Source organism: Loxodonta africana, chromosome 13, assembly GCF_030014295.1.
Source record: "Loxodonta africana isolate mLoxAfr1 chromosome 13, mLoxAfr1.hap2, whole genome shotgun sequence".
NCBI classification, from domain to species: domain Eukaryota; kingdom Metazoa; phylum Chordata; class Mammalia; order Proboscidea; family Elephantidae; genus Loxodonta; species Loxodonta africana.
In genome coordinates, this window is record NC_087354.1 from 45,751,019 (window position 1) to 45,821,338 (window position 70,320).

The 70,320-nt window shown below is 50.6% G+C and overlaps 1 protein-coding gene across 12 annotated transcripts; it reads left to right on the forward strand.

Annotated features, from left to right (window-relative positions):
- The first annotated feature begins 514 nt into the window (after window positions 1–514).
- Window positions 515–59,383, forward strand: TLE3 (TLE family member 3, transcriptional corepressor). Of its 12 annotated transcripts, none has more exons than XM_023552862.2 (20): window positions 515–1,713; window positions 2,215–2,315; window positions 2,839–2,902; window positions 3,947–3,991; window positions 29,161–29,223; window positions 30,714–30,818; window positions 40,835–41,036; window positions 42,584–42,600; window positions 46,880–46,999; window positions 48,115–48,165; window positions 48,844–48,996; window positions 49,664–49,796; window positions 50,343–50,542; window positions 51,288–51,388; window positions 53,220–53,469; window positions 53,805–54,052; window positions 54,957–55,104; window positions 55,864–56,014; window positions 57,116–57,192; window positions 58,705–59,383. In XM_023552862.2, the coding sequence occupies exons 1-20, from the start codon at window positions 1,690–1,692 to the stop codon at window positions 58,810–58,812; spliced, it is 2,361 nt and encodes a 786-aa protein (XP_023408630.2). In that variant the 5' UTR covers window positions 515–1,689; the 3' UTR covers window positions 58,813–59,383. The 12 variants fall into 12 exon arrangements, with proteins under 12 accessions (XP_023408630.2, XP_023408629.2, XP_064123396.1 ...); XM_023552861.2 differs by having other exon boundaries at window positions 516–1,713; window positions 40,832–41,036; XM_064267326.1 differs by having other exon boundaries at window positions 516–1,713; window positions 40,832–41,036; window positions 50,343–50,527.
- Window positions 59,384–70,320: the final 10,937 nt, after the last annotated feature.

Here is a 70,320-nt window from a genome sequence, read left to right on the forward strand (position 1 = left end):
TTCATCGGTCCTAAATCTTGTGAAGTGAAAACATTAAAGTGACAAAGTGATTCTGCTTGTTTTATGGTATCTAATTGGGCTGCTCTGCAGACCTAATGAGATGAGAAGGAGGACTCGCTCGCCGCCCCTGCAGAATAAACTGGTATATTACTAACAGCCACAGGTTTTTAGGGCTGTACAGCTTGTCTTTTTTTTCTTTTGTTGTTATTTCTCTGTATTTTCTCTCTCTCTCTCCCGCCAAATAATTATTTGCCAGTAGATCGTGGGAAAAAAAAGAGAGAAGAAAAAAAAAAAACTCTAGCCGCCTAGGACTATAATATATATCTATTTATTATATGTCTTTCGGTTAATTCCTGGTCTGAGGAGCGCTGTTTTTCACTCCCATGCGAAAGTCACCAGCGGGTAGGGCCTGATTGCTACTTTTCATGCATAGTTTTAGACACAAGAGGGCATTGTGACGTCGCGCCCAGCGGCGCCCAGTCGCGGGCCGAGTCCGGCAGCCCCACGTGGGGGCCCCGCGCTCCCATTGGCCAGCGCTGGGCGAAGCTGCCACATTATTTTGTTACTTTTCAGTCCCTATTTGGAACTGCTCTCGCGGCAGTTCAGACCTCGTGCTCGTCCCCCTCGCTTGTCTGTGTGTGGTATCCGCAAGGTCCGGGCACTTTTTTTTTTTTGGTGTGTGTATGTGTGTCGGGTGTGTGTGTCGGGGTGTGTGTTTTGGGGGTTTGTCGGGGCGCGGAGAGGAGAGCCGGGCCGAGGGGAAGGAAGGAAGCCGCAGAGCTCCTCGGTCTCGGGCTGCGTCTCCCCTCCAGCGCTCTCCTGTCTGCGCGCACTCCGGCGGCGGCAGAGCAGAGCGCTCCTCGTTGGGGACCTGGCGCTCGGGCTGGGAGCAGCGAGACCCCTTTGCGGAGGCTTCCCTTGTCCGCTGGAGTTAGGATGCCAGAACGGTTGATTTGCACCTCCTGAGCCCGGAGTTTTCTCTCTGGCCCTGGGAAGAGCTAGCAGCGGCGGCGGCGGCGGCGGTGGCAGTAGCAGACGGAACAGCAGGCTCTCCTCTCCGAGGGGGGGCGTCGAAGCACCCGCTCAGGGCTCCCGCCCTCACCCTCCGGCGCTCTCGCGGCCCCAAGCCGCCACCTCGGTGCCTGTCTCGTTCCTTTTCGTCCACACCGCGAGCCCGGGGCCCGGCCGCCTCTGGGATCCGACCTGCGCACCCCGGATGCTGGGGCTGTCCCTACGCGCCCCCCTCCCTGCGCAACGGGCTGAGTGATCTGGAGGGGGGCCTTCGCTCGCCCCAGGAGGGGCCCCCGGCCTCGGGACCCCCCATCGGAACCGTCGGGGAGACGACGATGTCCGCGCAGCCCCCGGCTCTGACGTGCTCGACGCAGCCCGGGGAAGGCGACCGGCCGCAGCCCGCGGAGCCCTAGTTGCACAAAGCCGGTGCCCGCCTGCCCGCCCGCCCGGCCTCGGCGCCCGCCGACGACTTTGCTGCCTGCTCCGCGGCTCTTTGTCTCCAGTTGGGGCGGGCGCCCGACTCTGGGATTTCGCTGCGAGAGCGGGCTGGGGGGGCCGGGGACGAGCTCCCGCTTTCCCGGCCGCCCCCCGCTCGGGCTCGGCTCCCCCCTCCCCCGCACCTCCCCAGCCCGGGCTCTCGGCGCTTCCACGCTCTCGGAATCACGACCCCTCCCTGCCATGTATCCGCAAGGCAGACATCCGGTGAGTAATTGCAACTCGGTTTATTTAAGCATCTATCATGGCAGGGTAAACGAGGCAGTTTATCCGGCACCTCCATTTTGCTTGTTGCTACCTTTATGGTGTGCGTGTGTGCGCTCACACAAAGGGGACGGGGATGGGGGCGCCGTTGAGAAGAGAGGTTAATTCCGTCCGAGTGGCCTGGGGGTGCTGCCGGTGAAAGAGGGGGAACTGTTTCCATGCGGCCCCCCTAATCTCCCAACTCACCCGGCTTGTATCCCCCGCCCCCACCTGACTTGGGCATGGGAGCCCCTTGGTGAAAGGGACGGGAGCCCCGCGGCTGAGAGGGAGGGACTGGCACCCCCCCACCCCTGTCCGGGAGCTGAGAAACTTGCTAGGAAGGTTCTGGGCTGGTGGCCGGGGCGCCGGCAGAGTAGCCCGAGGGAAGCAGCGGAGGGGCCGAGCAGCTTGGAGCCCCGTCTGATGCCCCGGTCCCCTTCCCTGTCTTGTCCTCCCGGGCTCCAGGCTCCCCATCAACCTGGGCAGCCAGGATTTAAATTCACGGTGGCTGAGTCTTGTGACAGGATCAAAGACGAATTCCAGTTTCTGCAAGCTCAATATCACAGGTAAGGCCAGTGGGGGCCGCCCCGGGACTGGCGGGGAGGGGGCGTCCTCGCCGAGGCTCCTGCCAATCCCCCTCCCGACTGAGGGGGCTCCCGAAGGCTGGGCGGCAGGGCAGCCCGAGCCTTCGCCTTTTGTTTCCCCTTTCCGAGAGCGGCGCCTTAACCCTTTGCCTCCCGTAGCCTCTCCGCTTCCAGGGCCGCTTGCAGGGACCCCTGGGGCTGAGGGTTGGAGTCCCAGACTGACTTGCTCCGGGGTCTGGGGTGGCCGGCCAGCGTCAGGGTCCCGCCCCCGCGCGCCCCTGATGAGTCCACTCACTCGGCCGCGCGAAGTTTCAAGTTGTTTCACTCCCTCCTCCCCACGGCGGGGACCCAAATCACCCTCCGCCCGCCCGGAGGCAGTGGAATAATGGGCTACCCCCGGGGGTGTCAGAGAGCTGGAAAAGTGGCTCTCAGAGGCCCTTGGGTTGGGACCTCGGAGGAGGCCGTGCGGGCGGCAGGCCTGAGCCCACTCCCTCTGCCCTCACAGCCTTAAAGTGGAGTACGACAAGCTGGCGAACGAGAAGACCGAGATGCAGCGCCATTATGTGATGGTGAGAGGCGGCCGAGGGCCTGGGAGGGCGCCCACCAGGACGGCGGCCACGGGCAGGAGTCTTGGGATACTGGAGCAGGGCCCCCACCACGGCCAGTGCCAGGGAGCGCAGCGTAACCTGTGCGCCCTCTGCCCTTGAGCCAGCTTCCTTTAGCCCCGGCCACTTGGGGGTGGGGGGTGGGAGCAGGAGCCGGCAGGGGGCCAAGAGAGAAATCCCAATTCCAGGCCTCCGACTTGTGCGCTACCTTTGTGCTGCTGTAACTTGTGTTTTGAAGGCTTCCCAGAGGGCTGCTTGCTGTATCTTGGCTAGTAAGATAGGATCGGGTCAGCCCAAGTCAGTGCTGGATACAAAATCTCACTGAGAGACTTCATGGTGGTGTTTGGAAACTTTCTGCTTTGCAGCCCTGGGATCCAGCCAGAGTCCAACAGAAGCCCTCTCTGCCTACCCTTTTCCTTCCCCAGAGGTTTCTGAGGCTACAGACGCCTTTTAAAGTCCTTTCCCTCTATTTCTCTTTTTAGGGGATCCCCCAACTGAAAGCCGTTTCAGTCCTGGGGCAGTAGGTAGATTGCCTTCCCTATCCGCAGCTTCTGTTCCAGCAAATTTCATTCTTCTGTTTGTGAGAGGGCATGGAAGGCACTCAAGTCCCCTCGCTCTACTGCTTTCCACACAAGAGGCCTTCAGCACAGCACTAAATAACTCTCCGTGGGCAAGAGGGTCCCAGTGTACACACTACTGCCTGTTGAACTCAAACCTGTATAAACAGGATGTATGGCACATGTGTCGCTTGTTGGAAGCAGGGCCTGAGCTTTCTTACTACTGTGTATATGATAGTCTGTCGAATGGGGGAGAGACTCTCGTCCATTGTCAGCTCTTAAACTCCTCTAGTCAGCTCTTAAACTCCTGCTTTGGGGTTTGATTTAAAACGTCTTTAGAAAATGTGTCATAAAAGCACTATTTGGCCAAAGCCTTCCCCCCAAAAAACTGAATTGGATAAGTGAACAGATTTCTGGGTTGTCTGTTAATGATAATTCTTTTTATTTTTAGTACTACGAGATGTCCTATGGCTTGAACATTGAAATGCACAAGCAGGTAAGCTCTTTTCTCTATAAGAAATATATTTAATTAAAAATGTATGTATGTGTGTGGAATTCTTATGTCCTCTCCTGTTTGAAAGTCCAGCTCCCCCCGCTCGTCCATTCTTCTCAAAGATTGAATGGACCTGTCCTTGAAATGCAGGGTCTGAAGCTTTGCTGATTTCGGGGACCTATTGAGCTTTTTAGCATCGGAGCTTGTGAAATTAGTCCTGGTCTTGGATCTTGGTTGGAAGATAAAGGACCAAAGAGAAAGTTGTATTTTCAGAGTCTGTTTTACCAGAGAGGTGGCTGGCTTCTTTTATCTGTTTTAATGTAAAATTCTCAAGAAGAGTGTTTTTTGCAAAAATGTGATGTTGCGCCTTGATAAGATTAAACTTCAAGAGCCTTAAAAGCCAGGCCAAGCTGTTGACATTTAAAGGAGTAAAGCTACTAACCTCTTAAAAACCAGGGCTGGTGAACCGGTTTGTTCCGCTTGGTTCCTGCTGAGATTTTGTATTTCCACCCCAGATATACTGAATGAGAATCTACAGTTTGACAAGATCCCCAGGTGATTCTTATAAAATAAATTTGGAGACCCAGTGCTCTGCTAGTGGTTCTCAGAATTGGTCCTGAACCAGCATTGTTAGCATTGCCTGGGAACTTGTTAGAAATGCAAATTCTCAGCAGGGTTTCGAACCCAAATGAACTGGTTCCAAGCCCTGTTAAAAAACACAAAGCTGAAATGAAACACAACTCTAATGCCTTACACTCATGAGGTAGTTCTCTCATCTCTATCTTAATTGGAAGGCAGCTGTGTTCCCATTTTACAGAGCAAGAAGCCAAAGTTGAGAGGTGAAGTAACTTGCCCAGGGGCAGCCTAGCTGGGCCTTTGGAGATGGCTGGGAGTTGAGCTGAGCTTTGAAATCCTGAAGTCAAACCAGTTTTGCTAGTCGTGGTGTCCTTTGATGGATATGTAAACTACTTTGTATTGTCACTATTCTAATAACAGTATACCTTAAACCTTGCAAATACAAACACCTTTTATCTCGGTGTATATCAGTAACTAGTCTGGGTGCAGGGCTGGGCTGTGGGAGAGGCCTGTTTGTGTATTTGTGTTTCAAGGAGAGGCTGCCTATAATTGGGCTTGGCTGGCCAATGGAGTTGACTTGGCACGTATAAATGGCGCAGGCTGGTTGTTCTTTTTAACAATTGGTGTTCTTGAAATCTCAGAAGGCTGTTGACTCATTCTAGCCTTTGGTGACCGTGACTTGAATGGATTTTCTGCTCTAAATTAACAGTCGTTTACAAGGTTTAAATTTTGCTTTTTAAGGGGGGCAGGTGACCCCTGGAGCACTTGCCGGTTCCTGTCTGCCTGAGTGGCTTCCTATAGACCCTTTCGAATCTGCAGTTTCCTTTTCCTTCTGGGGGAGCCCCAGTGTTGGGTGAAGGGCAGCCGGAAAGGGGCCTGTGTTTGTTGACAACCTGCAAAGCCAGTTTGTGGCTTGCTGGGGGATTGTGCTTCGGGATGAAGCACATGGAGGCGAACACATTTTTACTTCTTACCCACAGAAATAATAAACAGATATCGCTTGGTATGTAAAGATGTGCTTTTTGAGGGGAGTGGACTAGAGAGGCAGGTTCTGCCCAGCTTGAGGTGGGGCTGACTGGGTCTGACTAGTCCAGTAGAATGCATGAAGTAAACCTGGGGTCCCTGGTGTTCAAGGAGCCGTGGGGTGTTATGCAAGGTGTCACTGCCTCCACCCCCTCTTTTTTTGTTGTTGTTTCTGAGAGTGCTTAGTGTCTTGGGTGTGTTTAAAGAGGGTAATTGCACCCAGGTTTAAAATTTATAGCAGCAGTTATCCTTAGAGCTTGGTAATTAAGGTATAATACGTTGTTGCATGTTGAGGTCCGCATGGGTGGCGTTCCCTGGGTCTGTGAGTGGATGGTTACTTGGCACAAGGAATCCACCTTGGCTGGTGGAGCAAAGCTATGTTCTCTAAGTCGTGGGGACACTGAGCCTAGGAAGAGTTAAACATCTTAATGGATTTGGTGGTGCTGTTTGTATAAGAGCAGCTGTGAGCATCTGGGACTTCTGGCCATTCCCCAGACTGGGCTCTTAGGGGGAGAATGCCTGAGGTTTGGCTGCGTTGTCTCATTTAATCCTCTCAGCTGCCAGTGGTGGACAGAGGGATGCTCTGCTCCCCTCGTATGGGTGCGAAACTGAGGCTTGGGGGAGGGGGCAGGAGCGCAGAGCTGGGACTCAAATCTGGACCTCTGGATTTTACTCGTTTTTTGCCTTCCAGCCTCTGAGTTGTACCTATATGCTTCCCAGCATGGGTGTTTGTGTGTGTGTGTGTGTGCTGGCAGCCCTGGCTTTTCAGGGTTAATGGCAGTCTCTGAGTTGGGTGAATTCACCCTGTGGCTGTGTAGGAACAAAGAGGCAGGAGGTGAGGAAACCAGGCACTGAGAAATGTAGCCCTGACCTAAGGGGGCTGGCCACTCCCCAGGCTTGGAGGGTGCTGCAGAAGAAACCCTGCCACTAATTGTAGTGTGAGTCTTGGGTGCATTTGGCGGATGGTGGTTAGGCCTGAGCAAACAAGTTTATCAGCTGACCTGTTTAGCGGTTGACTGGTGTTTTATCTGCACACACAATCAAGTGACTGGAGTGCTTGAATTATTCATGCAGTGTCCTGCCCTCTAGACTTGACTGTTCGTGTGATTACATCTGCCTGGGACAAACAGGCTGGATTCTTCATCTTTAAGCTCAGGGGTGGGGGTGGGGGACTGTCTGTACTTTATGTAATAGATGATTTGCAGAGCTAGCACCTTGGGTAGCACGGTGGTCCTCAGCACGCTCTTACACACACACACGCTCACGCACACACGCACACAAACACACACCCTCCACCACCACGGCCACGTATTTTTAAAAGCTCTTTGCTGGCTGTATGGGAAATGCCAATTAGCTGAGAACCTTGGGTTCTGCCATATGGGCCCTAGTATCGACAGAGAACAACTGATGAGGTGTGGTGAACCTGTTTTTATTTTACCAAGAGGCTAAACTCACTGTGGCTGGCTCCTTCCCTGACTGTTTCTCCATCTCCCTCTCTGTCTTTTTCCAAGTTGTCAAATCCCAGAGAAGTAATAAATGGTTTCTCCTCCTACTCTCCTGCCTCCCTCCCTAATTATGGTAAAGCGAAGATTACAGAATCATGGGGCTGGCCTGGGACTTCAAGAGGTCACCTCCTTCAGGCCTCGGCTCCCAGGCAGGATGTCAAGGTGATTAGGCAAGGATGACTGACCAGCTCACCAGTTCCCATCTTGCTCCTGCAGAGGCTTCCCAGTGTCAGCCAGGAGTAGCAAAGCCAGCTTAGAAATAAGGCCTGCGGAGCAACTGTCGTGCCTTGAATTTGAGGCACAGATGCTGTGAGAAGCTGGGTCAGGTTGCCTTTTCACCCTCTGTGGTGACATTGATGTTTTGAAGGTAGACTTGAGCCATTTTGATTTGGGGGCAGCATCATATGCCAACATGATTAAAAAAAAAACAACGGTTGCCATAGAATTGATTCCAACTCAGGGTGACCCCACGTCTGTCAGAGTAGAACTGTGCTCCATAAGGTTTTCAATGACTGGTTTTTCAGAGGTAGACCACCAGGCCTTTCTTCCAAGGCACCTCTGGGCGGACTTGAACTGTCAACCTTTTGGTTAGCAGCCAAGAGCATTATTCCTGTGTACCACCCAGGGACTCTGTGACCTTTTCCTGTGAATTAAGTAGCCCTTCCTCTAAGTTACTTTTGGAATCCTTTGACTAGGAGGGCCCTGGAGCTTCTGATCCAAACCTTTCAGGTTGCAGATGAGAAAACTGAGGCCCAGAGAGGGGAGCTGATGATCTAGAGTTCTACAGTCTCGTGTTAGTGATACAGCTGCTACTGCAGCCTTCTCTCCAACTCCAGGTCTCTCTTTTTTTTTTTTTCCAAGACTCAAAAAACTGAAGAGTGCTCATTTGCTAACAATAGGACTCTGTGTCTTTAATTATTATTGCTTCTTTCTGTGTTACTATCTAAAGAGGCCGAGGCTCCAAACCTGGCTGCACCAAAGTCCAAAGTGCCCCGTTTCGGGTTGTATAACCGTATCGGCTGAACCTTCCTTGCCCACAGTCCTGTTTCCAATTGCCAGCTATTTACACAACTAATGATTCGATGTGTGTAGTAATAACAAAATGTGTAACTAGCAACCCCAGAGTTAAAGTTCACAGGCGAGGTAAAGGTGGTAAAACCTGTGAACTCTTTACCTGAGGATGCAGAAAGCCATGGGGGTGGCCATGAACCCAGGGCTGAAGTGGGAGTTGGGACGTTTCCATTTGTCACTCGCCGCCCCTCTCTGGGTCTTCTGAGTGATGAGGGGCTTGGGCTGGAAGTCTTTGAAGTTGTGTGACCACTGGGAAGATGCTGGTGGCCTGAAGGAGCCACCAGGTGGTGAGGTTACAAGGACCCTGCCCAAACATGTTGAGTCTGTGTCTCAGTAGGGGCCACCCTGAAAGCTGAACGGGACACAGATCCTTATGCTAGCGATTTGTGTGCCATCTGGGTTGAACTAGGAAGTTCCTTCAGTATCATTTCTTGGCCAGAGTGCTGGCATCCAAGAACCCCTGTACGACCTGGCTTCCATCTCACCTTTCCTGCCTTACCTGTCACTCCCCCTGCGCAGACCACAGACTCTGCCTCCCCCCACCCCTCCCCCCGACACAGGTGTTCTCTCTGTTCTGGTGCATGCCTCACGCAGCTTTGGGGCCTGCAGTGCTCATAGTTCCCTTCACCTCCTGCTGACTGTCCCCCCCCCCCCCGCCCCACGAATGCCTTCAACCCCCACTTCTTTGGAACCCTTTTCTCTAGTTGCCTGCCTATGGAGTGGTACAGAGTAGGTATTTGTGCACTGCTTTGGGTCTTTTCCTTCACATGCATTTGATCACCACATGACCCTGGGACATGGGCAAATGGCCTCCTTGTCCTTATTTTACAGACCAAGGAAGTTGAGCCTGGAGGGTAACCTGGCTGCTAAGCCAAGGCTCTTTTCTGTGAACTCCCCTGGAGGGTGCTGAGCTTCTCCTGTCTTTGGGTTTCTCCCCTCCCTTCCCACCTAGACATAATCTAGTTTATGTCAGAACCCCTTTCTTTCCATTTTCCCCAAAGAGTCAGTCAAGGAATGAATTTTCTTCAATGCTGGTCTTTGTGTTTTCCTCATTCTATCCCATCGTGTGAAATACAGAGATGCCAGGGACAAAAGGTGATAAGGGCCAAATCCTGCAGGTTTTTCCCTGTGTCCGTCTGTATGATGCCATTTCTCACTCCCCATTATCTCATTTTTGTAGCTATGCAGGAAGCCTGACTGCTGATGTAGCACTTGGTACATAATAGGTGCTCAGTAAACATGTCGGTTTTTCTGACTCAGAATTACTCTGAGGGTGGATTTCTGATTCCCTGAGCCCTGGGAGAAGGAAGTAGGGGTTTAATCGTGGCCTGGCTGCCAGCTCTGCAGGCTTTCCCCTATTGCTAAGCATCTAGTTTCTTCATCAGGAAAATGACGGGGTTGGATCCATTCCCAAAACGGTTATTAGGGGCCGGGGACGTGCCCGGTGTGGGCTGGAGTTGGTTACACAGCCGAATAAGACACCATTCCCTCTAGCTGGGAGTCAAGCGTCTAAATAAGTAATTGCAATGCAGTGAGGTAAGTGCTAGTGTGGACTGTGTGGACCGAATGTGACAGAGGGAGCACCCAGGACAGAGCAGCTTATTCTTCCCGGAGAAGGGGAGTCAGATCAGAGAAGACTTCACAGAGGAGCCAAATCTTATAGGGAAAGGGGGAATATTAAGGAGCCCTGGTGGTGCAATGGTTAAGCACTCGGCTGCTAACCAAAAGGTTGGCGGTTCTAACCCATCCATTGGCTCCTCAAGAGAAAAGACTTGGCAGTCTGCTCCAGTAAAGATTACAGCCATGGAAACCCTATGCTGCAAGCTCTGCTCTGTCCTATCGGGTCGCTGTGAGTCAGAATTGACTAGAGGACACACAGCAACAACAGCAGGGTTTATTAGACAGCAGCGGGCAGTGGAGGCCCCTCCAGGGGTGGTGACAGCTTGTGTAAAGGTAGTGAAGTGTTTTCTGGAAACCACAAGTCTTCGGAATGGTGGGCGGAGGAGGAGAGCTGGTTGCGGGAGGTGAGGGGGGAGCTGCATTAGGGAAGTGAGGCGAGGTGGAGACATTTTTTAGCCGCCTCTGCCCTCCTCACCTTCTCTACTCTGTGGCTCCCCCACACCAGGCCTCTATCCCCATATGGCTCTCCCAGGCTGACCCGAGTCCATCTGCCGTGAGGTGGGGGTGGGGGTGCCCGCGATGTCTGCAGCCTCCCCTGCCTGTCCCACCTCTGGGAATACTCTGGTTTGAACTTTATTCCCCAAAGTGGCATTGTCTCCTTTTTCATACTGGTAATTCTGTAATGACTGGTTATGACCCGCCCCCTCCCCCATATTTAATTCTCATCAGCCCAGCTCTCCACTTTGCTATTAATGATAGCAGCCAGCCAAATAGCTTTCAACATGCCATTGACAGTCTGGTTTAAGAGAGCACTTGAAGTAGTGCTAGACAGCTGAAAGCACCCATAATTGTGTACCAGAGTGAGAACTGCGTGCTCAAGGGCCTTGTTTTTATATGCTTAAAGGGACAATATCTTGTTTTCAACAAATGCTCGTGGAGACTTATATCCAAGGCGCTTCCTTTCCTTCCCTTCCCTCACGTGCCTTTCCTCCCTGGCCTTTTCTTTTGCTTGCCTTTCAAAATAAATAACACTGCCTCCAGTTGGAGCTAAGGAGAAACTTAGGGAAGGGGGGAATTCCACCTCTCCATAAGTCTATTGCATTTGGTGGCTTACTTCCTGGAGGTATCCTCCATTCCAGACAGCAAATTGTGGGCCCGCGACTCCCCCATGGGGGCTATTAGGACCTCGCATTTCTCAAGGAGGTGTGGGGGAGTCTCAGTTCCCCTCTACAAGGATTTGAGCTCTTTTGTTTGCTAAGGATGTCACAGGGTCAGCGGTAGGGGTGGGGGATGTGAGCTTCCGGAGCCTGTCACTGAATGTTTAGGCCGAGGCCCCCTTGATGGGAGATGTGGAAGGGGGGCCAGCCTGTTGGAGGGTCAGGCCAGGCACCTCTCAGCCCCTTACAGATCAGATTCCAGGAGTCTATTCATTCTGCAGGAAGCCCTAGTGGCTCAACAGTTAAGCAAGCCCTCGGCTGCTAACAGCTGCGGACAGGAAGGTCGGCGGTTCAAACCCATCCAGCGGCTCCGGGAGAGAGACCTGGCAATCTGCTTCTGTAAAGTTTATAGCCTAGAAAACTATATGGGGCAGTTCTGCACATGGGTTCGGTCACATGGGGTCACTGTGAGTTGAAAGCTACTTGACGGCACCTAACAACAACATTCATTCTGCAAAGTTCGGGGGCCCAGAGTCCCTTCTACTTAAACCAGGGGGATAAAAAAAAAAAAAAAAATTCTACTTAAACCAGGGGGATAGGTAGGGCCAAAACCAAACCTGTTGCCGAAGAGTCGATTTCAACTCACAGCAACCCTATATGACGAAGTAGGACTGCCCCATGGGGTTTCCAGGGAGCAGCTGGTGGATTTGAACTGCCGACCTTTTGGTTAGCAGCCAAACTCTTAACTACTGTACCCAGACTTGCATTCTTAAATGGAGACTCATACTGGGCTTAAGAGATTAACTGGGGGTCCCATCCACCTAACCCTGCAGATTTGATCTGAGAGCAAACAACTCACACCCTTTCAGCCCAGTGGAATTCATTATTGCTTTGAAGTTGCAACGCAGCCCTTTGGAAACAGGTTCCCTTCACCCAACAGTCACCGTATCTTCCCTTTACTAAATGTATCCTGCGAAGGGTGCAAAAAGAGCCATATTCCCAGCAGTGGGGGAGACCAGGGTGGGGCCAGAGAGGCCAGGGAAACCCTATAGAGGCCTGGAGTCCATGGCTGTGGCCATCACCCTCTTCTCAGGCTGGCTGCTCCTGGCAGGGGAGGAACGTGGTTGATGCTTGGCTCTGTGTCCTTAGCAGCCCCTTCCCTTCCATTCATCCACTTCTTCAGTCACATAGCCAGGGCCCTGGGGTCCTGAGGCCACTGCCATCTCTACTACCAAATAATCCCAAGCCTGAAAAATGTCATCTTCGAAATACTATCAATTGTAATAATATAGCCCCTTCATATTTTCATTAGCATTTAATTGTTTACATAGCAGGTTAGACCTTTTTCTCTTAGGTTCCTGAAAAATTAGAGGCATTTGAGTCCAGGACAGATAGCATCAGGATGAAAGCATCAGAGTATGGCATGAAGGGCCCGGGGTGTGAAGATGACCTGTCTACATCCAGGGCACTGGAGCACTGTGTTCTCAACTTTGCTTTTGGGCGGGAGGGCGGGGGTGCAATGTTGAGGCTGGGAGTTCCCAAGGGCCAAAGCCATTTTGTATTCACAGGGCCTGGAGCCCCACATGGTGCTTGGTCTATCCTGGTGCCCAGTGTGCATTTTGTGGGGGACCCAAGGGGGGTTATGTCCTGATTTAGAGTTCTCCTTGACCCAGTATAGCATTCCAGGCCTTCTGGGAAGGATACAGGCTTTTCTTGAGCTTCTGAGAGAGGCCTATAGCTGGAAAAGTTGTGATTGTAGAAAGAGATGTGTCATAGCTTTTAAAATGTCTTTTTTGTTGTTACTATTGTGTGCCATGAAGTCGATTCTGACTCATAGCGACCCCATGTGACAGAATAGAATTGCCCCATAGGGTTTCCTAGCATGTAATCTTTACCTATGGGAGCAGATTGCCAGGTCCTTCCTTCCATGGAGCAGCTGGTGGGTTTGAACCACCAACCTCTCTGTTAGCAGCGGAGTGCTTAACCATTGTGCCACCAGGTCTCAGAAGTGTTTCAATGTACCTTACACATTTTTTCATCTCACTAGGGCCAGTCTAGGTGTGAGAGGGAAAGGAGATAACTGGGAAGGAAGGATGAGAAAGCAGAGATAGGGAGAAGGAATGGGGAAGAGATAGGTAAGACACTCAGAATGTAAATTGACAGAAGGAACTAAGTAGCTGGGAGAGAGGGTCAATAGCTTGGAGGTAAATTAGTAAACTGCTTGTTGTCCCTGGCTGTCTGTTTGGGCATGAAGCTCTCAGTATGTTACAGTCTTGTCTCTTTACCCCTTAAGTTCTCAACTAGCTCCTTAAACTGTTTTTTTTTTTTTTTTTTTTAATTTTGAATAAAACTATTCTGGCCCAACGGGAGAACTTACATTGTTAGCTGCCAGCTGCTGTGACATTGGCTCCTGATTCATGGTGACCCCGTGCACAACAGATCTAAACGCTGCCAGGTCCTACACCATCCCCATGATCGGTTTCGGATGAGACCTTGTTTCTATATGCTCGTGATCCATAGATCTCCAGGCCTTTCTTCCTAGTTTGTCTTAATCTGGACGCTCCACTGAAACCTGTTCTGCATCATTGCAGCACGCAAGCCTCCACTGACAGACAGGTGGTGGCAGCCCATGAGGTGCATTGGCCAGGAATCAAACAGGGTCTCCAGCATGGAAGGTGGGAATTCTACCACTGAACCCCCAGGGGAAACTTAAGTACAGTGGAAGCTGTTCCCAGGAGCCTGCAGCACTCACTCATAATACCAAGAGCAGGGGAGGGCGTTCTCCTCTCGGTTGGCTGTGAGGCTTAGACTTCTACGCCACCCAGCCAGCTCTGTGACCAGAAGGTTGGAAGAGGAGCCTGTCCTCCCACTCCCCAAATACTTCCCTGGGGAGAGTCCTCAACAAGTCTTTCCTGACTCTGGGCCGGAAACTGAGAATACTGATAATTCCAGCTGTGGCATGCCTTGTCCTGCTGAGAGCTGACTCCTGGTGATTTGTACAGGGGGGAGTGGGAAGCAGAAGGCTATTCAGTGTGGACTAGTTGACAAAGGGCAAGAGTACTCTCTAGCTCTCAGGGGTGGGGGACAGACAAAGTCAGCCTTCCTGGTCTCTGCTCAGGAAGAAGTAGGGCAGACTCAGCGGGCCCAGGAGAAGCAGCAGGTGATAGCAAACGGTCTGAGTGGGGTGAAGGCCTAAATACCTGGGTAAGACTAGAGTGAGGATGAGAACAACGTGGTAGAGGAAAGAGCCAGTCAGGACTGATTGGCCAACAGGAGATTTAGCTTATCCATAAACCCTTACCTGCTGTTTGTCCTGGAAGCCGTCTTTTCCTCTCCTCTCTCTCCAGGGGAGAGGCCTACAGTCTGGTTCTTATCTTGCTGTGCCTAAGAGCACAAGTCCTAGGGACAGGTGCTGGAGGAGTTGGGGTCAACAAATGGTACTACCCTGTCTCCCACCCCTTGGTCTTTAGGACCTCACACTTCATCCCAGAGAAACGGGGGCTCTCCATGAAGTCAGACTTGAGATGGGGGGCAGCAGCAAGGGTTGGAGACCCCAAAGAGCTGTCCTGCCCCTGCCAGGACCCTCCCACAGCTGGCCTGACACGGGCCTCCAGGTCACCCAGTGCTCGGCTGTGCTGTCAGGAGCCCAGATTACAAGGACTTCTTAAGGGGGGCTGTCTAGATCCTTCTTTCTCGTAGCCTTTTTGGGTTTTCTCTCTACTCTCTGCCCTGATTCTTACCCCACTTCACAAGGGACCCTCTACCCAGCTCTCCCTCACTATCGGTTTGACCAGGCTCGTTTTTTAAACTCTAATACTGGAAGAACACTGAGCATTTCCCTGGCCTCATGGCAGTGGTGTGGTGGGTCCCCAGTAAGCCAGTTCTACACCACACTGGCAGTTTTGTGCCACTGGATTCCGAGTTTCACCATCAGAAGTCAACTGGTTCTCGAAGGGCGTCCTGGGAATTAGGCGCAGAAACCCTCAGCATCAGGAGCCAGGGGGCTGTATGTCCTGATGGTTAGAGATAGGCTTTTGAGTTAGACATACTTGGGTTTGAGTCCTAGATCCATACTTAATTGGCGATGTGACTTGGGGCAGGTTATTTGACCACTCTAAACTTCAGTTTCTTCATCTGTGTAGTGGGGATAATAATAACACCTACCTGCTAGAGCAACACTGTCCCATAGAACTTTCTGCAATGTTGGAAATATTGTCTGGCTACACCGCCCAATCCAGTAGTCATCAGCCACATGTGGCTACTGAGCACTTGAAATGTGATGACTGTGACCGCGGAACTCGTTTTTAATTTTGATTAGTCACGTCACATGGAACCGACGGCTTTGTATATTAGACAGTGCACTTATCGGGGTGTTATAAAGATTATATCAGATGTTGCACGTTAACAGCTTTACTGTAGTACCTGGCAGAAGAAAGAACTCAGCGAGGTATGTTCACAGTGAGACAAAGTCCTGAAGGTTTCCCGGGCCTTAGAGAGGACAAGATCCTTGGTGTGACACGTTACAAGACTTGCCAGAGCCCTTTCTCAGACATTATTTGTTTGTTCCATGTGCCGGTCCTGCAGTGTAGGGATCGTGGGCCCCACTTAGCAGATAGGAATGCTGAGTTTGATGGGGTTAAGTGACTTGGTTATGATCTTATGGTGGACCAGGGGCAGGTTCAGAACTGGAAACCAGGTATGTTTCAGTCTTGGACCAATGATCTTTTCCCCAAAGGCCTTATCTGGGTCTGGTCTTTTGTGACCTTCCTACATGCCCATCCCCAGGCCTGCCTGTACTTCCTAGTTTGGATCCCAGTGATGGGAAGTCCCTGGACAAAGCTGTTCAGAATTCAGTCAGAATTCAGTAAGACGTGAGCATCATCAGTGCGTAGACCAAAGTCTTCAGCCTCAGCACTATTGACATTTAAACCAAAACCAAACCAAACCCAGTGCCGTCGAGTCGATTCCAACTCATAGCGACCCCATGAGTGTGATTGACATTTAGGACCAGATAATCGTTTGTGTGGAAGTCTGTCCTATGCATTGCGGAACGTTTAGCACCAAACCAAAAACCAAACCAGTTGCTGTCAGGTCAACTCCGATTCATGGCAACCCCACGTGTGTCAGGGTAGAACTGTGCTCCGTAGGGTTTTCTGTCTGTCTTTTGTTCATTTTGTTGTTGTTGAGAATATACAGTACAACATACACCAATTCCAGTTTTTACACGTACGTACTATTTAGTGACACCGATGACATTGTTTGAGTTGTGCAACCGTTTTCACCCTCCTTTTCTGAGTTGTTCCGTCCTCATTAACATAGACTGCACCCAAGGTTCCTATCTCATCTTTTGAGTTGCTGTTGTCATTTGATCCCGTGTAGATAGTTCTTCAAAGAGCATAATGCTCAAGGCAGACCTTGTTTATTAGTTAAGCTAAACTGTTGTTTGGTTTTAAGAAGACTTCAGGGGATGTTTTTTACTTAGGATTTAAAGCGTATCTCAGGGCAATAGTTTCAAGAGTTCACCCAACCTTCACGGCTCCAGGAAGTCTGGAGTCCATGAGAATTTGAAATTCCGTTCTGCATTTCCCCCCTTTTGATCAGGATTCTTCTACAGAATCTTTGATCAAAGTGTTCAGTAAAGGTAGCTGGGCACCATTCAGTTCTTCTGGCCTCACGGCAAAGGCGGCAGCTGTTCATGGAGGCAGTGAGCCACACATTTCATATCCTTTTATGCCTGACACTCCTTCTTTCTTTGTTGCTCCAGGCAAATAGAGACCAATTGTTGAGCCTTGGATGGCCCTTTATAAGCTTTTAAGGCCCGAGGCACTACACAACAACTAGGAGGTAGAACAGAAGCACTAAATATGTTATTAAGCCAATTAACTGGGATGCCCCATATAACCATGCCCCTAAACCTCCAAACCAAGCAACCAAATCTCATTGTTGTAAATGTATCTATCACACAACTTTTGTTAATTCAACTTTTTACAGATGTGCAATTTACTATCAGCAGTTACAATAATTGGCTGTGCAACAGTACCCTTAATGTGATATTTCCATCACCATTAACCCCTCCCCACTTTCTTCCTCCCTCCTGCCCCTGGTAACCACTAATAAACTTCGTCCTCTATATATTGTCTTTTCATGTCCTTTTGTATAAGTGAGGCCATATAATATCTGTCCTCTCGTGATTGTCTTACTTCACTCAGAATAATATCTTCCAGCTCCATCCGTACTGTAGCAGGTATCAAGATTCCATTTCTCTTACCGGCTGAGGAGTATTCCATTGTATGTACGTACCACATTTTGTTTATACCCATGCGGACATTTAGGGTGTTTTTACCTTTTGGATATTGTGAATAGTGCTGCTGTGAACATTGGTACAAGTCTCTGAGTCTCCGTTTCCAAGTCTTCTGGATATATACCTAGGAGTGGAATTGCTAGGTCATATGTTACGGTAGTTCTACTTTTAGTTATTCGAGGAGCCACCACACTGTTTTCCACAATGGCTGTACCATTTTGCATTCTCACCAACAATGGGTAAGGGTTCCAGTTTCCTCGCATCCTTGCCAACATTGGTTATTATTATTAATTTTTTCTTTCCTTTTTACCTTAGCTGTCCTAGTGGGAATGAAACGGCATCTCACTGTGGTTTTGATTTGCATCTCTCTGATGGCTGATGACGCCGCGTATCTTTTCATGTGTTTGGTGGTCATTTGAACGTCCTCTTTGATGAAATATCTGTTCAGGTCCTTTGCCTATTTTATAATTGGATTATTGTCTTTTTGTTGTTAAATTGTATATATATTTTGGTTATTAGATTCTTGTCAGATGTATGATTTCTGAAGATATTCTTGCAGTCAGAAGCTTGCCTTTTCACTTTTTTGGTAAGCCTTTTGATGAACAAAAGTTTTTCATTTTATGAGCTTCCATTTATTTATTTTGTCTTTTGCTGTTAGTGCTTGTGTTATTAGATTAGCTAATTCATGGTTAAAAGCTAGGTCCGACAGCTTTGCCCCATTTTTTCTAAGAATTTTATGGCTTAAATTTCCACACTTAGGTCCTTAATCCATTTTGAATTTGTTTTTGTGTGTGTGGTGTGAGGCATGGATCCTGGTTCATTTTTCTGCATGGGGAAATCCAGTTTACCCAGCACAATTTATTGAAGAGACTCTTCTTTCCCCATTGAAAGGACTTAGCACGCTTGTCAAAAATCAGTTGACCATAAATGTGTGGGTTTATTTCTGGACTTTCAATTCTGTTGGTCTGTGTGTCTGTCGTTATACCAGTACCAGGTGTTTTGACTACTATAGCTGTATAAACCAAAACCCACTGCCATCAAGTCAATTCTGACTCAGCAACCCTACAGAACAGAGTAGAACTGCCCCCATAGGGTTTCCAAGGTTGTAAATCTTTACAGAAGCTGACTGCCGCATCTTCCTACTACAGAGCGGCTGGTGGGTTCAAACCGCCAACCTTTTAGTTAGCAACCGATCGTTTTAACCATTTTACCACCAGGGTTCCTTTGTAGCTGTATAGTATGTTTTAAAATCAGGAAGCGAAGTCCTACTTTATTCTTCTCTTCCAACATTGCTTTAGGTATTCGGGACCCCTTGCCATTCCACAGGAAGTTGAAGATTGGTTTTTCTGTTTCTTTAAAGAAGGCTGTTGGAATTTTGATTGGGATTGCATCCGTAAGGTTTTCAATAGCTGTTTTTTGGGAAGTAGATCACCAGTCCTTTCTTCCAAGGACTGCCTCTGGATGGATTCGAACTGCCAACTTTCAATTGGCAGCGCAGTGTTAACTGCACCACTAACCAATAATGCTGTCCCAGTTGTGATACCCAAAAATGTCTGCAGACATTACCACATGTCCCCGGGTCGGCAAAATGGCCCCAGTCGAGAACCCCTGGTGTAGGGCAGGAGTCCTGATTGTAGAGCTGGGGAACTTGGTTGTACACTGTTCTGCTTTGTGACGCAGGACAGCTCCTTGCCCTCTCTGGGCCTTGTTTTCCTCATCATCAAAAGGAGGCGTTGAATTAGCTTACTCAGGGTTTTTTAGGCCTCACATTCTATGAATTCGTATTTATGTGTGGTGGTCGTTTGGGCTGGGGTCCTTCTGAGAGGATGCAGACCAGAAGACTGGAGTTGCTAAATAGGTCTTGATTTTTATGTCCTATGCAAATGACAGCCTTCCTACTGCCCTTGTGTGTCGGGAGAGAGGAACTTTGGACCCTTTTAATTTAACCTGGAGGTCCCAGGCCACAGGAGGGCTGTGCTGTTTGCTGGGGTGGATAGAACAGGGCTGTGTTTCTCTCCACAGCCTGCTCCCCCTAACCCCTGCCCCACCTTTCCTTCCTGTCACCTGGGTTTCCCAAGGAGCCCCTGTCCTTAAAAAATCATAGCCAGCATTTCATTTGGAGCGCTAATCTTGTGGGGAGACTCCCAAAATTTAAAGAGTTGTTTCTGTGAGTGTAATATGATTTTTACAGCCTGTCGAGGGGCAAGGGGAGATTTGCATAATGTTCCAAGTGGGATTAGGTGGCTGGGGGTTGCCATGGCAACCCCACAGGGACTGAATTGAGAATTTCTCTTCCTGGCAGGAGTTGGCCAATTGAGTCAGGGGAGGTGGGAGAGGGGGTAGGAGGTTATCTGAGGGGAGGGGGGGTGCCGGTGGCGCCTGGGATGAATGAGCAGTGTTGGGGGAAGGTGTAATCTGAAAAAGCTTTCACTGTTCTGTCTATACAAGCAAGCTCTTTGAGGGCCATCCCCCAGAGTGGGTGCCAGGCAGGCAGCATTTAATGTGTAGGGGAACCAAGAAATTAAAGTGAACAAATATTTAAAGATTATTGGATCTTGTTAACAGGAATCTCGAAGGATGGAAACTGAGAGTCTTAGAAATGAAAGTCTTATAATCTTAGGGTCTTAGAGCCCAGAAGGGACTGGGGCTGCCATCTAGACCCACTTGCCTCCTATGGAGTGAGTCCGCCCCTTCTTCCTGTTGGTGGTCATTGAATACTCCCTAGGACAGGGAGCTCCCTCCCACTCAGCACTGACTTCATTTTTGAGAGCTCTGATTGTTACAAACTCGTTGCTGTCAAGTCAATTCTGTCTCATAGCGATCCAATAGGACAGAGGAGAACTGCCCTGTAGGGTTTCCAAGGAGTGGCTGGTGGATTCGAACTGCCGACCTTTTGGTTAGCAGCTGAGCTCTTAACTACTGTGCCTCTGACTATTATACTGGACCACCACTTTCACATGATGGAAACTGAGGCCCAAGTGCAGGGCAGACCCGGAACATTGCTGACTCTTTCTGGGGTCTACCTACTGTGTGCCTCTGATATCCCCCTGCTTTGTCACTCAGCCCCCCTATCCCCAAGTTCCCTCACACCCTGAGCTCTTGGAAGAAAATGCCTGAGATTTCTGGGGGAAATGGAAGGAGGAGATGGAATTCCTTTCAGGGAAGTCCATGGGGTCATGACACAAGCCCAGCACCCCCAGGCTCCCCTTTGTCCTGGCTGGGTTGGGATGAGTGTATGTCCTTTCCTTCCTGCCGTGCATCCTCACCATCATCTTTACCCTCATGTGAAGGACGCAGGGGCTTGCACACAAGCACACAGGGTGTCCATCGCAGGCCAGGCCAGGCCAGGCATTCTGCTCCCTCCACCGGGATTCAGATCCTCAGGGTCATGTGGAGGGCCGGGCCTTTCTTGTACCAAGTCCTCCCAGTATAAAGAATTCAGAAGGCTTCCTCAGAAGGCATAAATATTTAATGGTGTCGCAGTTATATATAATTTGATCAATATGTCAGTGCTAAAAGGTCCTTTAAGGAGGCTCACCTATCACTGAGTAATCTGTGATGTAAACCTTCACCAGTCCCAGGAGTACCAAGGGTCATCATCTCCGGAGGCTGCTAAGTGGGTCATTTATTTTACCCCCTTCCTACACTATGGTGCTGCCTTCCACCATGGCCCCTGGAGGGGGTGGAATGGGGCCAGGGAACCCCACCCCACCTTTGGAAGTCTCACCCCTCTTCATCCCCAGATTTCTCTTCCTCTGTCCGTAAAGTGCCCACTTGTTTTATTTGCATCCCTCTGAGCTTGCCTGGGGAGAAACTACCTGGTAAGGAATGTCATCTTTTAGTCAGATAATTGAGGGCCTATCGATTTAGAATTGCCTAGGATATGCAACAGGATATTTTAAATTCAAATTGCTTGGGTCACATTGTGTTCCAGAATCTTCAAATATTTGATTGCTAGTTGTTTGTGGCGCCTGGCTACAGGGAGTCAGCTGGGAACCTTGGGGACGGAGCCTCCTTTTCTGCACAGCCCCCACCGCATCTGCCACCTGTGCCCCTTTGATTTTAATTTAGTAAGTCAACCCACACTTTGAATGCCCAGGACTCAAGTCAGAGAACCAGGTAAAACCTGATTAAGACTCGAGGCCTCCAGAGCTGACTGAGACCCTGGCCTTGAAAAAAATAAAAAAGCCTGTTGCCTTTGAATCAATTCCAACTCCTAGTGACCCTATAGGACAGAGTAGAACTGCCCCTTAGGGTTTGCAAGGCTGTAATCTTTACTGAAGCAGACTGCCACATCTTTTCTCCCACAGAGCAGCTGGTGGGTTCAAACCACAGGCCTTTCAGTTAGCAGATCTTTCAATTGGTGTCACCAGGGCTCCTTGACCCTGCCCCAAACACATACATTTCTGGAGGAGTAACCTGAGGCCCAGAGACCAGGATGTACGAGTCTTTCCAAAGGTCACATAGCATGCTAGACCCAGAGCTGGAATGAAAACTCATCATTTCCACATGGCTTTGGAGTGTAATTCGTGTTTCAAATAGGCAGGTATCTTTTCTCCATCTCATTTTTCTCACATGCATCCACAGTTGAGTCTCCGTACTCACCATACAGTGTTCTTTCCACACCACCAGGATCCTAGGAACATCAGACAACCGCATGCCCACCTGGCAGACATGGGATTACAGATGCTTCCCACTTAGAAGGAATGTCTTGAAGAATCCTTGCCTGGCTGTCTTGGGCTGACCAGCCAGTCTTTGCTTGTGAATCACAGGTTCTGGGCAGTAGATGCTTGACACCGACAGGGCATCACTGCTGTCGTCTGGAGGCTCTGATAGATAGTTCTGTGCAGCGTGGCTGATGCACCAACTTGAATGGTTCATGTTACGAAGACTGGTCCTCGGGAACAAGCCCCAGCCTAGCCCCCACCCCCCAGCATGCACCCATATCTCCAAGGGCCTTGACTTTTTTCTGTTTGCCCTTTAAACTCATAATGCTACGTTTTATGGAGCTTTCTTGAGGAATTGGAGCCCTGGTGGTGTAGTGGTTAAGAGCTCAGCTGCTAACCAAAAAGGTCAGCAGTTCAAATCTACCAATTGCTCCTTAGAAACCCTCTGGGGCAGTTCTGCTCTGTCCTGTATGGTCGCTATGAGTTGGAACTGGCTCGACAGCACCTAACAACAAAAACACATAGAGGAAATAAGGAGCCCTGGTAGTGCAATGGTTAAGTGTTCAGCTGCTAACCAAAAGGTCAGCAGTTTGAACCCACCAGGCACCCTGAGGGAGAAAAGACCTGGTGATCTGCTCCAGGGAAGATTACAGCCTAGGAAACTCTATGGGGGAGTTCTACTCTGTCCTACAGGGTTGCTATGAGTCAGAATCCGCTCTGCGGCACCCATAACAACGTAGAGAAAATAGGGGCAGCGGTGGTTCAGGAGCAGAATTCTCGCCTTCCCCATGGGGCTTTGACTTCTGGCCAGTGCGCCTCGTGAGCAACCACCACGCACCCATCGGTGGAGGCTTGCCTGTTGCTAATGATGTTGACAGGCTTTAGCAGAGCTCCAAGACTCAGAAGAGAGGCCTGGCTATCTACTTCCAAAAATCAGCCAGTGAAAACCCTGTGGATCATAATGGTCAGATGTGTAACCCATCATGGGGATGGCACAGGACTGGGCGATGTTTTGTTTCATTGTGCGTGGGGTTGCCATGAGTTAGGGGTCGACTTGGCAGTAGCTAACAACAACAATATGGAGGAAATAATACGTTACCACGGAGCAATTCAGGAATGTTTAGCGCTTTAAAACTCTAAATTATGGCTCTTGGATGTTACAAGTTTTCTAGTTGGCCCCTCCATTTTGCAGACAACAAAATTGAAGCCCAGATGAGGGAAGTAATTTGCCCAAAGCCATACAGCTAGACAGAGGCAGAGCTGGGAGTAAAAGGCTAAGTCATTTCTGTGTGGTTTTGGATTATAATGTGTTCTGTAAAGTGGCAGTTCTCTCCTTCTCTTTGTTTTTATTTGGCTGACATTAAAATGAAATGTGGATTCTAGAACTCGCAGGTACAGATAACTGGGCGGTTTAAATAGCGGAGGGGACAGTGTCATGAAAGTGGCTGCCGATTGTGCGTCAAATAGTCAGCGAAATAAAGGGCCAGGGACTAGCTGGGTGCTGAAGGAGCGAGAGATTGTTGCCGGTGAGGACCAAGAACAGGTTTTGTATTCATTTCCTAGGGCTTTGTAACAAAGATCAGAAAGGAGGTGGTGTAAAACAATAGAAATGTATTATCTCGAAGTTCTGGAAGCCAGAGGTCCGAAATCTAGGTGTTGGCAGGGCCACGCTCTGTCTGTAGGTTCTAGGGGAGGAATTCATCCTGTGTCTTCCAGCTTCTGGTGGTCCCAGACGCTCCTTGGCTTGTAGATGCATTACTCCAGTATCTTCCTGGGTCTTCATATGGCCGCCTTGCCTCTGTGTCTGTGTCTATTGTAAGGTTACCGCTCATTGGATGAGGGCCCACCCTATTCCAGTATGACCTCCTGTTAACTAATTGCATCTGCAAAGACCCTCTCTCCAAATAAGGCAACATTCACAGGTCCAGGGGTTAGCCTTTGATGTATCTTTTTTGGGGGAGACACAATTCAATCCATAATAGATTCCATCTCCCTAATTCATTGTCATGGGTCAAAGGCAAAGGGTGGTCTGAAGTAGCAGCAAATGTAAATATTAGACTGCTTTTAGGGAAATATACTTTTAGAATGCTCAAGTGCCCCGAGTTTACAGCAAGATGTTTAGAGGTCCTGCTTTAATGAGGAGATGATCATGCAAATGGGAGCCACTAAAGCACATGGAACAGATTGCTCTTTAGAAAATTACACTTGCCCCCCACTATCTTGTTTCTGTCATTTATTTTCCTAATAACCTCAACAGAGATGCGGGGCAGATGTTACTCCCAGCGCCCAGTTGGCAGCGCAGATTCTGAATCTAGCAGGACCTCTGTGCACGTTTCTCTGAACTTGCTCTCTGTCTGTGTCTAGTAAATTAGTTCCTTCTGAGGAACAATGTTTTTCCACCAGCGCAGGCAGCCGCCTTCTTTGAACCACACTTGAAAAGAAACTTTCAAAGGTAGTGCCAGCTTCCCCAAACACCTTTTTCCAAAGTGCTTTCCAAAGGAAGCAGTCTGCCCGTCTCCCAGCATCCACTACCCCTCACCTTTGCTTCTGAGGGCTTGGCTGGGTCAGAGGCGGTGGCTCGAAGGGACCAAGATGGCGGAAAGGATGGAAGTCGGCCTCGTGAACCACAGCTGCCTTGTTGATAACAGATATTGCTGAATTTCCAGAAGGAATTGTCCAACGTGTGATCTAGTTCCAGTTTGTGATTTATGACATGTTTCAGTAGTTGAAGTCACATGTCTTGATTTTTTTTTCCTTTTTTGGAACTGATGTTTAGAGCTGTTTGAGTTGGAGCGAATGCTGTGTTAACATCTATCCTAATCGAAAATGCTGTCGATTATTAACCCGGATAGTCGTTTTCCTTTCAAAAATATTCTTCTAAGTTCTCTCAAAAATACAACAATTCGGCTTCTTGGTAGGAAAAGGTAGGAAGCTATTTAGTGAAGTAGCTTCATTGCTGAGCATCAGTTTCCTCATCTGAAAAGTGGGAATTTTAATAAGTGCCTTCCATGTTAGGGTTATCATGATTTCATATGCGTAAAATCTTGTAACACCTAGGTCGGCAGATATTAGCTGTTAATTATTGTTGTTAACAGTGGTTCTGTCTGGCCAGCTTCCCAGTTCCAGGAACTTCTCCTCTCCCAAACACTACCCTCAAAAAATCAATGTTAAAAAAATTATTTACTGAACAGTTTTCCTGTTTATTCTTTGACTCATCAGAGTGTACTGAGGCCATTCTCAGGGTCATTGAGATGAGTAAGCCTCAATCCCCGCCTCCACTTTTTGGGGAGTCCAAGAGGAGAATACCACTCAACACCAGGTGATGAAAAAATTACAGCTGAGAGGGATGGGATTTGCATTATCCCACCCTCCCCAGTAAAAGCCTCAGGACCCAAGAACAGGGAAGGCCTGGTTTATTATAAAAGTTCTCTAAGTATGAAACCACTCCCCCACCCCCCGAGCCCCCAGCCCTGTATAGTCCTGTCTTATGACTCTCCTGCTGCACAGAGAGGCCTCTCTTCATTGAGTTCGGGCTCCATGGGGGACAGCCTGAATGGGATACCCAGGCTTCTGGGTGGTTCCATATGCATGGTGTTGTTCTGACCATCCATGGTTGATCTTTGTTGTGTCAGGAGGCAGGTGAGGAGGTGGGAACTACTTTCAGTGGGGTGGAAGGGTGAATCTGAGGGGGAACATACCCTGAGCCAGCCACAGGGCTTCTGAGCAGCCTGACTGTGGTCACCTGGTGGCCTGGATGGCAAGCCTTGAATTGGGTATGGCAATGTGAAATCCTGGCAACCCCCTTTTCCTCATAGCCAGAGGTTGTTGGGCTCCAGACCAGGCTCTGCAGGAAAATCCCGCCTGTGGGAAGCCTGTGGCCACGGCCTCCCACATTCTGTTTGCTAAAGGGTGTGAGGAAGGGAAAGGTCAGCCACTCTTCATTTTTTCTTCAACTACCAAGACCCTGACCCCTGTCCTATTTACCAGAGGAAGTAGACAACAGCCAGAGCCCTTTCATCACCCCCTGAACCCCTGGCAGACGTTGTGAGAGTCGTAGTTGCTGAGCTGGCTGAAGGGACTGGGAAGTTGCAGAGTCTGCCCCTGTCTTCCTGGCTGTGGGGAGGGGGCAGCCGCCAGAGGCCCACGAGGTGGCCTGCGGTTGGTCTGGCTTGACTGTGCCGTCTCACCATGTTGGCAAAGGGCCTGGGCTGCTGCTTGCCCCCTACCCCCCGAGTTGTCTGTCAACACTCCCTCCACCACAGCCCCTCCCACAGATGCTGTCCACCCTGCAGCAGGCCCAGGTCCATGGCCAGGGGCACTCTGCAATATAAAGTCTCCAAAATTAAATGCAGGGGACATCTGTAATATTCTTTTGGCTCAACATGTATTGAGCACCTACTGTGTACTAGACTTACTCTACTGGTTATTTGAGGTAAGAGGGCTGGGACCGATGAGCTTCCTAAGCAACATTAGGCAGGGTTATTTTATTTTTGTTTGTTTGATTTTTGTTTTTAATATATCTTTCAACTCTTAATGCTTGACACGTAACAGATGTTCAGTAAACATTTGCCAAGTGAGGAATGTTTTGCTCTGTGCAATTTGGGTTTGCAGTACAGACTTAACTGAGTCTGTCTCAGTAAATCCTGTCATACAGAACCCTGACTGTTACCATTCATTCCCCATTCCCCACTGTCCATCGATCTGGGGGCAGAACGAGGAAACAAATGAGAAAAAAACTCTGTTTTGGAGAACTCTCCTCGCTTACCAGATTAATAATTTATACAATAGTTACTTAGTGATCAGCCCAGGCCCCTTGATGGTGTGAATGGTGGGCATTTCTTTGTTTTTATTTGTATACTAATGCATGCACAACTTGCCACCTTCCCCTCCCCCGCAAAAAAAAATGAGGCACTTCATGAAGATTTAGAAAGTTAAAGAAGGGAATCTAGGAGGAGGAAAATTAAGACAAAAGCGAGGCTGAGGCTAAGCCCTAAATCCATAATGCACAGCAGTGGTTTCTGAGTGCAGGTGATTTTGCCTGAGGACATTTGGCAGGTTTGGAGACATTTTTGGTTGCCATGGCTGTAGAGGGTGCTTCAGGCATTTAGTGGGTGGAGGCCAGGTATGTGCCTAAAAATCCTACAATGCACAGGACAGCCCCCTGCGACAAAGAATTGTCTAACTCAGAATGTCAGTAGTGCCCAGGCCGAGAAAGCCTGATGTACAGTGTCTTTGCTGGAGTTTACCACAGATGTAGCTGTGAGTCCCAGTGGGGCTCAGCTGGGGTGATACTCCTCCCACCCCAGGAAGTTTGGAAGTATGGGCCATTGCTAACAGTGGTATTGTTGGCCTAAGATATGAAGGACAGTCCTTCACAGCAAAGAATTGTTCCACAAATGCCAACAACAGTGCCTGTTGGGAAACATCAGCCCTGTTCCAAAGATCTTGGGTATTGAATCAGGCAGAACCCTGACCCTTGCCCGTGACCCCCCCTCCACCCCCCGCCGCAGTGTGATGGGCGGACTGTATGTTGGAGAGCCCTGTCTGCTGGGGCTAGCAGCCTTAGGCCCCAGGCTGCAAAAGCCCACCAGGTTCTTTAGTCAATGGCTGGTCTCCTCACAAATCAGAGGGCGTCCTTGTCAGTGGCCACAGGGCGGGTGGGGAGTAGGGGATGGGGGCTGCTAGCCCCAGGAATTCTCCCCAGGTCCAGGGTCTGTTTGTAAAGCCTTCAGACAGCGGTGTTTTTATTTTAAGCGCACCAAGATTTCTCAGCCGGACACATTTGACATGCAGATGATCACAGATTTTTAAACGCTGTTGCCATGGTTTTGTCTTCGAAAGATTGCTATGTGCTGATGAAAGCTTTGAAGTCAGCTCTGGGACCCCAGTCCTGGGGCTCAGGATTTCAAATGAGATAAGAAAAGCAATTCAGAGCATTGTCTATCAGTGGTCTAGGCCTTTCTGCCAGACCCAGTTAACCATTTAGCACCACTCTTGATCTGAGGTCTGGAGGCCATGCTGGGGCTTGCTTGGGACGCTGGTGGAAAGCAGTTGATGTTTATCTGAATGTGTTCATTTCAGGGGTGCTGGGGGTAGGGGGAGAGAATTGATCTGCCTTTCTATGCTCAATCTCTGTAAGGGTTTAGGGATCTAATGAGTTACCTCGGGAAGAAATTTCTTAAGAGAAGGCAGTACTTTGCCCTAAAAACTGAACATCAATGGTGAGATTTCAGGCTGAGTGGCACATATGTGGAGTCCCTGGTGGCACAAATGGTTGAATACGCAGATACTAACTGAAAGGTTGGTGGTTCAAATCTACCCAGAGGTGCCTTGGAAAAATGTCACAGCCATTTAAAACCCTATGCACAGTTCTACTCTGAAACACATGGGGCTGACATGAATTGGAGTCGGCTCAAAGCAACTGGTTTTTATTTCAGGAGTTTTGGGGGGCAGTGCACATTATGAGGGAGATAGAAGCCCAGGTGATGCAATAGTTAAGTGATGGACTGTTAACTGAAAGGTTGGCAGTTCAAATCTACCAGCTGCACCTCAGGAGAAAAGACCTGGGAATCTGCTACTGTAAAGATCACAGCCTAGGAAACCATATAGGGGAGCTCTGCTGTGTCATATAGGGTCACTCTGAGTCCGAATTGACTGGACGGCAAACAACAGCAGCAACACGGGAGAGGCACTGGTGTGGGTGAGGGAGAGGCAGCAGTGAATGTGGGGGCAGGGGAGCCCCATTGAGTCACATATCACCACAGGTGAGGCTGCCCCTTTTGAGCCTGCACCCCAGCAGCTCTCTTCTAGTACCTCCCAGTTAGTCCCATCCTGTCTTTCTGCCCCACTGGGGGCTACTGGACAGAGCCGCTGCCTCTCACCACACTGCTGTTCCCCCTTGTGATAGGTTTTGCTGGGCTTTGGGGGAAGGGGGTTGTTTTTGTTTCATGTTAGCTTTGCTTTTAATTAGGGCTTCCATCCAGGGGATGAAAACTCTATTCTGAACCACTCCGTCTCTGATAGGAAACGGGAGCTCCCCAAAAGGAGGCATCCTGATTGCAGGGGAGGTGGAAGAGATTTCTTGGGCTGTGGATTTGGCAAGGGCCTCCCACAGGCCGACTGGGGGCGGAAAGGATGGAACCGGTTGTTAGGGTCTGTGGTTTTGGGGGGAGTTTGTACTTCCACTTGGCTGTGTCATTTTAGTGACTTGATTTATTTGCCCAAGCTTCACAAGGCCTCCTTTCCTTTGCAGACAGAGATCGCGAAGAGACTGAACACAATTTTAGCGCAGATCATGCCTTTCCTGTCACAAGAGGTAAGACCTTCTTTTACTGTTGCATTCCCGTACTTCCCAGACCAGCCCAGTGGCTGCTGGGTCTCGCTCTCGCTGCAGCCCCCTGTGCACTCATACTTGGGCATAACTGATTGAGGGTCTGGGATGTGCAGAGCCTTCTCCAGCCAGTTCCGAGCAGGCGGGTCATGTCAGAGGCATTGGTTGCTTCTTCTTCTGACAGGAAGGGTTCTCTGCTGCCCACCCGAGACCAGAGAGGAGGGTCCTGGCCTACACCTGGGCCAGTGGTAGGTGTGGGTACTTCTGTGCCCACCAAAACCAGCATTGCCAGCCTCTGCTTTTCTGTGCCCCAAATGCCCGCCCCTGGAAATGTCTAGGAGCAAGGGAGGCTGGTCATCCAGGGCCAAGGTCCACACCCTGGGAGGGAAACCAACACCCACAGGGGATCCCAGCCCCCAGGCACAGAGCACCCTTACCAGAGCTATGACCAGCTGGTCACATCGTCTTTTAAAAACACCTTCCAAGGGGCCTCCACTTGGGGCGCAGGGTTAGTGGGCAATCTGAGGGAAGTGTCTCCAATGGGGTGCCTTGGCACAGGGCAGACAGGTGGGCTGAACTTAGTGGTTTCCATCCAGGTTGGGCTCACTCCAACCAGGGTGCTTACCTGGCAGGCCCCGCCCTCCCACTTCCTCTACTCCTGTGGTTGCTGGGACCACATCAGTGCCTTCCAGTCCTGGGCCTGAGAATGGGATATGGCCACGACCATGGACCTTGCAGCCCAATAGGGGAGAGAGCTGTGTACACAGCAGGTGTGCTTCAAGCCCGAAGGGGATGAATGCTTATGTTCTCTCTATAGGGGGAAAAAAAAAAACCCTCCCCCCCACTTCTCCCCCTCCTTCCTTCATTTCTTTCTAGACATGTAAACATTTTTTATGGTTTGCTTTCTCTTTATGTAGTTAGATATAGATTAGGTATCTAAAGAGACGTGCCTGTTTTTTTCTGATCCCTTTGAATGGAAGTTGGAGACGTCCTTCCAGTTCACTGCTAACAAGGTTAGCCTTGTCCCTCAGAATGAGGACAGTCTCCTACGTGATTATAACACGGCTCCGCATTTAGAAGATAAATCATCATTCAGTAATACCATCCAATACCCAGTTCATATTCAAGTTCACGGGAAGAAGCTTTTTTGTATGCATGTGTAAGGGAGGTGGTTGGCAAATAGCCATCTCTTTGTTTCTCATCTATTTCTTTTAGAACTTAATTAGAAGAAAGTTTTGTTTACAAAAGTAATACATGCTCATTGACAGAGGTTTAAAGAAGAAAAGGAAAATCCCCTGCCACCCTCCATGTGTCCTGGAGAACCACTGTTCTGGTTTAATGGGCCTCCTTCTGTCTTTTCTGTGGGGGGCTCTGTGACTGCCTGTCCCGAGTGGCTTCCCTGTGCTTCACAGCCCACCTGCCGCCCCTTTTTCCGGGAAGGTGGCCGCATCTAACCCACGCCCTGTTCCCTCCAGCACCAGCAGCAGGTGGCACAGGCGGTGGAGCGTGCCAAGCAGGTCACCATGACGGAGCTGAACGCCATCATCGGGGTACGTGGACTCCCCAGTCTGCCTCTCACTGTGTGTATAGCCCTTTTATTCCTCTCATTTACCATAACCAGAGATTGACCCTGACCTTAGCTGGCCTCAAAGAATGGCGGCCCCAGGGCTCCGGCTTTCCCAAGCATCTTATGGAGTTGGACCCATTTGGGACCCTTTTCCCACTGGTTCCCTAGTCGCTTCCCAGTCCTCAAATTTAAAGGGGTGCCAGACACCTCTAATCAACTGTCACCTCTAATTCACCACTAAAAACTTCAGCTGCATCTCTCAGAATGACCAGGTTAACTCTGACCAAATTAACTGATCAGAATACCTGGCCACCTCCTCATGCCTCCCCCAGGGCTTGTCTGCCCTGCCGTCTACCCTCCCCTGGCAAAGGCCTGCCCTTCTTTGGCCACCTGGGATCAGAACAGTCTCTGCTGTACTGTCGATGTGGAATGTGCTGTGAAGTTGGGGGTGCGGTGTTGCTGCCTTGTGCACTGAATTGTCTCGTGCACTGAGCTGCTTTGGTCACTGAGCTGCCTCGTGCACTGAGCTGCCTCGTGCACTGAGCTGCCTCGTGCACTGAGCTGCCTCGTGCACTGAGCTGCCTCGTACACTGAGCTGCCTCGTACACTGAGCTGCTTCAGCGGTCACTGAGCTGCCTCGTACACTGAGCTGCTTCGGCGGTCACTGAGCTGCCTCGTGCCCTCAGCTGCCTGTCTGAGCGTTCTTCATCTGCTCTCTGACTTCATCCAGAGCACCATCTGACCTTTGGCGGTCCCATCTCACCTGGGAACAGGAAAGAATGTCTTTAGAGTGCTTTTTGAGGCCTACTTCTGGTCTTACGTACCCCTCAGTGGAAAGAGGAAGCCAAACCTCTCCTCTTTAGTGCTCCTACCTGGCTTGCATCTTTAGTGGATACCTTGGGTTCAAATAGCATTTTTCTCCTGCTTGCTTTGAGACTAAGGATATTTAAAATATGAACCTGAGAAAAAATTTTTTTTCAGTGTGACTTTGTTCAAGACTCTTAACCTTGGGGTCCACCTTTCATCCTATAACAAAGTGGGGGTGAACAGTGAGATCACTACTTCCTATCCACAGACAGTTGGGTCAAGGTCCCCAGGGAGCTCCTGAACAATAAAGATTCTGGGGCATGCACCCCACTGTCCTAAGTCTAGGGGTGGGACCGGTGGTGTAGTGGTTGAGAGTTCGGGTGGTAACCAAAACATTGGCAGTTCGAATCCACCAGCTGCTCCTTGGAAACCCTATGGGGCAGTTCTACTGTATTCTATAGGGTCTCTCTGAGTTGGAATCGACTCCATGGCGGTGGGGCTTTTTGGGGGGGCGGGGGTGGGACTGGGAATCTGTGTTTTCAAGCCTTCCAACTCATTCTGAAGCAGGAGACTGGTAGGCTGGTCCCTTCATTAAGCCTTAGCATTCTGGGATCCTGGTTGGTCTCCATTGTCTTTTGGTTGTTATCTGAGGACATCATTTCAAGGTGGCACTGAAGGCCACAGGAGTGTCTTCTGTTTGGTGGGATAAGTGGTGGCTCTTCACTCTGGGGCAAACTTGGAGACCTGTGTTCTTATCATGGTTCCTCCCTGTGTGAGCTCAGGCAGGTCCCTTCTCTTCCTTGGGCCTCAGCTACCGCTTCTCTGAAAGAGACAGTTGGAACAGCTCATCTCTCTAGCGCTTCCCAACTTCCACTAGAAATGCTGGAACATTAGGGTCAGAGAGACAGTAATGCTGGTGAATACCAACCCCTCAGTCATGCCATTGGGGCCCGTGATGGCCGCAGAGTCCTTTGGAAAAGCAGCCCAGTGGGTCTGTCCCTCTGATCTGAGCCCCTGATGACAGCTGGAAGATGAAAGCATTAATTTGGATTCCAACATTGTTGGGGGAGGAGCAGGCCCCACCCATCTGGGAGGGGGGTGCAGCAGACAGGATTATGGAAACTGAAACACAAGGAAGTGTTTAGTCTTGGGAGCCAGTGAGGGGAAGGCAGCACCCCCGGAGGGGAACTGTAATATTTTAAAGTTGGGAGGAGACTCAGAGATGACCTGCTGTTGCTGCTATTGGGTGCTGGCGAGCCGATTTCGACTCATGGCCACCCTGTAGGACAGAGTAGAAGTGCCCCATTGGCTTTCCAAGGCTGTAAGTCTTTACGGGAGTAAATTGCCAGGTCTTCTCTTCTGCGGAGCAGCTGGTAGGTTTAAACCACTGACCTGTTTAGCAGCTGAGTGCTTAACCATTGTGCTACCAGTGCTCCTTAGAGATCATCTACCACTGGGTTTTTCAACCTCAGCACTATTGACGTTTGGGGCTGGATCATTCTGTGTTGTGGGGACTGTCCTGTGCATTGCTGGATGTTTAACAGCACCCTGGCCTCTAACCAATAGATACTAGTAGCACCCCCACATTCCCAGTTGTGACAACCAGAAGTGTCCATGGAGGGCAAAGTTGCCCCAGGCTGGGAACCACTGATGGAAGCCAATGCCCTCGCCTTACAGAGAAGCCCAAAGAAGAGCCGTGCTTTCTGAGTGGTCACACAGCTGCTTAGGGGCAAAGCCAAGTCAGGCCCAGGGGCTGACTTACACCCCCTCCTGCCCCGCCCTCCTTTGTGGCCTGTATCCTTGCCTCAGTGACCATTCACAGCTCAGTGGTTCCGCTGATAGCTGCAGAAGGGGTGGGCGGGGTAGGACATGCACTGTGAGTTCTGTCCTCTGAAATTTCTCCTCTTCCTCCCACCCCCTTAACAGGAGTCTTCTTAAGGCCCCAGGTTGACCCCCCGATTCTTGTGGTGGTCAGGATAGGGTCCCTTCTCCCCATCTGCCTCCCTCTTTGGAATGAGAATCCTCTTAAGAGATTTTTTTTTCCCCTAAGTTTTAAGGAAAGAGTAAAACTGGAGAAGCAGCGCCGCTTGGATTAGCCCCACTTCCTTTAAGTAGTATTTAGGAAGCTATGAGTTAGGTCAAGGCGGCTCCGAGGCAGATATTGGAATTCAATTAAAGCCAATGAGTGGGGCCTGTGACCCCCATTTTCAAGGTAATTGCTTCTCGGGCTCTGAGTGAATGCAGCCATCGCCCTGTCATTAAGCAGGCAGCGGTCTAATCGCCTCGCCTGACAGAACCTCACAAGGCAGGAATTACGGACAGCTGAGGCATGCTCACGCCAGGGAGCCCTGCTTGACTGCACTCCAGCGAGGGAGGCAGCTAATCTAGTCAGGGCCTTCTTTATTTTATCTCCTCCTCCTTGAGGAGACGGGAGAGAGCACGCAGCCGAGCTGGCTCCTGAGGGAGAGACGGAGCTGGCTGGCAGGGGCCAGGGGAGCCCAGGGCTGAAGAGAAGAGGGGGCAGTAAAGAGCAAGGAGGGGTCCCCAGGAGGCTCTTAGCAACAATAGTAGCCACCCTGTGGTACTGATTGCCTGTTTGGAAGGAGAAACAGCCAGGCAACCTGGTCTGGGCATTAGGAGGGCTTGGTTCTTGCCCCTGGAACTCAGTTTCCCCATTCGTGAAAAGATGAGGAAGGACTAGGCAGGTTTCATATGGCACGCTTGGTCCTACTGTGGCTGTCCTGGGCACGGAGCAGAGGATTCTGGGGCTGTGCCCCTGCTCAGCTCGGAGGTCGGACAGCGGAGCCTGGCATGGGTATGTTACATTCTTGGCTGCCGTTGAGTCAGCCGTGACTCATGGTGACCCCGTGCGCAACGCGCCATAACGCTGCCTGGTCCTGCACCATCCCCGTGATCAGTTTCGGATTGAAGCATTTTGATCCATGAGGTTTTTTGTTTGCTTGTTTTATAAATAGTATATTCTGTTTTCGGTAAACGTTTACACAGCAAATTAGGTTCCCATTTGACAATTTCTACACAAATTGTTCAGTGACATTAGTTACACATTAGTTTCACAATGTGTCAACATTGTCTTTAACTGCATTCTAGCTGTTCCATTTCCGGTTTTCTAGTTCCTCTGCCTCCTTATCTTTGCAGTGAGCCATGGGGTTTTCATTGACTGATTTTTGGAAGTAGATTGCCAGGCATTTCTTCTCTGTCTTAGTCTGAAAGCTCCACTGAAGACTGTCCAGTGTCATAGCCACTCACAGGCCTCCAGTGACAGATGAGTGGTGGCCGTGCCTGAGGTGCACTGGCCAGAAAATGAACCTGGGCCTCCTTCATGTAAGGCAAGAATTCTACCACTGAACCACCACCGCCCGTGGGCATGGATGTAGCTTATGGGGTATTTATCACCTGGAATTTTGGAGTATTTCTAGGACCTCCCTGGAGAGAAGGACCGGGCTCCAAGGTCAACTTGGTGTGTGAAGGGGATTGGAAGGAGAGGTAGAGGGAGGGAGGCCAGGCTTGCTGGCCAATCTCACCCCGCCCCGCGGGTCCACAGGGATCTCAAGTATCCCTGTAGGCAAGACTGGCTGAACACCTATCAAGATTTGTTACTTTAGGCTGCCTGCCCGTCCTTCTTGGATCCAAACTATTGGGCATCCTTAGAGGGACAAGATTCTTGAGCACAAGGAGAGAAATTTTGGCCCTTGGTCAGTACCTCGGGGAAGGCAGCACCTATCTTTCCCATTCACATGAAGGACTCTGTGAACTGATGTACGAACCATTTCCAGAACCTTCTTTTTATGTTGCTTTAGCCGGTCCAGGGTCTTTAGATTGGGGGTGAGGGGTGTGGGAGGACTCTCATTCCTCTTGCCCGCTGACAGTTTGGGCAGCCTTCCCTTTGGAATTACTGGTGGAAGAGATTATTTAAATCACTGGCTTGATTTTTTTTATAAGTGGGGTTGGGATTGTAGCTTGTCACAAACTGCACGAGGTATTTTGAAGCCATACCTGGGCATCTGGCGTTCACTCATGGAGGTTGATGAGCTAGGGCAGCCGATTGAGTTTGACATGAGGGGCAGGACCCGTCCATGTCTCAGCGAGGCAGCAATGGTGACAAGTAGAGTAGTGTTGGGTCTGAGTCCCGGCTCTGGTTGCCGCTGGCTTAGCTGGGTCACTCAGCCTCCCCAAGCCTGTTCCCCATCTCTGAAATGGGGCTGGCGAGGGTTGTTGTGAGCATTAAAAGCTATCATCAAGCATGAAAGCACGTCTCCAATTCATTGTGGAGTTGTGGGGTCCACAGAGATGTGAAATGGAGGGAACCAGCGTAGGCCGAGACCTGTCTTCCCTAGGAGGTTGGCCAGTGCGGATTTTGTGCAGTGAGGACCTTGTCTGCGTCCTCTGCTCGGAGCCCTGGGTGGCTCTTGGCTCTGGAAATGCTTAGACAACTTCACTAGGTTTAACCCACCAAGTGGGCAGCCTAAGTGAAGCATAAAATCCACCCACAGAGGCTGAAAGTGTGATGTGTGTAATCCAATTACACATGCTGGGCCAGCAAGATCCTCCTGTCGGGCTCTCCTACGAGTGGTGGCACCTTCTGAGCTCAGGCCATGGGCTCTGGGCACACACGTGGAACATGGGGACGCGCGTGTGCCCCATAGACATGTTCTTGGACATGCTTGTGTCTGGCACGAAGCCTTAGAGGAGGGTACCATGAGCACTCGTGGATGGGGCTTGGCTGCAGACTCCGAGCCCCCCTTTTGGAGCTGGGGGTGGGAGGGAGAGTTGCCGACTTCCTTTCGTATCATGGATGGAGAAACCCTGGCACTGGAAGGAATGGTAGAAACGGGAGACAGGCGCTGGCCAAGCTGTGAGTTCAGGGCGCCCCACAGGTTGGGAATTAATTTTACTTCTTCTCCCCATGGGGAAAGCTTCCCATTTGAAAACATCATCACCCTCCCCCACTCAGATGTCACTGTGTTTCAGCACATCGTCCTCTGAAGCCAGGGGACATGTTACGGGCATGGCAGCTGTTCGGGACGGGTGAAGAGAAAGGAGCTCAACTTCCCAGGGAATGGAAGTGACGCCTGAGGTGGCCCTGCCAGCAGAGGGGCTGCAGCTGGTGACGTGGGGACAGCAAGTCAGGTGGATCGTTGCTCGCTGTCTCCCTCCGCCCCGCCAGGGTGAATACTTCTGTTTCACCCCTGACTGCAACCAAGACTGTTGTTAGCAGACCCTCCACCCAGCAACTCCTGGTGTCTGCTCTTGCCATGAGGAGCCTTGGAGATTGGCCCTTCTGTACCTGCGTCCTCAAGCCTGCTGGGCCCGTCCTAACTGGACTTTCAAACCACCTGAAGGAGACCGTGGAGGGATTTCTGGCTGTGCAGGGTGACGGCTGTTATACTTGAGACGCTCATCAGGTTTGCATGGAAGGTTCCTTTCCTCTCTTGCAAAGAGGCACTTGCACGTGACTCCCCAAGGCAGAAGAGCCACCAGCCTTGGAAGCCCAACGGCATGGAAAACCACTGCTTTCCAAGCAGCCAATGCTGCCTTGGTTCCAAGTTTTTGGTGCTGGTTCACTGGTTTGTGTATTGCGGAAGCAGGACACCCTATTGATGCCCTTTGTCCCAACTAACTGTTCTAGCTGCATCTGATTGGTCAAAATCATCTACAGTTCCTGGGCCTTAGAGCGGAGGCTTGAATCAGGGAGGCAGGCAGTTGCCTTTGAACAGAGCCACACTGCTGGTTTATTTTCCAGCCTCTGCCTGCATACCTTTTCCAACATTCTCACTTACCCAACAAACATGTACCGAGCAGACGCATCAGGCACCGTTGGAGGTGCTGGGATGGATAAGACCAGGTCCTTGTCTTCCTGGAGCTCACGATCTCTGGGTATGACATATAAGTTGCCAAGTATCACATAAAGATGAAGGAAATGAGGGTTATATTTGTAGTCCAGCCATAGTCTTTCTGCTGCTAATGGAGGTTACTTTGCCTTTACACGGAGTGATGTATGTGGTCCTTACACAGCCCTAAGAGATGAGCTCTAGCCTCATCTCTGCTTTGCAGATGAGGAGACAAAAACCCAGTGGGGTCAGGTGACTTATCTAAGGACTCCTAGCTGATAGGGCTTAGAGCTAGAAGTCCACCCTAGGCTGTCTGGCTCCAGAGCTTGGGCTGTTAGATCAATCCATTCTGACCAGGAAGATGGAGAGGGCTTCCCAGAGGAGGTGGCATTTGAACTGTGCAAGGTGGTGAGCCTGGAAGTTTGGGTGGGAGAGGAGACCTTACCTGGTAAGGTAAGAATTTGGGTGTTTGGAACAATTCAGTTATGTCTTTCCACAGGTACAAAGCTTCAGGCAGGACTGAGCTGTGTGCCCAGGAAGCCGAGAAATCAGTATAACACGGCTTTGATTCTTTGTGGTTTGAATGCTTGCTGAGAATTTGCATTTCCAACAAGTTCCCAGGCCATGCTAATGCTGCTGGTTAGGAACCAGTTCTGAGAATCACTCCTAGAGCAGTGGTTTTCAAAATTTATTATACGTAAGAATCACCTGGGGATCTTGTTAAACTGTAGGTTCTGATTCAGTATTTTTGGGTGGAGATACAGGTTCTCACTTATACCTGTTGGAAGCCATGAAGCACAAGCGACTTCTTTGGGGTCTTTGAAGCCATCTTGCCCTTCCCCTTTCTCTTCTTTTCCTCCAGAGACCTTGCTGACTGTGCCCTAGAAAAAGTGGATTAAATATTCCGGTCCTTGCTTTTGGGGACTTTACTAGTTACCACTGGCAGAATTGAATGACCTAGAGCAACTGGCCTAAAACCAATGGGCCCCTGCTGGAGACTCATTTTCAAGCAGGGTGTCTAGATTATGTCAGGATCCAGCCACATCAGGAAATACTACACGGCCATTAAAAAGGACAAGTTTATTTCTTTGTTCACATGGCTCTTAAATTAAAATCAAGTTGCTTTAAATTAAATTAAAATCAGTGTGGTTAACAGGAGCCCATTTGTGTAGAAATATATACCTTTAAAATTTTTTCCTAAAGATTTCCGTAAAAGAAAATCTAGACAGGTCAACAGTGGAATCTTCTAGGGTAAAGGGTGATTTTAAAATGATTTTTTGATTTATATTTCTTCTCAATTTTTTTTATGAGCATGTATTTTTTTGTAATAAAATATAAAAAAAAAATCGTGTTTTCTTTAAAAAGAAAAGGTGTATGAGCTTGGGTGTAAGCTCCCATCAGGCAGGAGCCAGAGTTCCTTGGCTGGGAGGGTTTGGATTTCTGCGTTGGACTGTGAGGTGTTGGCTCCAGGAGTCCCCCTTAGCTTTGCTTCTGCTGTGATGTCTCAGGGAGATCTGGGGTCAGACCACTCTGGGACCAATGTCCATCATCAGCTTCTATAAACTGCCCAGCGCCAGATCTTGAATGATGCCCTGAGACCCCAGTGACAGCCTTTCACCCTGAGCTGAGACATGGAGCCTTCCCATGCCAGGAGCATGGTAGTGGCTGTGGCACTTTGAGATGGTGACTGGGGTTAGCAGTTTGCAGCATAGGTTGGGGAGGCCAGGACCCTTAACTCCTGACCCCAAACACTTACTAGCTCTTGAAATCTCCCATCCCACCAGATTGTAGGCTTTCCTTATGTTCTGTTGTCTGTTAGTTGCTGGAAATCCATTTCTCATTGGATAAAATCTTGAAGCTTGCTGCCATCTTTGCTCTGTGCCTCCCACCCCACCCCCACCCGCACTGTTCTTGCTTTGGGAGTTTCCTCAAGACCATGCTTTGGATGAAGTTGGGTGATTGACAGACCTGAGTCCAAATTCTGTTTTGCTAGTGATGGGACTTGGCCTGGACCTGGCTGCCCACTCCAGCTCTCTCAGACTTGGTTTGCTGTCTATAAAATGGGCATAGTACCTCTATTACAGATACCATTTGGAAAGGGCCTAGGCATTCACTTAGGCATTCAGTAAATGTTGGTTCCCTTCTTTTGTGCTAGTTGAGAAGAAAGATGTGTGCATGGGCGGATACCAGCATAGCCAAAGCCCTAGCCATTCCTAAGAAATACTTGAGTCTTTAAGAAATACTTGGCTACTCTGTTGTCTGCCCCCTGATGCCCATGGGTCTTGGCACCATCTTTGGAATGTAAAGGGCAGTCTGTCCTGGCTGCAGGGAGAGTTCCACGGCTGCCCAAGCTATTTGGGTGTGGAAAGGGGTGGCAGAAAGAGAAGGCCCTGAGGTTAGTGTTGGGTGGGTACATCTGGGGTCTCTGGAGCCAGGGGAGCGGAGTCCTTAACTGGGGATGGGAGGAGACAGGAGGTTTTGTTCTGTTGGTGATAATACTGAGTTAATGCATGTGAGGTTTTTAGAACATTGTAAGCTATCAGTAAACATTAGCTACTATCATGATCATTTAATGAGGAGTCATGGGTACCAGGGATTGTTACATACATTATCTTGCAGTAATCCTCTGAGGTAGACACACTTCCCCCCTTTTACAGATAAAGAAATTTGAGGCTCAGGAAGGTGAAGTAACCTTCTCAAGTCACACAGCTACTAAGTGCCAGAGCTGGGATTTGAATCTTGGTCTGTCTGGCTCCAACCCCTGCATCCCCTCCCAGGACTATTCTCCACACTGATGCTCAGTGACCTTACTTCTCATTCCACCGGCCCCCAGCTCTTCCTGCTCTCTGGGCTTTTGTGCCGTGGCCCACCCCAGCTCTTCCTGCTCTCTGGGCTTTTCTGCCATGGCCCACCCCAGCTCTGTAAGCCAGGCCTGGAGTTTCTCAGAATTGGGGAGTCTGCCCAGAATACAGCCTTGGGGTGGGAGACGCTGGCTGCTAACGTTTGAAGGCATGTGCGCATGAGCAAACAAGGTGACCGCTAGGAGCTTAACGTGGATCCCCCTGAACTGAGGGGGAGTCCCGGCAACTGTGGTTTTTCAATGCCTGCATTATTATCTCCGGCTTGGAAGCACATATTGAGGAATCCTGTCCTGAACTGGGCTGGAGTATTTGTAGACATAAATCTTGCATCTAAACTGCCGTCTATTAACAAACTGTTCTTCAGCAAGATGAGCCTGCAGTCTGAGCTAAGGGCAAAGGTTTCGGGGGTGTTTTCCCCCGGTTGGCCGCCCGATGCCAGAATGAGGGGGTGGCAGAGCCCCTTCCTGATGAGGTGGCTCAGCTGTGCTCACACGTTACCTTCATTGCAGCAGCAGCAGCTCCAGGCGCAGCATCTCTCCCATGCCACACATGGGCCCCCGGTCCAGCTACCACCCCACCCATCAGGCCTCCAGCCTCCAGGGATACCCCCAGTGACGGGGAGCAGCTCAGGGCTGCTGGCGCTTGGTGCCCTGGGCAGCCAGGCCCACCTGACAGTGAAGGATGAGAAGAACCACCATGAACTTGACCACAGAGGTACGGCCCAGGGCTGGGGGAGAGGGTGGGGGAGGGCTGGAGGAGAGGGGGAGGGGGAGGGTGGGGGGAGAGGGTGGGGAGAAGGGCTGTGGAAAGGGTGGGGAAGGGCTGAGCAGGTGCCTTGGCTGTAGGCCCCACGGTGAGTGAACATAGCAAATATAATACTCTAGGACCAGGAGTTAGCAAAGGACTTAGAGCTGTCTGTTGAATCACTCACACATGGAAACCAACACTCCGTCCTTTACCCCAGCTCCCAGTCTTGCTGTGTACCCGGTATTCTCTGCCCAAAAGTATTCACTCAAGTATCTTCCCATCTTCCTAGCTATGCCCCCATCCATTCTTCAAGGCCCAGTCCCTGTCCCCCTCCTTCGAGATGCCTTCCTGGCCAGACTGGAGGCCCTTTGCAAATTCCCATCAGAGTTTAAGGGTCTTGTTCCCATGACTGGTCCCTGTACTGGTGCCCACTGCATCCTATCCCTGCAGAGTGCTTCATCCTCAAGAAGATCATTAGTTCTCTGAGGACAGGGCCAAGGTACTGGGTGCTTTCTTCAGCATACGTATCTCACCAACACTGCAGTTGTGGAAAACGTGTACAGTCAGTGTTGCAGTAAAGACTTGTTAGCGGAGGTAGCAAGCACTCCAGCAGGGAGATGCTTGGAAAGACTTGGAATCAGAGCGTCTGCTTTCCCTTCTCCCCGGCCCTTACCACAGTTGGCACCAAGGAGGGACTCAGGGCTGGGTGGGTCGGGAAAGGAAAGGGCCTGGCTCTTGGCAGACTCCCTTTCAAAAGTCACCACCTTGTATGCTTTGCCCTCAGAGATGTATTTCCGGGGGCACCGGCACATGCCTCCCAAGCCCCCTGTGCACCTCACTTTGGGCACCAGGGCCATGGAGAGTCCCCATCCTGCCCTGGCCTCAGGGCAGTAGCAGGTTATAGAAACAGGAGGACACATTTTTTGTCCCTACATAGGGTAGTCCCTTGGCAGATGAAGAGGGGCCTCCCCACAGCACATAATCAGAAGCTTCAGCTTCCTGGGGCTTCTTGGTGAAGAAGAGAATGGTGTTAATTCAAAATGATTATATATAAAAAAAAAGACTAAATGAAGGATACTCCCCAATTTTTTTTCCTGGGGTAAATTTGCTAGCCCCCAAATCCTTCAGGTGCTCCACTTTGCATAGCCTGTTCCCTCCCAAGATTGAATCTTAAAAACCTGAGTCTATTAAACAGTAATTTTGGTGCCGTTCTTGGCATGTGCAGGAGAGCTAGGCCAAAGGCCTCCCCTGCACCCCCAGGGGACTGGTGGCGGGGTTGGAGGGGGTGCGCTGGAATCCGGGTGATTAATTTCCAAGCTGAGAAACTTCACTTAATGGCCCCGCCTTGGCCGCTGCTTGACTCGGAGAGCCCGGCCTGCTGCCCATTTTAAAACCAGTGAACTAGCAAACCACAGAAGCCAGCTGGACTGAAACTGACCTTTTCCTTTCTTTTTTTGTCCTTTTTGTCCTCGGGGACCTGACCCTCCTCCTGACCTGGCCTTTCTTCCCCAAAGAGAGAGAACCAAGCGCAGTAAGTGGTGGGCACATGTGATGTGTTTGGGGGCTGGGAGAAGAAGAGGACCCAGGGCTTCTGACCTGGCAACTTAAGCCCAGAATTGCAGAAAGGGCTCTGGGTTTTCAGCTCTGCTTTGTGGCTGGAAGCTGGGGTGCTTGTCCTTTGCATGTGCCCGGAGCTGGGAGACCTGGCCCCAGTGCTGAAGAGGTGGCGATGATGCTTTAATCCAGACGGCGGGGCGGGGGGGCGGGGGGGGTAGGGGGAGTGGCTGCCACCTGTTGAGAGTGACCTTGGGTTGGGGAAAGCCCTTCGTTTCTCTAGGCTCTTGGTCCATCATTTGCCAAACAAGGAGCTTGGGCTGAATGAGCTCTAATAACTCCCTTTTATAGGAGAGGTGATTAACTGAGAGGTCAGCCGGCCAGCCCTGGCTCTGCCAGGGGAGTCTGTGGAATCACTGAGCTGAACTCAGGGCTTGGGACCCCGATGTCCCATGTCCCAGGCAGGGCTTTCACTCCATGTCCCAGTTGCCTCCCTTGTGATTCTGTATTCTCGTCAGCTCCTCTGAATGCCTGAGGTTGCTCCCTGCTCTGGGCTTTAACATGGTTTAAGAAAGTGCTAGCAAGCAAGCATGAAGGCCAGGCCGCCTGCGTGTCTGCCAGCTCCAAGATTTGTTGTAAATCTTTCTGATCACACTGAGGCTCAGAGGTTCTGTTTCAAGTGAATAAGCCTTCTGAATAAGTGCGGTGGAGGCTGGATAAAAAAAATCCTCCGGCGATTAGCAAAGCTATTTCATTCCTCATCACCATCCTCGTATCTTGGGCCATCTAATCTGTTAGGATGGCTTTGGTTATTACCTCGTGTTAAGTAGGACTTGGAAGGTCAGGCAGTTAACTAACCATCTCCACAGCTGCTTCCTCGGGCAGCTCCCCCCGCCGTCCCAACTTACCTTGCCTTCCCTTCTCTTCCCAGCCCCCGACCCAGACTGACTTTTAAACCCCTCCCCTCTCCATTTGCAGCACTGCTCAGGGCTCCCCTTGACTTGCCTACATGCTCAGAAATGCAGGTCCATGTTTGGGGCCCCAGAATGGCTGGGTACATAAGAAAGGAATAAAGGGAGTTGAAAATCCAGTGTGAGTGCTTTAGAGCCAGCCCTCAAACGGAGGCCTTTCTGAAGAGGTGGTTTGCAGAAGCAGCATTGGACTGGACCCCTCAAGGCTTAGACTTGGCCCCAGCTTTATGGGCCATTAGGTAGCCCCCCGGTCTCTCTGAGCCTCGGTATTTTTACTTGTTGTTAGTTGCCGTAGTCAAGTCCAGCTCATGGCAACCCATGTCTGCTGAGTAGAACTGCCCCGTAGGGTTTTCAAGGCTGTGACCTTTTGGAAGCAGATCCTAGGCCTAGCATCCGAGGCACCTCAGGGTGGGTGCAAACTGCCAGCCTTTTGGCTAGTAGCTGAGCGCTTAACCATTTGCACCACTCAGGGACTCCTCTTTATCAGTTTCTGCCCAGCCAACCTCTCAGCTTTTTAGGAAGAGCCACGTAGAACTGACATGGAGCCCAGGAGATTACCAGGTTAACAGTGACCGGCTGCAGAGTGAAAGGGGTGTTTGAAGCCCAACACTCTCCCTGTCTCCCCATCGTCCTCATCATCATTTATATTGACTCCTGGCTTCGTGCCCCAGTCTGCAAACACTTTCCGCCAAAAGGAACCCACGGAGAGCCCCCCGCGAGCTGAGATCTTCACTCTGCCACACTCCTGGGCAGCTCTGCACCGCAGACTCCCAGAGCAGAGGACCTCGGAAAATCCAAAGGGAACGAGTCAGGACGCCTTCCTGGGCGGGCTGCGAGGCCGGCACCAGTGCCATGCGCGTGTGGCCTGGCGTCTGAGGGGGTGTAGACTGAAGTCACCAGCCCTCTGGAGACCAGGTTGTCAGCAGATGAGGCTGTGGCAGGAAGGACAGGGCTGTCGGAGTGGGAGGGGGCCGGTGGAGGGGCTGGAAACCGTCCCACAGGGGTTAGTCTGGAGCCCAATTAGAGGTAGCTTCATTCATATTTCCTTGCCTAGCCGAAGCAATAAAAAATACTTAGTTTTTTGGCCGCCTGCCAGCCAGAGGCGGGCTGGATCGATGCCGCTAAATGCCTGACATAAAATGCCTGACATGACTCTCGGTAGCTGCGAGGGTTTTCAGCCTGACTGCATGAGAAGAAAGAGCTCGCTGTTCTCCCGAGCCCAGCCGTGGACCAGGTTGCAAGGAGAAACGGGAGCAGCCGCACGCCCCCCTCTCTGCCCGCCCACCGACAGGGGCAGCGTGAGGGGCTGGAAGCATCTCTGCTTAGCACGGGGTGGCCGCCGCCGTGGGAGGAAATGAAATGAAATGACGGTGATTTTTCTGCCGGCGCTTGCAGCAGCTAATTGAATTGCGGCTGTGCGCACATCGCCCGCTCCTGCGTGGCTGCGGGGAAGGTTGGGCTGTAGTTCCATTATAACCTCCATTTTTTTCTTCAAGGCTTGATAACTCTGCCATTTTAATTTGCTCCAGGCAGAAACTTGGCAGGGAAGGGCCTCCCAGAAACCGGCTTAGGAAAGGAAATGAAGTTCTGTGGCCGGTTACTGCACCCGTCCCTCCAAACACCGCCCCCCGGCTGTCCCTCCCCATTCTCTTCTAGTGACCCACGCCCCTGAGCCAGCATTCAACAGTTGCTGCTGAGTTGGCGCCAACTCTCGGCGACCGCACGTGTGTCAGAGTAGAACTGCGCTCCATAGGGTTTTCAATGGCTGCTTTTGGGGGAAGTAGATCACCAGGCCTTTCTTCCAAGGTACCTCAGGGTAGACTTGGACTGCCAGCCTTTTGCTTAACTTAGCTTAGTGCATTAACTGTTTGTAGTACCCAGGGACTTCTGAGCCAGGATTGGCCACCAGTATTAAAATGGGGAGATAGGAAGGTTCATCCAACCGGCCTTTGATGGATGCTCTTCCCTTCTGAAGAAATGTCCCTTCTGTGTCTATGCTTGACCTCATCATGTCACCTCTGTGCAGTGTGGGGATTGTCACTTGGATGGCTTTCTTCCTCCCTATAGCTAGACTGTAAGCTTCTGCAGGCAGGACTGTCTTGTTTAATCCTCCACTCCTGACGTGCAGCACCAGCCTGACCCAGGTGCTCAGATAACGATGGGTGAGGGGCCGACTGAATGAGTGAGGGAAGGTGTATAGATTGGGCTCTGACAAAGCAGTAAACCCCCAGAGCATCCTAGAGAGGCATTGCTCCAGGTCTGATTCTCCTGGCGCAAAGGTTTGCTGGCAGGTGCCCCTGCCAGTAGCTCCCCTCTCCCTGTGCCCAGGCTGGGGCTTACAGCCAAGTAATGTGTCCTGTCCGTGGCCATGGCAACTCCCACCCTCTGGGACAGCTCCGTTCCCAGGCTCACCTGTGAGTGATTCTCCTGCCTCAGCTGTTTGCCCCTCTTCCCAGGCCTCCAAATCCAAACCATTGTCATCCTCACTGCTTTCCAGTGGAAGGGAGAATCCATTAGGCTCTTCTGGCCAGAAAAACTGGGTTTTCCTGGTGTTGCGTCCTGCTAGGGGACCTGGGGCACGTTTTCCAACCTCTTAGAACCCCTATATCCCTCTGCAGCAAAGGGGCTAATTCTGCCTGCCCTCATAGCTTTTCCCGTCCTTGAGAGGGAAAGGCTTCAAACTGGTCCGTTTTGTCTCTTTACAACCCTGGTGTTTCTCTACCGTCAGCCAGAGCCACAGAGTGGAGTCGGGTGGTTACACGAAGTGCCAGGCTGCTGATCTACAAGTAGGAAGGCCTGGCGGCAGGCTGCAACTCCTTCCACCTTAGCCTCCCTGTTCCTCTTGGATCTAGCAAATGAAGTATTGCTCACAGCCACAGTGTATGGGCTCAGATCCATCTTTCAGGACTCAGAGCAAATTCTGCTTGTCCCTTCTTTAAGCACATGTTAGCTGGTGGATGAGACAGGTGTGACCCCTGCCCTGCTGGGGCCTCCGTCTCCTAGGCCAGGGGCAGATGACTCATTGCAAGGCTGCTCGTCAGTAACAGTGGCATTGAAGAGAGTTGGGGTGCTCTGAGGGCGTCTCCTGGGGGGCCTAGTCTGGGGAATTTGGGAAGGCTCCCTGGCAAGGCTATTTGAGCCAAGATGTGTAGGACACCTAGAGGCTGAGATTTTCTTCCCTTGCCCGAGAGCTGGTATTACCTGCACTTAGCTATGTCTGTGTGTGTGTGTGAGATGCTACATCAGCAGCAGATTACTGACCCTGAGTCCTCTCCTTGCTACTAGAATAACTCGGTGTCACCCTCGGAAAGCCTCCGGGCCAGTGAAAAGCACCGGGCCTCCACAGACTATAGCCTGGAAGCCAAGAAGCGGAAAGCAGAGGAGAAGGACAGCCTGAGCCGATACGTACGTCTCGGCGCGCTGGGCACAGTTGGGGTGGGCAGGGGGCACCTGCAGGGCTCATGCTGTGGTTGAGTTGTGGCCCAGGCCCTCTTGGGACTGGGCAGTGAGTCCAGAAGCACAGGTGGGGGCAGAAGTGGCCCTATCATGGGGGCTGTAGGGGAGCTGAGGAAGGCTTGTCCTCACACGATGGGGATGTGAGCCACAGCCTGGCAGGGAGTGGACCAGGGTTTGTCCCCACCTCCACAGGTCATGGGGAAGGCAGTCCTTCCACAGACAGGCCAATAACCCCAGGTTGCTGCCAAGGTCCGCACAACACCCCAGTCTGCTCCCTGGGCCGTCCATGGTGCCCCACGCTTTGTCTACAGCTCTGACCATCTGTGCCGTCTGTGTGCATGCACTTGGTCACTCAGACCCCACAGCCATGGCTTCAGTAGCCTTTCACGTATATCTGTAGCACCCCCTGCCACGTGAGGCCCCAGTGGGGCAGTCATCGTGTCTGCTCTGTGCCCAGCTGGGCAGAGGTGAGAGCTGGGACAGGAAGGGGCAGCACAGTGCTGGGGAGAGTCTCCTGGGTGGACTCAGCGGTGTCCCATCGAGCCCTGCGCAGTCACTTGGCTGCTCTGTGGCCTTGGACACGTTGTACACTACAGCCGTAGCTGCCTTTCTGTGAGACAAAGCTCACTGGTCCCCCACCACTGGCACGCAGTGCGGAAAACGGCGAGCTGAGAATCGCGTGCTTGCTTGTGTACGATGGTGAATATCAAACATGCTGGAAAGAAGTTTCTGGCTTCTGGGAGACAAGTTAAAGGGCTGACGGTAGGGGTGGGGCTTGAAAATGTGTTGATGGAGTGGGTGTCCATGAGGCACCAGTGGGTGTAGGAGCGGAGCAGCCCGGGGCTGGGAGCTTGGCCAGATGGAGGCCCACTGACTTGGAGCTGGAGTGGTGCTTCATGGAGGGCAGAGGGGTGGGCTTAGAAAGGACATGGACTCGGGTTTGGCCCAGGTTCAAATCCTGGCTTTACTACCTACTGCCTGGGGGAAAGAGGGGGTGGTTCAGGCCTGGTATGGGTGGGGAGGGTGTGGCCTCTCATTGGCCAGTTGGCTTCTCTCGGTTGCAGGACAGTGACGGGGACAAGAGTGACGATCTGGTGGTGGACGTTTCCAATGAGGTAAGGGCGGGCCGGCTTTCGGGAAGGCTCTTGGTTTGGAGTAGTTCCTCCTCAGGGCGGATGGTGCTATGTCTTGGCTCCTGCCTCAGCATTACTGCAGCCTGAGCAGGGTGACAAGGCCTCTGGTCTCTGGATGTCAGGCCTGTTGGGAGGTGCAGGGCCTTGCTGTGTGGCAGCTGAACGTTCTTAGCACTGGGCGGGGCGGGGAGGGGGGGTGGTCCCTGGGATGCCTCCCCAGAGACACCCTTACAGATCCCAGGGTGGAATACAGCTGTTTCCCATACGCCTCCGGGGCCTCTTTGTTCTCTTTGCCTCCTGAGTTCTAGAAGTGAGGGCTGTGAGCCTCGGGATCAGCTCAGCAGGGCAGGAAGTGCTGGAGGGAATCTGTGCTAGGCCTAGAAGCCCAGCCACCTGGACTTGAGTCCTGGCTACTTTGAACTTGTGTTTGATCTAGGGAGGGTCATTCCCTCTGGCCCCAAGCCTCAGTGTCCCCATCTGTGGAATCAAGGGTTCAGACGAGATCATTAAGAACTGGTTGGTCCCCCATTAGGGCCACCAGGCATTCAGCTAAGCCGCTTCTCCCCATTGCCCGAGCCACTCCCTTCCCATTCCCAGGGCAGGGCAGAGGCTAGTCTAGTTGTGGTTTGCAGTGCATCTTGGCCTCACTTGTATTTTTAGGACCCAGCGACGCCCCGGGTGAGCCCAGCACACTCCCCTCCTGAAAATGGGCTGGATAAGGCCCGTGGCCTGAAAAAGGATGCCCCCACCAGCCCCGCTTCGGTGGCCTCTTCCAGCAGCACACCTTCCTCCAAGACCAAAGACCTTGGTCATGTACGTGGGGTCCGCGCCTGGAGCCGCAGAGGCCGGGGGAGGGCAGGAGCAGAGAAATCTTTCCTTCCTAGAAAGAGCCTCAAGGTCCTGGTAGGGGCAGGATGGGGGTGGGGTAGAAGGAAACTTTGGGCAGGGGCCAGACTGGTGCTTACTGGAGGGCAGAGGGGTGGAGTAGAAAGAATATAGACTTAGAATGTGACCTAGGTACAAATTCTGGCTTTACCACTTACTGGCTGGGTCCTGTGTTGCTGCTGAGTTGTTTCTGACTCATTGCCACCCTATAGGACAAAGTAGAACTGCCCCACAGGGTTTCCTAGGCTGTAATCTTCATGGAAGCAGATTGCCAGTTTTTTTCTCCTGGGGAGCTGCTGGATGGTTTTGTACAGCCTTTCGGTTAGCAGCTAAGGGCCTAACTATTGTACCACCAGGGCTCCTTAAGGACCCTGTGCTAGTTATAGTTAGTTAATGTTTCTGAGCCTTGATTGCTGCATCTGTAAAATGAGATCATAGTCCCTTCCGAACGAGCTTAGGCAAGAATCAGGAGGCTGTTCAGCAGAAGGTTCCAAACTGGGCCGGTGCTGGGCTTCACGTGGCGACTGACACTGGGCCCAGCTCTTGGGTGAAAGGAACCTTCACAGCCCTTGGGCTCTGCATTTTCCCTTTTCAGAATGACAAATCCTCCACCCCCGGGCTCAAGTCCAACACGCCAACTCCAAGAAACGATGCTCCGACTCCAGGCACCAGCACGACCCCGGGGCTCCGGTCAATGCCAGGCAAACATCCTGGCATGGACCCTCTAGGTATAATGGTTAGGCGTGCTGGGGCTGGTTGAGGGTAGGGGGTCTGCCCCAGCTGGGACAGGGGCCACACGGCTGGGCCCGATCACCAGGGGCTGTGATGGAGTTGGGGCTGTCCCAGGGCTTGCCTGGGCTGAGCATAGCTCACAGTGAGGTTTGAGGAGAGAGATGGATGCCTAGTTCCTTGATACCGTTGTCAGGGCTTCTGGGGCCATTGCAGGGGCAGGTGGATGGAGGGCACGGCAGACAGGTGAGGATGCTGTCTTCTGTTCCTGGCTCTGCCAGACTGTGCGAGGCTCAGGACAAGCCAGAGCCCTTCTCTGGGCCTCTGTGTCCTGATCTGTACAAAGAGGTGGACACGTCTCCCAGCCCTAACCTTGTGCTCTGAAGTCGGGGATCCTGGTAGGGCAGGTTCAGTCAGGGGACACTTCCTGGAACGGGCAACTTTAGAATGTAGAAGGACTGCTGCTGGATGGGCGTGGGGAGCCGTGGCTTTGCCATGGGTGGAGGGGGTAGGGCCCACTCTCGCTGACGCCCCCCTCCCTGCAGCCTCTGCCCTGCGCACGCCCATCTCCATCACCAGCTCCTATGCGGCGCCCTTTGCCATGATGAGCCACCACGAGATGAATGGCTCGCTCACCAGCCCTGGTGCCTACGCCAGTCTCCACAACATCCCCCCACAGATGAGCGCTGCCGCCGCTGCCGCAGCTGCCGCCTATGGCCGATCGCCAATGGTGAGCTTTGGAGCTGTACGTAGACCTTTTAGCTCCTTTTTCTGGGGACCGGGCAACGAGTGGGGAGTTGGTGGGGTCTGGGGGGGGCACCCCCTCTACACCAAGGGGGACCCTCGGGGTGTCGCAACCAGTCAGCTGTTTGTGGGGACAGTGTTCTAAGAGCAAGCGGGGCTTAGCTGAATGCCACACACTGGGCCAGGCGGATCTGGGTTCCGCTCCCAGCTTGCCTGCTAGTAGCCCTGGGACCTCCCACAACGCCACCTCCCTGACTGCCCCTCCCTGATTGCTGCCTTTCCCCGTTCTTATGGGGAAGAAGCCCCAAGATGATTGAAGTGACCCGCACAGAACAGGTGTTTGGTAGATGGGGCTAGTCATCCTAACGGTGATTGTTCAGTGTTAACTAGTGAATAGTTAGGATTTGGGTTGCCAGAGAGAGGGGTCCATTTTCAGGAGGCAGTGTCTCTCTTTACCTCCTTTACCTGGGATGGCCAGTCTCCACAGTGACAGGACCCCGGGATACCTGGGGAGGGAAGGAAGTGGGTAGGCCTAGCTCTGCCTTGCGGAATAGGGGGTGGAAGATATTGATTCAGAGTTGGGGTTCAGGATTCTCACCCCAGCCCTGCCACTCTCCAGGGCAAGGTGCTTGCCCTGCGGGGCCTTTGTCTTCCCTGACACGGTCAAATGGGTTCTGCCCTGCGGGGCTGAGCAAGGGGTGAAGGAGGCGGGGTGGGGGGAGGGTGCGGTGGCATCCCTGGGTAAGGGCTGGCCTTATCTTGCCTTACAGGTTGGTTTTGAACCTCACCCTCCCATGAGGGCCACGGGCCTGCCCTCAAGCCTTGCCTCCATTCCTGGTGGAAAACCGTAAGCTTTGGCTGAACTTTTTGGGTGCTTCACGGGGTGGGGACGGGGTGTACAGAGGAGAGCCATACCCCAACCCCTCCAGCCATGGGTCTGCCTTGTGGACCTCCCCTTGGGGAAGGCACCTGCCCTCTGAGGCACTAACAGGCCAGTTTTCAACCCTGGGAAACAGCTGCCTAGCCACAGCCCTGGTCAGCCCTGGTCTTCCTTACAAAGGGGAACCAACGGGGCGTGGAGGTTAGGGTCATGAAGTCCACCCTTGGGCACCAGGAGAGAAGGACTACTTCAGATGCTGGGGCCTTCAAGGCTGAATCCTGCAGCTGTCACAGGCCTGGGCTGCTCCTTTAGGTCCCACTCGCGGGGGGATGCCTCAGCACTGCTGGCCTCAGGCACTTCCTCCCCTGAGAACGTGCGCCCTCCTTTGCCCTCCCCGGTCTGGTGGTCTGGTGGTCATGAAGATTAAAAGACTGAACAGCCGTGTGATGCTGAGAACAGTGCCTGACACCGACACGTTGATAGGTTGTCATCGATGCGAATCTTGATGTTATTCCAGAGAGCACCCCCAGTAACCTGAAACAGCAGCAGACAAAGCCAGCTCCCCCAGGCTTTGATGCACACACTACAGTTCATTTCTGGAGGGGCAAGCAGGTTTCACTCGAATACCACTAGCAGCTGTAGGTGTCAGGGCACTGGCATCTGGACCCTCAGTGGGGAAGGTGGCTCTGAAAGGAGGCGTGGCATTGACAGTTCGGTGGCAGCATTAGTGGCTAGAGCCATAACGCCCAGAGCAAGTTCCCCTGCTGTGGGAGGGCGGCACAGCTGGCTTCTTGACTGTTCTTGTGTCCAGGGCCTCTCTAGGGTTTCTGGATAGATGCAGGAATGGCTTAGCCGTGGAGCCCGCCTGGACAGGCCCCCAGGTGTGCAGGGAAATGGCTGGAATACGAGGCTGTAGGAGATGTGGGTACTCGGTTAGAGAATGGAAGCGCCTCGTTGGCGGCTCTTGAAGCCACGTAGCCCACAGAGGTGCTTACGTAGTCATACGGTGCCTTGGAAAGGCTAATGTTGACGCATTAGGAGACAGCCTATAAACAGTGAGATTTCTGGGTTCTCTTGTGAAAAATTGAAGGCCTGGCTTTCCTGCTCTGTCCTTGTCTTTACAAGGCTAGGACAGAGCCATGGCTGACCCTAAAGACAGGACATGAGAGTCAGACAGCCCACACTCCCCATCTTGCCCTAAAGGGCTGTTGACTTTGCCCCTGCTCTGCTGCTTTTGTTAACACTTAACACCACCCCCCCGCCCCCGCCACCACCTGTCAGAAGTAGGAGAGCCAAGGCCTGCACACTCGGTCCCCTCACCTGCCAGGCCCCCAATGAACTTGTGACTTTCTGTGGTAGGTCAGAGTGAAACGTAGCGAACTGAGAGCTGATTTCTCAGAAGGCTTCTTCCAGCTGGGGTAGGAGGGGAGGCGTCAGGGAGGAGATGGCATTTAAGCTGGACCTTCTCCCGGGTCAGCCTATTAGGTTATATGTAGATTGCTTCCAAGGTATGGATGTGAAGAAGGGATTTGATTGGAGGATGGACAAATGGGGGCAAGAGTCAAGTTCAGGATGTTAGGTGGTCCTCACCCTGGTGGAGCCAAGCCAAGGAGTTGGGGCCTTTGGTGGGCAGTGAGGAGCCATCAGCGGCTCTGGGGTGGGGGATGATTCCAGGAGAGGGGAGCCGGAAGGCAGGGAGGCCAGCTCGTGGGGGGTGTGGGCTGACGTGGGTGGGACCTGTGGAACCTGCCGTGAGAGGTCAGAGATGGCAGCATGATGATGGTCCTCGCCCTTCCAGAGCGTACTCTTTCCACGTGAGCGCCGATGGGCAGATGCAACCTGTGCCCTTCCCGCACGACGCCCTGGCAGGCCCTGGCATCCCAAGGCACGCCCGCCAAATCAACACCCTGAGCCATGGGGAGGTGGTGTGCGCCGTGACCATCAGCAACCCCACGCGGCACGTCTACACGGGCGGCAAGGGCTGCGTGAAGATCTGGGACATGAGCCAGCCAGGCGGCAAGAGCCCCGTCTCCCAGCTGGACTGCCTGGTGAGAGCCCCAGGGCCGTGGCTTCTTCTAAAGCTGGTGTAGGAGAGCGGGGCAGCCTGGGCCTGAGGGGAGAGCCCCGGGGATTGACCTCGCTCAGACCTGTGTTGGCTGGGCAACTTTGGGCCAGCTGGCTAACCTCTCTGAGCCCCAGCTTTGTCATCTCAAGGTGGGGATGATGCTGACCTCCAGGGCTTTGTAAAGAAATGTGTGAAAGATGAAAGGGTGTGAGTGAGGGATGGGAAGGCCTGGCAGCTGCTGTGAGCAAGGGTGGCGAGGGTACCCATGTCGTCAGGAAGGCTGTGGGCAGCGCTTACCACTGCCCCTTCTCCCTCCAGAACAGGGACAACTACATCCGCTCCTGCAAGCTGCTCCCTGACGGGCGCACACTGATCGTGGGCGGTGAGGCCAGCACGCTCACCATCTGGGACCTGGCCTCACCCACGCCCCGCATCAAAGCTGAGCTGACGTCCTCGGCTCCTGCCTGCTACGCCCTGGCCATCAGCCCCGACGCCAAGGTCTGCTTCTCCTGCTGCAGCGATGGGAACATTGCTGTCTGGGACCTGCACAACCAGACCCTGGTCAGGTGAGGCCAGCAGGTGGGAGTGAGGTTCCTCGTCCTGGACGATGGCAGCGCTGCCCGCATTATCAGCTGTGGCTGTGGCCCTGTCTGAGGTGCTCTGGGGTGGCGAGAAAAGTGAGAATGTGGGGGTTGCAGGTGAGAAGACAGCCCAGCTGGCTTGTGCAAGGGGGCAGCTGTGTACCAGGCGCTCCGTGTGGGCAGAGGATGGAGGGCTCCCTGGAGGCGGCTTTGGGAAGAAGGTGGAGCTGGAGCGGGTCTGGGAAGCTGCAGTGTATCTTACTAAAGACGACAGAGCAAGCAGGACAGCTGTGACCTTGTGCGGGTCACTTCTTGTCTAGGGTTTTGTGAAGTGGGGACAGTGTAGCATCTGACGAAGGTGGGTAGCAGTGCCCGGCTGGAGCAAGCCCTCAGCCGCACCAGCTGATTTGTTATTAATGTGCTCATCAGGCATGCAGGGTGGGAGGGTGGAGGCGCTGAGTGTCAGCTCAGGAGCTGTGTGCTAAAGGCAGCCGTGCCTGCTGGCTCCTTTTTGATCATTTTACGAGAAAATGATCAAGGGCCTTCCTGCCTCTGCCTCCCTGCCCTGGCCCTCCACTTCCTCCTCCTCCAGAGTACTGTGGGCTCCCGGAAGGCCCAGCCCTCTTGACCTGGCCTAAGCAACCCCAAAACCCTGGAGAGGCTCTGCCTCAGGAGCCTGGGCAAGACTTCTGAGAGGAGTGGGAGAAGGGCCCAGGCCTGGCTCTGCTGCAAGCCCACTGAGGGACCTTGAATGGGTGGTATATCCCCTCTGGGCCTCAGTTTCCCCTTTTGCTCAGAGGCAGAGCTGGCCCGCTTCCTGGGACTGCTGCCAGCTTGGCAGTCAGTGGCTCCCTGGGGCTTACCTCTCCCACCTGCTTGCCCCTCATAGGCAGTTCCAGGGCCACACAGACGGGGCCAGCTGCATAGACATCTCCCATGACGGCACCAAGCTGTGGACAGGGGGCCTGGACAACACTGTGCGCTCCTGGGACCTGCGCGAGGGCCGGCAGCTGCAGCAACATGACTTCACCTCCCAGGTGCGAGGCTCCCCTCCACTCTCCCACCGGAGCATGTTCCTTCCACTACAGGGTCCCAGTGGTCAGGTCAGAGTGTTGTACAGGGATGTGGGACCAACCTCAGCAACCTGGGAAGGCTTCCTAGAGGAAGCAGCATTTTGGAGTCAGAGGCACCTGACCCCTGCTGCTTGGATTTGATTCTGGCTCCACTAGTGTGGCACCCTCTGGCCTCTGTTTTCTCACTCATGGAATGGGAGTGATAGTAGCTGCCTTAGGTCTGATGAGAGTACCTGAAATGATCTCGCTAAAGCCTTAGCCATGAACTTGACCCATAGAAATTGTTCAGTAGATGCAGGTGATACTATTACTGGGTATTTTCCATTACTTACTTTACTATTTTAATGTTACATACTTAGGTATTTAATATTTTAGTATTTGCTCACCTTTTTTCTGAAGTAATGGCAAAAGTCATGGAGGCAGGAGGGACCTTTGAAAGTGAAATGTTTGTGCCACGTCTGTTTGAATCCTGGTTCTATTGCTTATTTTTTGAGTCTCAATTTCCTCATCTATAAAATGGGGACTAAAAACGATTCCCCATACCCCTGAGTTTTTGGGCTTGGGGAGGGCTTACTTGGCAGATGGAAGGGAGGTGAGATGGGAAGGGGCTTGGGGGTGGGGGGCGGACTGTGAACCCCAGGGTGCCTGAGCATGGGCCTCTGGGCAGGACCCCTGGCTCTGGAGGGCAGAGGACACTGACTCCCCCCAACCCCGCCCCGACAGATCTTCTCTCTGGGGTACTGCCCCACTGGGGAGTGGCTGGCCGTGGGCATGGAGAGCAGCAACGTGGAGGTACTGCATCACACCAAGCCCGACAAGTACCAGCTGCACCTGCATGAGAGCTGCGTGCTCTCCCTCAAGTTTGCCTATTGTGGTGAGCCTCACAGGCGAGGGCTGGTGGACGGGAGAGGGAGCCTGGGATGGCCTGGCCCATGGGGCCAGTTCCCCACCCGAGGGGATCAGAGCTTACCAAAAAAGCAGAATCCTTGACCAGGGCCCCTTTGCCATCCTTTGGGGATCTTGTCCCCACCCCCTCCCCCCTTGCCCCTCAGATGCTGATGCTACCATAGGGTACCAGCACTCAAGACACTAAGGCCAAAAGCCACCTCTGCTGGTCTGGGGCAAGGGAACAGCTCCTTAAAGCAATGAGGACAGTTCCTCCAAGAAGTTAAGACCTCGGAGCCCTGCATTCGAGTATCTACTCCCTTACCAGCTCCCTGCGCCGCCTTGGGCAAATGTCACCCCCTCTGAAAAATTTTTTTTTTCCACACTGAACCCCCATCTAGTTTTCTCTGCAGATGGGGAACAGCTCAGCATCTGCCTTGTGGCTCTGGGGAGCAGCTGTTAATCAGCATAGGGGAGCCCTGGCAGAGTGCCCGTACAGAGGAAGGGCACCCACCAACCACCCTCTTGAGCCGGGTCTCCAGACTCTCAGGGCTTTGCTGTTTCCATCATTTCCTGCTGCCTTCCTATAGTGGACGGAAACCCTGGTGGTGTAGTGGTTGGCAGTTTGAATCCACCAGGCACTCCTTGGAAACCCTATGGGGCAGTTCTCTGACCTATAGGGTTGCTATGAGTCAGACTGACTCGATGGCAGTGGGTTTGGTTTTTCTGGTTTTCCCGTAGTGGAATATGGATGGATCAGTTGACCTCTGTGGCTTTCAAAAGCACCTTTTCTTGGTGACTATAATCGCTGCCATTAGCTAAATCCTACCTACCCCATTCCAGTCCCTCCCACGCCTCCCCCTTGATTGCTGAGAAAGGCCTTCTCTGACTGCCCATATATCTGTTATGTGTCTCTCTTGCAAAATGCTTCTCTGAGTGGAGCTTCGTGCTAAGCACTGGTTAGCAGTTCACAGCACGTTTCCATGGCAGCCGGCCTTGTCTGGGTAGCTGCGGTGGGCAGGCTGGGGCGGGGCTTGCTTAGAGGGCAGCAGGCCGCACACTGACAATTTTCTTCCCCTCCTGCCTGCAGGCAAGTGGTTTGTGAGCACTGGGAAAGACAACCTCCTCAACGCCTGGAGGACACCTTATGGAGCCAGCATATTCCAGGTTATCACCACCATCTTGGCAGTGTGATGGGGGTGGGGGTAGCAGGAGGCAAGGCCTGAGGTGCCAGGGCCAGACCTGCCCTTGGCCCTTCCCAGCCCCACCTGTTGGGGATAAAAGATGGGCTCTCCAGATGAGAGGACTTGGGCATATCAATGGGAGAGAGAGAAAATAGAGACTCAGGAGGGCCCAGTGACACACACTCTGCTGCTAATGGCCCTGACCCCGAGGGCGAAGCTTTTATGGAGGGGCTATTGTAGGATTGGGGGGCATCGGTGGTTCGGTGGTAGAATTCGCACCTTCCATGCGGGAGACTCTAGTTCAGTCCCCTCCCACGCACCTCATGTGCAGCCACCACCTGTCTGTCAGTGGAGACTTGTGTGTTGCTGCAATGCCGAAACAGGCTTCAGCAGAGTGTCCAAACTGAGGGGGACCAGGAATAAAGTCCTGGCGATCTTCCAGAAATCAGCCACTGAAGACCACATGGCTCCCAACGGTCTGATCATCACCGATCCTGGTTGATCATCACCGATCCTGGTTATATTACAGCGCAGGGTCAGGCAGCTTCGTCCGTTGTGCACAGGGTCACCACGAGTTGGAGGCTGACTCGGTGACAGCTAACAACGTTGTAGGATCTGGAGAGCGAAGAGAAGTGAAAATGACCCCTTTGCTTGGGCCGGTGCGCTGAGCCCTCACAGGACTTACAATGGGCAGTCGAGCGACCTGAGCGGCTTTTCTTCAGAGTGCTAGTGTCTGTTCAAGTCAGTTAGCACAACCATCTCAGCCACTCGGTGTGCGTCAGGAGGGAGGCGGGCCAGGAGGAAGGGTCCCCAGAAAGAGAGGAGGGAAGGAAGACACACACACGCACACGCACACGCACACGCACACCCCCCCCCACACACACACCACACACACACTCACACCACACATACACACTTTCTCGCTCTTGCTCACTGTCTCTCTGTTTCTCACACACCACTTGCACACTTTCTCTCATGGTCCACAAACCACACTCTGGATTCATGCTGGAGATGTCTCATGTCCAGTAAGTAAGTCACACACATAACTTCCAGAGTCGCTGTGCTTATACTGGTTGTTTCAAAAATCAGAGCACAGATCCTTTTATGACATCATCAGCCTGACAGCCTGGCCTGCTGACTCCTCTCCCAGAAACACTTCTTATTTTTAAACTCAGAAGAGATGCTCACGCTAGTGTTCTATTTTCATCCTAAAAACTTATTTTCGAGATCACAGCGGACCTGGTCAATGGGCTTTTCCTCATGGAAAAGCAGGTAGAAGGGGGATCTCTAACTGAAAAGGATCATCTGGGCTGAGTTTAACTAATCTCCCCACCTTGCCTCTGCTGTGTCTCGTTCACGGTTGGCGCTCCAGACCCGGGAGAGGGCGTTTTAATTCCAATGGTATTGAGTCCTGGGAAAATGAACTCATGTCTTTTTTCTCTCCATATCCCCACCCTGTACCCTCTGGCTTATCCTTGTTGTTTTCCTTCTCCAGTCTAAAGAATCCTCGTCTGTCTTGAGTTGTGACATTTCGGCGGATGACAAATATATTGTAACAGGCTCTGGTGACAAGAAGGCCACAGTTTATGAGGTCATCTACTAAACAAGGACTCTAACAGAGCTGTCAGACTCTGGGAGAAACAGACTCGGCTCTGACAGTGAGAACCCCGCGCGCGGGGCCCCGGAGGACACGGAGGATGGGCTGAGAGCAGCTGTGTGTTCCAGGCTGCGCCCCGGCAGGCTGCAAGGGCACGCGCCCGTCACGTCGGGACTCCTGGGCACGGATTGACGTGGCTCATAGACTTGGCTGGATGGCCTCCTCCCCTCCCCTAACAACCCTGGCAGAGGCTACAAATAGAATTTCTTGGAGGCTTGTGGCTCTGGCTCCCCACAGACACCCTCATAAATTTTTGTCTCTACTTCCCCTTTCTTGTGACCTGTCCCCCTGCCTGGGGTCGGGGACACTGGAGTGGACCACATTTTTGTGCTGGGGCGGGGGGCATCTCTTTTTCCCGAGTGTGCAGTGCACAAGATTTGTGAAAAATGTAAATAACAGACTCCTATCTCGGACTGGTCAGTGGGGGAGGAGGCCCCTTGGCATGGGAACCCCTCACCGTGTATTTCGCCTGCTGTATTTGTAATCCACTCATGGTGGTGGTTTTTTTTTTTTTAAACAGAAGTTCCCATCTGAGAGGGGAGACAGGAAGGAGGAGCAAAATGAGGAGGGGAGGGAATGGGGAGAAAATTCTCTGGGGAAGGGAGGGAGCGGCAGCTGGTAATGAGAATGACCATGAGGCACCCACTGAATGAGCACACCTCCGTATGGGTTTGGGGATTGTCCGACCCACGTCAGGGCTGAGTGCCAGCTGGACAGACGGATAGACAGTGCCGGAGACAAGTGACAGCCTGGGTGGCACGTCAATGGCGGTCTCATGCCCTCTCTCTGCCTTTGCCCTCTCCGTCTCTCCCTCTGTCTCTCTGTCTCTCTGTCTGTCTCATGCTCGTTCTCTCCTCAACCTCGGTCTCTCTCTTTGGGGCACACTTGGTTATTGTGAAGAGAAATGAAAGTTCAAAGGAACTCCTTTCCCGGCCCTCCTTAATCTTCAGACATAGCCTAAAAAGGAAAAAAGTTAGAGGAAAGCATAGCAACTCAGCTCAGGGAGCTATCTGAGGAAAATAGCAACTGATGTGGGTGCTTCTGTTTTTTTTTTTTTTAATTTGAATAAAAAGAATTAGAAGCGGTATCCTTTTATAAAAATGACTTCTCCCCTTTCCTGCCTGTGACCCCTTCCTCCCCCCCTAGAGGGAGAAAAAGTATATTAGCTGTAGGGTTGCAAGTCTGAAAGGATTATCCCACACAACCCAGCAGGGGTGAGGCGGGGGAGACAGGACAGCCTCTTCACACTGTGGTGATTTCTTGCCACTTTCAGTCTCTTATGGGCCCAAACAGGCTACAGTTAGAATGTTGTTTCCTGTAGGTACCACTTTTTGGTACCAAAATGTCCTAAGGTGTTGGGGTTATTTTGGGGTTTTTGGGTTTTTTTTTTTTTTTTTTTGGTCCTGTTTTCTTTTAAAGAAAAGTTGAAGGCCGTTGTGAGCCCTGGTGGTGGGCTCTCCATGGATGTAGCATATGGAAGATAATTTTTATACTGCATTTTTATGGATTATTTTATAATGTGTGATTCTGCCTGGTGAGAAGGAAGGAGGGGCTTCAGTGAACACTCCTGCCTTCAGTGATCTTGCTCCAGGGCTGAGCAGCTCCCCTGACAGGAAGTCATGATGTGGAGACGAGTGTGGCACCTTGTACCTCTCGGGGTGGGGGGCCGTCGAGAGTCTCTGTGTCTTTGGGTCTCATGTTCATCTGTCACCTTGTGTTCAGGCTCTAGCCACAGCGAGGGCGAGGGTAAAAGAAAGTTAATTCCTGAAGAAAAAAGAAAATGGAAGTCATTGTAATGAGCTGTTTTTATATTTTTAAAAGTTACTATTTAAAGGTTGGTTTGATTGTTGTGTCTTGATTGCCTAGCTCCCCAGTTTGTCATTTCTCCCCAAGGAAAGAACCTCGGTGATTTTCTTTGTCACAGAGAGGTGCCCACAGCCCGGGACATGAGCTAGTCTCATTGCAAACCACTTCCCGTCCCGCCCCCGCCCACCCCCCAAAAAGTCTGATCGTTTAGACAGGTAAGAGGAGTCCCTTACACAGTCCTGAACCCACGTGGTCATTCCCATTGTAAGCGCCAGAGAGCTCCAGGTTGGGGATCTGGGACTTCCTGTGGACAGATGGGCAGGACAGAGTTCCCCAACAGGAGGGCCACAGGTGAACATCAAAGTATCTGTACAGCTGTTAATACAAAACTTTTTGGAAAAAATTAAATGCAGTGAACTTCACGTGAAACTTCAAAGTGTCTATGAACCATCTGGACCCTGAGAACCTGCATCTTTTTTTTTTAAGCTTGGATGTCGGTGTTGCAGGGAGATCCTCTACCTCTGGGTTACAAAGGTGTGTTCCTGGGTGATTCTGAAGGATGAATTTTTACAAGGGCAGGACAGGAAATGCAGGTCAGTCCCCCAGGAAGGCAGAGCTGAGGTGACGGAAGTGGAGAGCTCCCGGACTGGCCCATGCCCCAGCCGTGCTTCCCAGGCTCTGGGATTTCACGGACCCATTAAGCAAGTCCTAGGTAAGACTGGGGAGTAACGTGGTTTCCAGGTCCTTACTTTGTCAAAGTCTGTATACATCTGGGTAAGCAACTACCTGCTGCCATTTCATACAAGAGAGGGAACTTAACATCTAAGCAAAGTAGGAGCGACAATCCCCAAATAAAGCCGTCTTCACACAGGGGTCATTTAGCCTTCATGGGGATGGTCTTCTCCGGCTTATAGAGGAAGCTTCTGGCAGGTGGTAGGAGCCCTGTACCGAGGCTGCAGTTCTGCCTTCCCTGGTTGCATGGCCTTGAGTAGAACAGGACCCCTTTGGACCACACTCGTTTTTCCAGGTCTACACATTGCAGCAGAGAGCTGGAGAGCCAGATGGCAGGCTCCACCAGAGTAAAGGCTCGGGACTTGCCTGGAGAGTCTCCATTTCGGTGCCAAGATAGGGTTGGAGTTGGGGCTGCTGGCCCCAGTTGGGTGGAAGAAAAAACAAAATGTCTTATCAATGAATACACACCTCCCGTCTTGTCCTGCTGGTAGCGGGGGTGGAGGGGGGGGGACCCAAACCAGTTACCGTCCCAGACGCATGACAATCTGGTGTGTGCACAGGGTTTTTAAGGCTGTGACCTTTGCGAAGCAGATGGCTGCCGAGCCTTTCATTTGAGGCACCTTTGGGTGGGCTGGAACCAAACTGCCAACCTTTTGGATAGTAGTGGAGTGATTAACTGTGCCCCTCAGGGATTCCTGCTAGCGGAGAAGGAGAGGCAAATCCCAAAGACTTTCTGGATGCTGCCAGGGAGAGATGACAAAAGACTGAAGCCTGCCCACAGAAGCTCACAGTCCAGTGTGGGGGCTGGGGTGTGGAGAGCACACTGCTCTTTGGTTTGACCTGGAAGTGGGGCTGCACCCGGTACGTGATACACTCCTCCTGCCTGTCCTCCGCTGCTAGTGTCCTCAGACAACTGCTTCCTGTCACCAAGCTACTCCCCCTTTCTGACCGTCATAACTGCTCCTGCTTCCTTCCCTCAGCCTCCCCTGCCAGCCATGCCTCTCCCCGTGCTCCCACTGCTCCAGCCTAATCGGCATCATCTGGGAGCTTGTGAGATCCCCACTCAGTCCCACTAAGTCACAATCTGCATTTTCACAACCCGCAGGTGATTCCTATGCACATTAAAGTTTGTGAAGCTGCTCCTCTGTGGGGAGGCCATTCTGTGGTAAACAACCCTACTCCCAGGCTGCCTCTATCTCCTGCCTAACAGGGTAGTGGAAGGCTTGATGTTAGTATTCTAGCTTTTACAGTCACTCCATGACCATTTTCTTCCTCTCATGCAAAAACCAAGGTCCATGCTAATCAGCATTTGCAACAGTTCATTACACTTGTCTGCTTGTCTGCCCAACATGACCAGTCTCTCTTGAGGGCAGTGCCCAGGACCTCATCGGCCCAGGGCAGTATTAGTGAAGGACAAGCCTTCACCAGTCTGAGATTATCATTCTAATCTGCAGTACCTGGTGGTGCTCAGTAACTGAAGCCTGGAGAAGTGACTCGACGTTGGAGTTGTTTCACCTCTGTTGTGCTGCCTTTGCTCAAAGCAAGGAGATCTGTTTAAAGAAATGGAGGGGGCATGGTTGTCAGAAGCCGCATTCAATGGTTCCGATTCCCGTCAGACTGTGTGCAAGTGTCCAGGTCATTCCTAGAAACTTCTGACCCAGCCAACCCTTCTAGCCTCCTGAGTCAATGTCCACTCTTCCCAGCCCCTAGGGCTCCAGCCCCATAGAGACAGGGCAGTGACTATCCTAACTTGTGGGGTCTACAGGAAGGTGAGAGATACAGAGATCTGTAAGGCCCCTTAGCAAGAATGCTCAATGTTATAAACTCAACAACTAATAAAAAACCAAACCCAGTGCCGTTGAGTCTATTCCAACTCATAGCGACCCTATAGGACAGAGTAGAACTGCCCCACAGAGTTTCTAAGGAGCGTCTGGCAGATTTGAACTGCCGACCCTTTGGTTAGCAGCCGTAGCACTTAACCACTACGCCACCAGGGTTTCCCAACAACTAATATCCCAGTGTAAAAGAGAAAACGAAATGGAGTGTAAGTTTTTTTCCAAGAACAAAGTATAGCAAATAAACAGTCTAAATAAAATTTTTAGGCGTAAGTAACAGTTATTAGACATCAATTGATTTTTGCGATAACAATATAAAACGTATGCTATTCTGGTACTCACTAATAAGCCCCCTTGAGTATATTTAAAGATTATACCAAAATTGGACATTTTGCATTTGAAAAGACATCTATACTGAGCCCCTCATTTTATAGAAGGGACAATTAAGACCCAGAAAGGGCAAGAGATTTGCTATGAGTCACACACCATGAGCTGAGATTACTACTCAGCACCTCCTCCTCCCTTAAGCCCTTATCACCTTCTCTGTGAAGCCAGTAAGTGGCAGGACTGAATGATGTTTGGGGGATTAGTATCCAGAGAGTGAGGCCTCCTGCCCCTTCTCCATCAGGATTTGTGAGCAAATTCCTCATGGAATGAAGATAGCCCATAAGAACAGTCATGGAGACCAGCCTTCTGTCTCAAGAACATCTTAGCACTCAGCTACCCGTTTTGCCATCCACTCATCCATCTAGCTATTCATTCACCCACCCATCCATTCATCCATCCTTCTATCCATCCTTCCATTCACCCATCTATCCAGTCATTCTTCCATCCATCCATCCATCCATCTACCCACTCACCCACCCACCTACCAATCCATTCACCCACCTTTTTATCCATTATTTCATCCACCAATCCATTCATTCATCCATCAATATATTCATCCTCCTTGGAGCCCCTCACTGGCCATCCATCTATCCCTCCGTCCACTCTTCCACTTTGTTAGCCATTCTTTCACTTGCTCATTCATGCATCCAACCAACATTTGTGTAGTGAAAACCTAGTATGTGCCATGTATGGTTCTAGGTGCTGAGATACAAAAATCAGCAAAACTCAGTGCCTGCCCTCATGGAGCTCTCAGCCAGCTGGGAGAAACTATCATTTAAAGTGGCAATTACCACAACATGAGGTATGTGAAGCTACGAAACAGATGTCACAACATAGCCAAAATAACCTTGGTGTGGCAGGTCAAAGAAGGAGGGCTTCCTGAAGGGAACAGCATGTGTTAAGGCCTGAGGTAAGAGAGCACAACCCTAATCCAACACCTCCACCCTACCCCTGTAGTTCTTGCTCCTCCCTGCTCCAGCTCCAATCAGCTTTCTTGAGTTCCAGTTCTCACTGCCTGCCCCTCCACCCACCTACCACCAATCCAGAAGCAGGGCTGGGATCCCAGGCAGGCTGAGTAGATTCAAGAGAAACCTGGGCAGAGGCCAGGGCTCCAGCCTGAGCCAGATAAGGCAGGGAGTGGGGGGAAGAAGGAGGGAAGCTGAAATTAGGGCCTGAGAGAATGCCTTTGGAGATCCCTGGAACTCTGGGTCCCCAACATGGTTGGCATTAGAAGACTTGGGAACCTCCCTTACCTGGGTGATACACCCATCTAATCTTCCCACTACCCTCACAGAGTTACCTTTCTGTACATTGGTCATCATCATTCTCCTGCTGGGAGCCCCTTATTGGCCCAATTCATGGCAGTGTCTGAACTCCTTGACAGAATTATAAGGAGAAATGGAAGGTTTTAACATAGCACCAACAGAAACGGGTAGATCAAGCAGAGAGAAATTTATATGGTTGTAAAAGATTTGAACAGCGTAATTACCAAACTTGAGATATAGAGTCCCACAACCAGCTACTAGAGACTACAGATCATTTTTAAGCACACCTGGAAGACATACAAAGTTTACCAATCAAAAGGAGCAGAGAAAGCATTTAATCAAACTCAGCACACATTCATGATTTTTCTTGAAGTTCCAAACCAGGGATAAAAGAACAGTTCTTTAATCTGACAGTGGATAGTGATACCAAACCTGCAGGCCAAATAATATAAAAAGGTAAAGTTTTAGAAGTATTGTTTTTAAAGTCAGCAATAAAACAAGAATGTTTATTATTACTATTTCTGTTCCACATTGTGTTGGAGGCTATAGCCAATGCCATAAAACAAAAGAGAACAAATAATACGTTAATGAACATAAGGGAAAATGATTGAAATGAAAGAAACAAAATTGTATAGCTATTTGAAGATGATGTGATTGCACAATAGAAAACATACAAACACGTTGCATATCTATAGCATATCTATTCATAAACAACAATCAATAAGAAAATGCAACGTAAAGGAAAAACACATTTCTACAATAGCAACAAAAACTACCTATGAATAAATCTAGCTAATGCTACATAAGATCTACATGGAGAAAAATATAAAATGTAATTGAAGGGAGTAAAAACAAAACGAGAGGCCTAAATGGATAAGATGTACCATGTTCATTGATGGGAAAATTCAATTTCATAAAAAGCTGTCTTTCCCAACCTTAATCTATAAATTCAACTTTTTAAAAACCCAAATAAGATGTCTTCTATGTAATTTGATAAACTGATGTTAAAATTTATATGAGAGTAAAGGGCCAAGAATAGTAAATATAATTTTGAAGAGGAATAAAGCCCTGACTGCTACCAGGACTTACTGTAAAGCCATAGTAAATAGGAAAGTGTGCCATTAATGTAAGTCTAGATAAATAGAAGAGAGAGTCTATAAATAGACCCACACGTAGATAAGAACCTGACTATGGCAGAAGTGACATTACAGTAAGTGGAGGAAGGCACAATTAAACAAAGTTCTGGAACAATAGATCAGTTTTGGGGGGAAAAATTGGGTCTCTACCACACACAACAAAGAGGAGCCCTGGTGGCAGTTGTGCAATTGTTAAGCACTTGGCTGCTAATCCAAAGGTTGGCAGTTCTAACCCACCCAGCACCTCCGAGGGAGAAAAGACTTGGTGATCTTCTCCCGTAAAGATTACAGCCTAGAAAACCCTATGGGGCAGTTCTACTCTGGCACACTGTGTCGCAATGAGTTGGAATCAACTTGGTGGCACCTAACAACAACAACCTCACACACACACAAAAATAAATTCTGGAGGGATTGGATAAAATATTGGAGAATAATCTTACAATTTAGGAAGGAAAGGACTTATTGACCAAGACACCGAGAGCAAAAACCATGACGGAAAAAGAGATGTTTGACTATATGACAATTTAAATCATCTGTACAAGAGATGACATAAACAAAGTTTAAACACACACACACACATAAAAATGCAGTACATATAACTGACAAGTGATATCTGGAATATATGATGAATTTTTCCAAATTAGTATGTGAAAGCAAACAACCCAATAGAAAAATGGGCAGAGGACAGAAATAGGTGATTTACAGGGTTGAAAGCATAAATAACCAACATGTGAAAACGTACTGTCTCACTAGTTATAAGAGAAATGCAAAAAAAAAAAAAAGAGAGAACAATCCATTTTTATTGGATTGGCAGGTTTTTTAGTTTGACAATACGAAGGCCCACAAGAATGAGGAACAATTAATACTGTCAAACACTGCTTGTAGTGGCATGAATTCATTCCACCACTTTGTAGAGCACTTTGGCAACAGTAAAGGAGAAGCAGCACAACGTATGACCTGGTCATTCTACTTTCAAGCGTATGCCTTAGAGAAATGCCTACACAAGTACATCAGGAAATACGTACAGGGATCTTCATTGTCTCATTGTTTGAGACAGCAAAAATAATGGGAAACAACCTGTCCACCAATGGAGCAATGGATTAAAAGAGCCTAAGGAGCCCTGGTGGTGCAATGGTGAAGCACTTGGCTGCTAACTAAAAGGCTGACAGTTCAAAACTGCCTATTGGTGATCTGTTCCCGTAAAGATTACAGCCTAGAAAACTATATGGGGCAGTTCTACTCTGTCACTTGGGGCCACTATGGGTCAAAATCAACTTGACAGCACCTAACAACAACATACATTTTCATATAATAAATTTCTACATAGGCATTAAAATGCATAAGCTAGATCTTTATGTATCAATTTGGATAAATCTCAAATACACAATGTTGTGTGAAAACAGCAAGTTGTAAAAGGAAATATATTGATATGATACTGTTTCTGTAACGTATAAATCCACATAAAACAATTCTATACATGAGTACACATATATATATAAAAAGATATAAAAAACATGAGTGGAAAGAACACACACCCCACCAGAATAATTGTTATCTGTGGGGGAGGAAGAAAGGTAAATGAGGGTTGGGTGGGAGTTTAGCTATACCTATCACATGTTAAAAAAGCCCATTGTTGTCAAGTCAATTCTGACTCATAGTGACCCCATAGGACAGAGTAGAACTGCCCCATACGGTTTCCAAGGAGGCCTGGTGGATTCGAACTGCCGACCTCTTAGTTAGCAGCCGTAGCAATTAACCACTACAGTTAGGAAACCCTGGTGGCATAGTGTTTAAGTACTATGGCTGCTAACCAAAAGATTGGCAGTCCGAATCCACCAGGTGCTCCTTGGGAACTCTACGGGGCAGTTCTACTCTGTGCTGTAGGGTCGCTATGAGTCAGAATCGACTCGACGGCAATGAGTTTATCCCATGTTATTGGAAATCCTGGTGGCGTAGTGGTTAAGTGCTGTGGCGGCTAACCAAAAGGTTGGCAGTTTGAATCCACCGGGCGCTTCTCAGAAACTCTATGAGGCAGTTCTACCCTGTCCTGTAGGGTCACTATGAGTCGGAATCGATTCAACAGCAATGGGTTAATGGGATCACATGTTATCACTTTTAATAAAATCTGAAGTAAACATTAAAATGTTCACATTTTAAAAATCTGTATGGTGGCTTTAGGAGTGTCATGTTTTCTGTTCTTTTCTACATGTTTGAGATATTTCATAATAAAAGATTAAAAGAAGACAGCTAGAAATATCCGGGCTCCACGAGGAATCACCCCTACTGCAGTTTCTGGCGAGTGACTAAAAGAGGGAGCTTTGGACATGGTGGGGGCAGGGCTGGGGTAGAATGCAGAGACCCAAGAGCAGGGGATTGAAGTGATGGAGGTCACCAGAGCTCTCCAGGCCTCAGTCCTCTCATCTATTAAATGGTGCAGCAGAGGCTGGAAGAGTGGAAACTGATTCCTCTCCAGCCTAGGTGTTGCATGGTTCTAAAGATTTTGTGAGTGTCCCAGGGGCAGCTATCTCCTACAAGACAACATAGATTTGATTTGTTTAATTTTTTATCATGAAAAAATGCCAAACATATGCAAAAGTAGAGAAAACGGTAGAATGAGTCTCCATGTGCCTATCACCCGGCATCAATAGCTATCAACTCAGGACTAATCTGGTTTTACCTACACTCCCACTCACCACTGCAGTTCTGTGCAGCAGATCCCAGGCATCTCATCATTCCTTTAGTGAGTATTTCAGTGTCTCCAAAAGAAAGGATCTACTTTTAAAACATAACTACAGCTGCTAACCAAAAGGTTGGCAGTTTGAATCCACCAGCTGCTCCTTGGAAACCCTACTGGGCAGTTCTACTCTGACTTACACGGTTGCTATGAGTCAGAATTGACCTGACGGCAACAGGTTTGGTTTGGATTTTGGTACCATTATCCCACCCCAAAAATTTTAGCAATAATTTCTAATATCATCCAATATCCAATCTGTGTTCACATATCCTCAATTGTTTCATTATTTTTGAAGCTTGTTTATTTAATTAGGATCCAAATAAGATCCACACAAGGCAACTAGTTGTTATAATTGATAGGCCTTTAGATTCCTCCTTCATATTTTGTTCTCTCTCATTCATTTTTCCTTAGAGTTTTCCAGAGTCTGAATTTTGGTGATTGCTAAATTGTAGTTAGATCTTGAAGCTTGATTGGATCCAGATTTGATTTTTTTGGAGAGGCAAGAATACTTCATAGGTCATATTATATACTTCCGTTTGGAAGCACATAATATGTAGTTGTTTCTCCTTTTGTATGTTAACAGCTACTGATGATCATTGCCTAGATTCATTAATTCATTAGGGGCTACAAAATGGTGATGTTCTTTAATTATATCATGCCTCCTCATCTACTTGCTTGAATACTGCTAGAAGGAGAAACTGCTCCTCATCGATCGCTTGTTACCTTGAAGTACAGCTTGTACAGCGAATGCAGGATAAATGCTTGATTCATTTGCTTTATTTGCCAGTTTTCAAAATAACAAGTTAGCTCACTAGTATCCTTGAAAGTTGACCAATTAGGTTTCTTTTTAGTATCATTATGAATTCAGAGACCTAAACCAATTTTATCTGTTTCAATCAAGTGACATTATCCTTACTGCTTTTTAAATCGTCCTATTTTGGGGATCCTCTTTGAGATGGCTCCTGAGTCCTTTTGATATGACCTTAGTAGTCTTGACAGCTTCATTGTTTTCTGGTACAGGAAGATGTTCTTAATTCATCTTATACATTTTCTGTCCCAGATCTGGAGCCAGCCATTTTTCCAAGGAGCCCCTAGTTCCTGTTAGTGAGAAGTGGTATTTAGAGACCATAATCTGGGTGCTAGGTGTGCTCAATGCTAATGGATTGATCATTGTTCTTAGGCCTTTTCAATAGCAGAGTTAGGAAGTGTGTGTGTGTGTGTGTGTGTGTGTGCATGCACGCTTATATTTTTTAAAAGATAAAACCATCATGAGGTCTACCGATGCTTTTAATTCAAATTCAGGACTATGGGTTTCTTACTTTACCACACTGACCTTCTATCTCAATACTTCCAGGCTTCACATCCAGTTGCTGCTTGCCTGTCTCTCCAATCTGATAGTGAACTTCCTGAGGGCAGAGGTCAAGTTTAGCTCTCTTCTGTTTTCCTAGTTCCTAACTGGGCACCTGTCACTTGATAGGTATTTAGTAAACATTTATTGAATGCCTGAAAGAACCGTGCTTTCAAAGAAAACTTTGCTTAAATAAAGAAGTGAAGTTTAT

Bases quoted from the DNA above. Each gene is read 5' to 3' on its own strand.
- TLE3 (XM_023552861.2), top strand. From the start codon at position 1,690: ATGTATCCGCAAGGCAGACATCCG. The intron at 1,714-2,214 runs GTGAGTAATTGC...CCCGGGCTCCAG, and splicing joins ATCCGCAAGGCAGACATCCG to GCTCCCCATCAACCTGGGCA. The intron at 2,903-3,946 runs GTGAGAGGCGGC...TTTTATTTTTAG, and splicing joins TGCAGCGCCATTATGTGATG to TACTACGAGATGTCCTATGG.